This window comes from Bombina bombina, chromosome 1, assembly GCF_027579735.1.
Source record: "Bombina bombina isolate aBomBom1 chromosome 1, aBomBom1.pri, whole genome shotgun sequence".
Classification (NCBI taxonomy): domain Eukaryota; kingdom Metazoa; phylum Chordata; class Amphibia; order Anura; family Bombinatoridae; genus Bombina; species Bombina bombina.
Window position 1 is genome coordinate 239,649,172 of NC_069499.1, and position 72,089 is coordinate 239,721,260.

Consider the following 72,089-nt stretch of genomic DNA (forward strand, 5'->3'; position numbering starts at 1 on the left):
AGAAATTGGCCGGTAACTCGCAGTTAAGTCAGGGGATTTATTCGGTTTCAGTAAAGTGGTAATGTGGGCTTCTAGTGCTGAGTCCGGGAAGGGGTGAGCAAGATCTATCGAATTAAAATAATGCAAGAGGTGTAATGCTAGCTGTTCTGCGAATACAGAGTAGTATTTGTATGTGAAGCCGTCTGGGCCTGGCGATTTGTTGTTAGGGAGATTTTTAATCACAAATTTTCTTTTAGTGAAAAGGGTTGATCTAATGCTTCTTTTTGTACTTGGGTCAGTTTGGGAAGACTCAAATTGGCAAGATATTCCGTTATCATTGTATGGCGGGAGGTGACGTCTGAAGTCGGACTGGGGAGTAGTTTAGGTAAGTTATACAATTTTTGATAATAGTTCCTAAATGACTCCTCTATGGCCTGTGTTGATCTATGAGACTTATCTTTGTCGTCTTTTATGTGGAGTATGTAATTGGAGGTGGATTTTTTCTTTTTTATATATCTAGCCATAGAGCTTCCTGGTTTGTTTTGGTCCATGTAGGAGTGCTGTCTAGACAGGAAGGCGTATCTAGTCTGTTCTTTATTAAGGATAGAGGCTAGATTAAAACGCTTAGCTTGAAGAATTTGTAGTGTGGTGTCATCTTTAGTGTTTTTTTTATGGATTTCTTCAAGTTGTGTTATTTCTTTAATGAGGGTGGTAATTGCTTCCCTTTTTTGCTTATTAAGATGGGCTTTATGAGCTATGAGCTCTCCTCTTATAGTGCATTTATGTGCTTCCCAGTTGTTCTGTGGGGAGGTGTCTGTATGTTTGTTATGAAGGAAGAATTCATCTATACGAGTTTGAAGTTTTGTGGTAATGGAAGGGTCAGATAACAGGCTATCGTCTAATTTCCAAATATATTGTTTCAGGGGTTTGGAAGGCCAGTTGAAAGCACATTGTACTCCCGCATGATCTGACCACGTTATTGGGGAGATCTGTGCTGATCTGGCCAAGCTCATACTGGTGATGTCAGTGAATATATAATCAATTCTCTTATATGTCTTGTGAGGGAAGGAATAGAACGTGTAGTCTACAGAATCTGGGTGTAGGGTTCTCCACACGTCTACACAGCAAAGTTGTTTTAAAATATTATTGGACTTCTTTATGCTTGATTTAGCGTTAGAGGAGGTATGTGAGGAGCTATCTAAGAGTGGGTTGAGGGTCAGGTTGAAGTCTCCTCCTATCAACAGCATGCCTTTTTGATGTTCTGTTATGATGTTTGATACTTTTTTGAGGAATGAATGCTGCTTTGTGTGCGGAGCGTATAGTGAGACTATTGTAATGGGAAGGCCGTAAAGCAGTCCAGTGACTAGGATATATCTTCCCTCCCTGTCCCTATGTACTGATATCTCTTGGAATGGTATCCCTGCTTTTATTAGGATCCCCACTCCTTGGATTTTTTTCTGGGGGTGAGAGGCGAAGTAGCTTTTACCAAATTTAAAATGAAATGTTTTGGGTTCTTTCCCCTTTAAAAAATGGGTCTCTTGGAGCAGTATGATGTCTCCCTTCTTGTGTTTAAAATCTGTGAGTGCTGTTGTCCTTTTTCTGGGGGAGTTAAGTCCCTTTGAGTTGATAGAGATAAAGTTTATAGATCTAGTGTCAATTACTTTACGTGTCTGTAGAGCCATGAGAGAAGTGGGTTAGTGGAATAGGAAGTAATCTGAGAGACGTAGTGAGAAGTGGTTGTGGGAAAAGGTCTTGATAAATGTGGTGTGTGGGTGCCCAGTCCAGAACAATCTTAGAACATAACAACTTAAACCAAAACATTAAATAGCATGTGAAGTTATAACACATTACTAAGTAGAATAACAATAACACTTGAAAGTGAACAGAAGAACTGAACAATAAAAACAATAAAAACAATAATAACAGCATCTTCCCTTTAAGAAAGATGAGAAGAGGAATGGCCACTCCTCCTCATCAGCCAGGTCTCAGAAAAGACCTTGGGCCATGGTCGCTTATATATGTTACCCTGAGGGGTTGTTTAGTTTTTAGGGTGGTAAATGTCCTACTTGAAATAAGGAAAAGGAGGTTGGATAAAACTAGTAGGACATGTTTCATTTCACCTATCAAGTAATGTTACCACCTATTTGTGAGGTCTCGCCTGGATAGGGGCATTGAAAGCTTTGCATTAACATTTTCTGATTAATGGGAGAAGATTATACCCTCCTCAACAAAACAATGTATACTATTATAATATAATTATCCATATAATAACAAAGTAAACAATGAACATTTACAATCTAATCACAAGTTAGTAGTCTTCTTTTCTGAGAGGGAAGTCAGTACATTTCACAGCATAACAGTATATACTATATATAACTATCGGTAGCAAAACAAAATAAACAGGGAACATTTATAGTCTATTCACATGTTAATAGACTTCTCTCTGAGAGGGAGATTAACTCGAAGGAGCAGATAAGTATCACTATTCAGGCATTTTGTAGAGATGAGGAAAATAAAACCATAGTATAAGACAGTACTTATCTGAAGAAGAGCTGATGATGCATATGGAATATATGTAGAGTCTCAAGAAGGGATGTTCTGATGATTAGGAGAAGGCCTGTTTTTGGCTTTTTTAGACACAGTGGACCAGTTAGAAGGCATTCCTATGGATTTTTTACCCTTGAAACGATCCGGAGGGGGGTCCTCTGTGTCTGAGTGTGAGGATGGGTCGACAAGTTTAATGCCTAAAGCTTGTGAGAGAGTGTCCAAGTCCGAAGACTCTCTGTACACTAACATTTTGCAAGCGTGTGGAATCAGAAGGCGAAAAGGGAATCCCCATCGATATTTGATATGGTGTTCTTGGAGGGTTGTGGTTAGGAATTTCAAGGCTTTTCACTTTTCAATGGTTGTAGGACATAAATCTTGGTATATTTGAATTTCTTTGTCTTGAAACGTTATGGGATGGGTGTTTCTGGCCGCAGCCCAAATAGTTTCTTTGTCCTTGAAATGGAGTAGTCTGATGACAACATCTCTCGGTGGGGCAGAGGGATTAGGGCAAGGTCTTAGTGCCCTATGGGCTCTTTCAATAGCTGTGTCAGTGAAGGAGGTAGATTTTGTGAGATGATTGAAAAACCTTGTTAAATAGGAGTGGAGGTCTTCGGTAGGTATGTCTTCATGGATTCCACGAATCCTTAGGTTGTTCCTCCTACTCCTATTCTCCAGGTCCTCCACTTTCTCTTGTAGTGTATGGATCATGGAGGCCTGCTGCGACAGGCCAGTTTCTGTTGTGCCCAGCATGGTATTGATAACTTCTTGGGTCCCCTCTAGGTCGTCTAATCTTGCGCCCAGAGTACCAATTTCTCTTTTAACAGTGGATATTTCTGATTGTATGAAGGATTTGAGGTCCGCTATATCGGACTTGGAGGGTAGTTTATCAATAGTAGCTTGTAATATTGTGAGTTGTTGTTGTGTAACAGAGAGACCTGCTATTTGATCCGGTGGAGGGGGAGAAGCAGGCTGTGAAATGTCTTTTAATAATGAGGATGCATCTGTTTTAGATTGGTCTGATGGAGAAAAATAAGCAGACATAGATGTAGCCTGGGCTGAAGTTTTCCCAATCTTGTCAGGCTTTGCTGGCCTTCTAGACGCCATGATGTTATATAGATGAGCAGTGTTAAAGCTGGGTTGAAATAAGCAGTATGATTGAGAGTCTCAGTCTGTGTTAGTATATATCTTAACTGACTCCAGGTTTATATCACCCCTGCTGCAGGGATTACTCGGTCTGGTAATACTATGGTTGCTCTGATATTTCTTGCAGGCCGTAATATATATCTATATGTCAGTGTATTCCCTCTATGAGATATTATGGGGTATAAGATTGAAGGTTCACATTCATTTTAGTAGGCTGGTCGTATAAGCTGCGAATGATTCACATACCCCTTTCTTTCTTTTTGTCCCTCTCTGAGAAACACGTTATTATCTGTCTATATGACACATCTCGCCGCTCATCTCTTTGTTAAGTAGACACAAGTAGGGCGTTTCATGTTGTGGTTGTGCGTACCGCTCCAGCTTACAGCCTTTACAGGATGAGTTAGTGTCTCGTGTCTTAGGCCGCAGACAGGTTATAGGCGGGTCAAAATGGCGACCGGGACTTCACCGCATGGGGAATCCTCCTTCCTGCACACTACCACTCGGTGTTGCCGTGATGGCGAGTATAGCTACCCGCTGATAGAGCTCAATATATAAGCGGCTGATTCTGCATGCTGCAAGTGGGTTGATTTGTGCCGCGTTGCGGGATCTTATGGCTCCGCGATCCGGATCGCGGTCTCAGAATCAGCTAAAATGCACGCAAATTTGGAAACTTCTTAGTGAGTTAGGGCTTCTAAGGCATAGTATCGCCACTTTTTAACTCAGGTAGGGCTTCTTATACCGGCCGATGAGGAAGAGTAGCTCCGGAGCTCACACGCTATGCGGCCATGTTCCTGCACGGCCAGGCTCCGCCCACAATTCCCACTTTTCTTTTCTCTCTTCTATACCTTAAACAAGCAATAGTTAATATCCAACGGAGGCTCGTGATGGCTGAGCTCTAATCACTATTCTTAACATAGGAAATTACTGATTGGTGAACTACCTTGATTGACAGCTAGACCGTCCAATTAAAATTGGAGTCTACATTGGGACCGGGTCCTCAACCCGTTTATATCTTGAAACTTCCAGCGGCTCGCCACCTTTGAAAAAGCCCTATACGGGCGAAACCGGTCAGGGGGTTATAGAGCGTATGGGAGCTCTATTAATTTTTTTAACCCCTTAACGACCGAGGACGTGCAGGGTACGTCCTCAAAAAAAAGGCAGTTAACGCCTGAGGACGTACCCTGCACGTCCTCGGGGTGGAAAGCAGCTGGAAGCGATCCTGCTCGCTTCCAGCTGCTTTCCGGTTATTGCAGTGATGCCTCGATATCGAGGCATCCTGCAATAACCATTTGTAGCCATCCAGTGCAGAGAGAGCCACTCTGTGGCCCTCTTTGCACCGGACATTAACGGCTACGTTCGTTGGTGGGTGGGAGCCGGTGTGGGAGGCGGGTGGCGGCCATCGATGGCCTTTGTGATGCGGAGGGGGGCGGGATCGGGGGCGGGGACGACCGGGGGCAGGCACGGACGCGCGCACGTGCACGGGGAGGCCGGGCGGGCGCATGCACGGGGAGGGAGCGGGTGGGAACCACTACGCTACAGAAAATTTTTAGTTAGAAGTGGGGATCAAAGGGGTAGTTATATTTATTTAGTGATCGGTTTGGCTGGTGGGATATTGGACTGTGGGGGGGGAAGCTACACTACAGAAACAAATAACAAATAATAAAAAAAAACATTTTTATTTGCAAACTGGGTACTGGCAGACAGCTGCCAGTACCCAAGATGGCCCCAATAAGGCAGAGGGGGAGGGTTAGGGAGCTATTTTGGGGGGATCAGGGAGGTTGGGGGCTAAGGGGGGACCCTACATAGCAGCATATGTAAATATGCTTTTAAAAAAAAATGTATATATTTTTTTTAATACCTTTTATTTTAGTACTGGCAGACTTTCTGCCAGTACTTAAGATGGCGGGGACAATTGTGGGGTGGGGGAGGGAAGAGAGCTGTTTGGGAGGGATCAGGGGGTGGCATGTGTCAGGTGGGAGTCTGATCTCTACACTAAAGCTAAAATTAACCCTGCAAGCTCCCTACAAACTACCTAATTAACCCCTTCACTGCTGGCCATAATACACATGTGATGCGCAGCAGCATTTAGCGGCCTTCTAATTACCAAAAAGCAACGCCAAAGCCATATATGTCTGCTATTTCTGAACAAAGGGGATCCCAGAGAAGCATTTACAACCATTTGTGCCATAATTGCACAAGCTGTTTGTAAATAATTTTAGTGAGAAACCTAAAGTTTGAAAAAGTGAACAATTTTTTTTTTATTTGATTGCTTTTGGCGGTGAAATGGTGGCATGAAATATACCAAAATGGGCCTAGATCAATACTTGGGGTTGTCTACTACACTACACTAGAGCTAAAATTAACCCTAGAAGCTCCCTACATGCTCCCTAATTAACCCATTCACTGCTGGGCATAATACACGTGTGGTGCGCAGTTGCATTTAGCAGCCTTCTAATAACCAAAAAGCAAAGCCAAATATGTCTGCTATTTATGAACAAAGGGGATCCCAGAGAAGCATTTACAACCATTTATGCCATAATTTCATGAGTTGTTTGTAAATAATTTCAGTGAAAAACCTAAAGTTTGTGAAAAAATTTGTGAAAAAGTGAAAAAAATTTTTTATTTGATCGCATTCGGCGGTGAAATGGTGGCATGAAATATACCAAAATGGGCCTAGATCAATACTTTGGGATGTCTTCTAAAAAAAATATATACATGTCAATGGATATTTAGAGATTCCTGAAAGATATTAGTGTTCTAATGTAACTAGCGCTAATTTTGAAAAAAAGTGGTTTGGAAATGGCACAGTGCTACTTGTATTTATTGCCCTATAACTTGCAAAAAAAGCAAAGAAAATGTAAACATTGGGTATTTCTAAACTCAGGACAAAATTTAGAAACTATTTAGCATGGGTGTTTTTTGGTGGTTGTAGATGTGTAACAGATTTTGGGGGTCAAAGTTAGAAAAAACAGAATTTATGCTTACCTGATAAATTACTTTCTCCAACGGTGTGTCCGGTCCACGGTGTCATCCATTACTTGTGGGATATTCTCCTTCCCCACAGGGAAAGGCAAGGAGAGCACACAGCAAGAGCTGTCCATATAGTCCCTCCCAGGCTCCGCCCCCCCAGTCATTCGACCGACGGTTAGGAGAAAAAAAGGAGAAACTATAGTGTGCCGTGGTGACTGTAGTGTATAGAGAAAGAAATTCTTCAAACCTGATTAAAAAACCAGGGCGGGCCGTGGACCGGACACACCGTTGGAGAAAGTAATTTATCAGGTAAGCATAAATTCTGTTTTCTCCAACATTGGTGTGTCCGGTCCACGGTGTCATCCATTACTTGTGGGAACCAATACCAAAGCTTTAGGACACGGATGAAGGGAGGGAGCAAATCAGGTTACCTAAACAGAAGGCACCACGGCTTGCAAAACCTCTCCCCCAAAAATAGCCTCCGAAGAAGCAAAAGTATCAAATTTTTAGAATTTGGACAGTGTGCAGAGAAGACCAGGTCGCTGCCTTACATATCTGATAAACAGAAGCCTCGTTCTTGAAGGCCCATGTGGAAGCCACAGCCCTAGTAGAGTGAGCTGTGATTCGTTCAGGAGGCTGCCGTCCGGCAGTCTCGTAAGCCAATCGTATGATGCTTTTCAGCCAAAAGGAAAGAGAGGTAGCAGTAGCTTTTTTGACCTCTCCTCTTGCCAGAATAAACGACGAACAGAGAAGACGTTTGTCTGAATTCCTTTGTTGCTTCTAAATAGAACTTTAAAGCACAAACTACATCTAAATTGTGTAACAAGCGTTCCTTCTTTGAAACTGGATTCGGACACAAAGAAGGCACAACTATTTCCTGGTTAATATTCTTGTTGGAAACAACCTTTGGAAGGAAACCAGGTTTAGTATGCAAAACAACCTTATCTGAATGGAACACCAGATAGGGCGGATTACACTGCAGAGCAGATAATTCAGAAACTCTTCTAGCAGAAGAAATAGCAACCAAAAACAGAACTTTCCAAGATAACAACTTGATATCTATGGAATGTAAGGGTTCTAACGGAACCCCTTGAAGAACTGAAAGAACCAAATTTAGACTCCAGGAAGGAGTCAAGGGTCTGTAAACAGGCTTGATCCTGACCAAAGCCTGAACAAAAGCTTGAACATCTGGCACAGCTGCCAGTCGTTTGTGTAACAAGACAGATAAAGCAGAAATCTGTCCTTTTAGAGAACTCGCTGATAATCCCTTATCCAAACCTTCTTGGAGAAAGGAAAGGATCCTAGGAATTTTAATCTTACTTCATGGGAATCCCTTGGATTCACACCAACAGATATATCTTTTCCATATTTTATGGTAATCTTTCTAGTCACAGGTTTTCTGGCTTGTACCAGAGTATCTATCACAGAATCCGAAAACCCACGCTTAGACAAAATCAAGCGTTCAATTTCCAAGCAGTCAGCTGGAGAGAAACTAGATTTGGATGTTCGAATGGACCTTGTACTAGAAGATCCTGTCTCAAAGGTAGCTTCCATGGTGGAGCCAATGACATATTCACCAGGTCTGCATACCAAGTCCTGCGTGGCCACGCAGGAGCTATCAAAATCAACGAGGCCTTCTCCTGTTTGATCCTGGCTACCAGCCTGGGAATGAGAGGGAACGGTGGAAACGCATAAGCTAGGTTGAAAGTCCAAGGCGCCACTAATGCATCCACTAGAGTCGCCTTGGGATCCCTGGATCTGGACCCGTAGCAAGGAACCTTGAAGTTCTGATGAGACGCCATCAGATCCATGTCTGCAATGCCCCATAATTGGGTCAACTGGGCAAACACCTCCGGGTGGAGTTCCCACTCCCCCGGATGAAAGGGCTGACGACTCAGATAATCCGCCTCCCAGTTTTCCACTCCTGGGATGTGGATCGCAGACAGGTGGCAGGAGTGATCCTCCGCCCATTTGATGATCTTGGTCACCTCTCTCATCGCCAGGGAACTCCTTGTTCCCCCCTGATGGTTGAAGTAAGCAACAGTCGTCATGTTGTCTGATTGGAATCTTATGAATCTGGCCTTTGCTAGTTGAGGCCAAGCCCGGAGAGCATTGAATATCGCTCTCAGTTGCAGAATGTTTAAACACCACAAACTCCTCACCATCCCCGAGGAGATGCTACTTGTTCAGAGCGGCAAGGAGAATGACTGGGGGGGCGGAGCCTGGGAAGGACTATATGGACAGCTCTTGCTGTGTGCTCTCCTTGCCTTTCCCTGTGGGGGAGGAGAATATCCCACAAGTAATGGATGACACCGTGGACCGGACACACCAATGTTGGAGAAAGTGTGTTTTTTTTTCCATTTTTTCCTCATATTTTATAAAAAAATTTATAGTAAATTATAAGATATGATGAAAATAATGGTATTTTTTGAAAGTTCATTTAATGGCGAGAAAAACAGTATATAATATGTGTGGGTACAGTAAATGAGTAAGAGGAAAATTTCAGCTAAACACAAACACTGCAAAAGTGTAAAAATAGCCTTGGTCCCAAACGGACAGAAAATGGAAAAGTGCTGTGGTCATTAAAGGGTTAAAATTTACCAAGAGTTGTTGGCCTGTTTAGGAGGGTTTGACTTTATACATTTAGCTCAAATGAATGACTAATAGTCACATTTAGCCTTCTTATTTAGTTATAACTTTGACCACAATAGAAAATGATTTAGCAAAGGGTTACTTGCAATAGGCTACCCACAAGGAGGTAACTTTAGGATACCGTACTGGGGGGAATTCTCTATGCTTTGTTGTACTCACAATCAGAGAAACCATTTTAACGGTTAACTCTCTAGCGTTTGTTGCTACATTAGATAATTCAACCTCTCTGACTATCATTACAATAGTGTATCAACTAAAACCAAACAACTATAGTTAATGGTGCATGTATGCCAAAACTAAACCTATGTAACTAACTATAGCGAATCTATTTGTTTGCTTTTGACAAATTAACTCTAGAAAATAAGTATCCTGTACAAGAGTATTTCACAAAGATCACGATGTAGTAATTTTAGTGTGACACTGAATCACATGAGATACCAAACCACTATAAGAGTGAACAAGTATATGCATAGAATTGCAGTAAGAGGGGTAAGAAGATTGTAATACCGCTACAGCTGTATAATAGAGCGGATACATACTGATGAGGAAAGTTACTTATTTGTGTAATCCAAAAACACAATTATTACTGTCACCTCTATATGAAGAAATAATATGACATTAATACATATGTAACATTTGTGAAGATTTTATTATCTTAATAGCTATAAATACATAGCACATTTATACTGGCTGAGTCATTAAGCGCAAGAAATATATTACACCTAGCTACTTATAAGTGCACACTAATATCGCAAGTATTGGATTTAATAGAAGGAGTACATATATCCCTTATTTTAAATAACCTCATCCAACAGGTATTTCCCATGTGAGTGTGGTGCTTAGATAATATGGTAACAACCTTACTGCTACATTTATGACATCAAACAATAATGCTACTATATTCAGTCTAGGTACAGGATCTATGGTATCCTAGACGCAAAAAAGCTATCAAATAGAAATAAGTTACCATCATATTACTTTGTTAACATTTATATGCCAATAAATCACCTGGACTACATAGAGGTTTAAAAAATATTCTGATGATAAATAAATGTATAGTGGAAACTACTTGTCTTAAGCAGATTTATATAATTCATCTGAATTTCAATGATACAACCAGCATAAACAGATTCACAAACTGTTACGTGTAATCTGAATATTCTGAAAATCTCATCATCCTATACCCAAGTATAACACAAAGTGAAGTTGCATATATTAATAAAGTGAAGTATTCAAACAATTTCTATTTTTATTTCTGAGTTCACTGAGTGCCACCAGCATTGAATCCAACTCCAATATCCAAGGACAGGGCATTAGCCTACTAAGATACCTATATATATATGTGTATCTGATATAAGAATATTAACCCTTTATCACCTTGAAATTTACTGAACAAGTGGTCTCACATATAACTTCCCGCCTACACAATTTCCTTCTAAGCACTTAAGATATATCAAAGGCTTACTGAGGATTAAGGAATAGGCCCACTACTCTTAGGTTGTTTTTAATTGAGTGTTCAATTTTAATGTACAAAATAAAGTTTATATTTTAACATTCCCAATTTCTCCACTATGAGTCCAGGCTCAGAGTGCTATATGTGCAGTCTTTAGTGAGGCCTCTCCCTCTCTATTTGGTTCAGTATAGGTACAATAGTTATTACATGCGGCTAGATTACAAGTTTTGTCGGTAAAGCCGTGCGTTGCTAACGCTCCTTTTTTTTCCAGCGCTCACTTTAAACAACGCTGGTAATACAAGTTTTCTGAATGGCTGCGTTAGCCTCAGAAAAGTGAGCGTTGAGCAAATTTATCAGGACTTCTCCCTGTAATACCAGCGTTGTTTAAGTCAGCAGTAAGCTGGCAAAAAATGCTTTTGCACGATTTCCCCATAGTAAACAATGGGGCTGAGACGGCTGGAAAAAAACCTAACACCTGCAAAAAAGCAGCGTTCAGCTCTTAACGCAGACCCATTGTTTCCTATGGGAAAATACTTTTAATGTCTACACCTAACACCCTAGCATGAACCCCGAGTCTAAACACCCTTAATCTTACACTTATTAACCTCTAATCTTCCGCCCTCAACATCGTCGCCACCTGCATTATACTATTAACCCCTAATCTGCCGCTCCGGACACCGTCGCCACCTACATTATCCCTATGAACCCCTAATCTGCTGCCCCTAACATCGCCGACACCTATATTATATTTATTAACCCCTAATCTGCCACCCCCAACGTCGCTGCAACCTACCTACATTTAGTAACCCTAATCTGCCGACCAGACATTGCCGCCACTATAATAAATGTATTGACCCCTAAACCGCCGCACTCCCGACTCACAAACACTATAATAAATTTTATTAACCCCTAATCTTCCGTCCCTAACATCGCCGCCACCTACCTACAATTATTAACCCCTAATCTGCCACCCTCAACATTGCCGCTACTTTAATAAAGTTATTAACCCCTAAACCTAAGTCTAACCCTAACACCCTCCTAAGTTAAATATAATTTAAATAAATCTAAGTAAAATTACTATAGTTAAATAAATTAATCCTATTTAAAACTAAATACTTACCTATAAAATAAACCCTAAGATAGCTACAATATAACTAATAGTTACATTGTAGCTATTTTAGGACTTATTTTTATTTTACAGGCAACTTTGTATTTATTTTAACTAGGTACAATAGTTATTTAGTAGTTATTAACTATTTAATAACTACCTAGCTAAAATAAATACAAATATACCTGTAAAATAAACCCTAACCGAAGTTACAATTACACCTAACACTACTCTGTAAATAAATTTATTACCTAAATTAAATTAAACTAATTACAATTAAATTAAATAAACCAAATTACGGAACCCCCCCCCCACTATATTACAGAAAATAAAAAAGAAATTACAATTTATTTAAACTAATTACACCTAACCTAATCCCCCTAATAAAATAAAAATATGCCCCCCAAAATAATAAAATTCCCTACCCTATACTAAATTACAAATAGCCCTTAAAAGGGCATTTTGTGGGGCATTGCCCCAAAGTAATCAGCTCTTTTACCAGCCCTTAAAAGGGCTTTTTGCGGGGAATTGCCCCAAAGTAATCAGCTCTTTTACCTGTAAAAAAAGAAATACAATACCCCCCCCAACATTACAACCCACCACCCACATACCCCTACTCTAAAACCCACCCAATCCCCCCTTAAAAATCCTAACACTAACCCCCTGAAGATCACCCTACCTTGAGCCGTCTTCACCCAGCCGGGCCGAAGTCTTCATCCAATCCGGCAAGAAGAGGTCCTCCAGAGGGTCCGAAGTCTTCATCCTATCCGGGCAGAAGAGGACATCCAGACCGGAAGAAGTCTTCATCCAAGCGGCATCTTCTTTCTTCATCCTCGCGGAGCTGCATCATTTTGAAGAACTCCGATGCGGAACATCCTCCTCGAGCGACGACTAGACAAAGATGACGTCCCTCGAATTCCGATTGGCTGAAAGGATTCTATCAGTCAATCAGAATTAAGGTAGGAAAAATCCGATTGGCTGATTGAATCAGCCAATCGGATTTTTCCTACCTTAATTCCGATTGGGTGATAGAATCCTATCAGCCAATTGGAATTCGAGGGACGCCATTGTAAGGATTATGTGAATATGCTTAATATAAAATGTAAACATGCAGCCTATATGCGTCCCACTCAGTCTCACACCAAACCTGTGACTCTAAATGAAGTCAGAGTCAAGTTTTTGCTCATTGAACTGAGGGAACTTTAGACAGTCAAGAGAGTGAAAGGGAGGATATAATGAGCATAGGTTTTAAGTTCTATGAGAGAAATCTATATGGAGATATTAGAGTGTGTGCTAGATTACTCAATATTTATGGTTTGCAGGCTTATGCACAACAGTGGATGAAATATCTCATTTGCAAGGACAGAAAGTCAGGGGTTAACTCAAGAAATGTGAAACTTATTCAATCTTCAACTGTATAGTAAAACATAGGCAGTTCATGAAATGAGGAACCTGCTATCCATTGAAACAATGTTCCGGTACCTACTAATTTTAGAGCTCAGAGGAGCGTGGTTCAGCAAACAGTTCCGAGTTGCTGTGGGCAGTGTGAGCGATTGATCCGGTGGGTGTGGTGCTCAGCGTGGAAGCGAGCAAGCAGAGCTGTGGCTGGTTACGCTGGGAGACTGAGTGAGTTGGGTAATCAAACTGCTGATAGAAAATGTGCCATCTTTGAGAAATGATCGATTATGACCAGTATAGTGTTGTGATTACCAGATGGGGGTAGATCCACAATAAAGTCCATGGCAATTGATCTCCATGGTCTCACCGGAATGGGCAAGGAGAGGAGACAGCCATATGGATGACGTTTAAGAGGTTTATTCTGACAACAGATCTTGCAAGTTTTGATGTACTGAATAATACTTTCATGCATCTTTGGCCACCAATATTCTCTGCGGAGGAGGTTTTGCATCTTATTTATTTTGCGATGACCGGCAAGTAGAGAGTCATGTGCTGACTTTAGAATCTCTTGCCTGAGTGACGCCTTGATGGCGAGAAGCTCTTTTTCTCCGACTGCATAATTCATTGTGGCGCTGTTCATTAGTCTGGAGTAATAGGATATCGGATGTAACGGTTCCTTAGGAGATCTTCTCTGTGACAATACAGCACCGATTGCATGATCTGATGCGTCAACTTCAAGCACATAAGGGAGTGTTGGGGGGGTATTGTATTTTCTTTTACATGTAAAAGAGCTGATTACTTTGCGGCAATGCTCCGCAAAAAGCCCTTTTAAGGGCTGGTAAAAGAGCTGATTACTTTGGGGCAATGCCCCGCAAAAAGCCCTTTTAAGGGCTGGTAAAAGAGCTGATTACTTTGGGGCAATGCCCCGCAAAAGGCCCTTTTAAGGGCTATTTGTAATTTAGTATAGAGGTAGGGAATTTTATTATTTTGGGGGGCTTTTTTATTTTATTAGGTAGATTAGATTAGGTGTAATTAGTTTAACCCCTTAATGACCACAATGTACCCTGTATGTCACTGGTCGTTAAGAAGGGTTTTTTCAGGACATAATAGCACAAGTCTAGCAAGAATACGCTATCAATGCCCTCCCTCCAGCAGGCTTTGTGGAATAGAGCAGTCTCAACGCTGGTGACAAGACCGCTCTATAAAACAATCAAGTCCCAAAAAAAGGCTAGTGACATACAGGGTACGTCGCTGGTCCTTAAGGGGTTAAATAAATTGTAATTTCTTTTTTATTTTCTGTAATTTAGTGTTTGTTTTATCTCGTATTTTAGTTTAATTAATTTAATTGTAATTAGTTTAATTTAATTTAGGTAATTAATTTATTTATAGAGTAGTGTTAGGTGTAATTGTAACTTAGGTTAGGGTTTATTTTACAGGTATATTTGTATTTATTTTAGCTAGGTAGTTATTAAATAGTTAATAACTATTTAATAACTATTGTACCTAGTTAAAATAAATACAAAGTTGCCTGTAAAATAAAAATAAATCCTAAAATAGCTACAATGTAACTATTAGTTATATTATAGCTATAATAGGGTTTATTTTATTTGTAAGCATTTAGTTTTAAATAGGATTAATTTATTTAATTATAGTAATTTTATTTAGATTTATTTAAATTATATTTAACTTAGGGGGGTGTTAGGGTAATACTTAGGTTTAGGGGTTAATAACTTTATTATAGTAGCGGCGATGTTGGGGGCAGCAGATTAGGGGTAATTGTAGGTAGGTGGCGGCAATGTAAGGGACGGCAGATTAGGGGTTAATAAAATTTATTATAGTGTTTGCGAGTCTGGAGTGCGGCGGTTTAGGGGTTAATACGTTTATTATAGTGGCGGCGATGTCCAGTCGGCAGATTAGGGGTTAATAAATGTAGGTAGGTGATGGCGACATGGGGGGCAGATTAGGGGTTAATAAATATAATGTAGGTGTTGGCGATGTTAGGGGCAGCAGATTAGGGGTTCATAGGTATAATGTAGGTGGCGGTGATGTCCAGTTGGAAGATTAGGGGTTAAATAATTTTATTATAGTGTTTGCGATGTGGGGGGCCTCGGTTTAGAGGTTAATAGGTAGTTTATGGGTGTTAGTGTACTTTTTAGCACTTTAGTTAAGAGCTTTATGTTCTGGCGTTAGCCCATACAACTCTTAACTACTGACTTTTATATGCGATAGGAGTCTTGGAGGTAGAGACTGTACCGCTTACTTTCTCCAAGACTTGTAATACCAGCGTTAGGCAAATCCCATTAAAAAGATAGGATACGCAATTGACGTAAGGGGATTTGCGGTATGGAAAAGTCGAGGAAAAAAAGTGAGCGGTACACTTGTACCTGCCTGACTCGTAATACCAGCGGCCGTTATAAAGCACCGTTAGGACCCCTTTACGCTGCTTTTTAAAGCTAACGCCAAACTCGTAATCTAGCCGATAGTTATTAACTATTTAATAACTACCTACCTAAAATAAATAAAAATTTACCGGTAAAATAAAACCTAACCTAAGTTACAATTACACCTAACACTACACTATAATTAAATTAATTACCTAAATGAAATACAATTAATTGCAATTAAATAAAATTATCTAAAGTAAATACAATTATTAGGGGGCTTAGATTAGGTGTAATTAGTTTAAATAAATTGTAATTTCTTTTTTATTTTCTGTAATTTAGTGTGTTTTTTTTTTGTAATTTAGTTTATTTAATTAAATTGTAATTAGTTTAATTTAATTTAGGTAATTCATTTATTTATAGAGTAGTGTTAGGTGTAATTGTAACTTAGGTTAGGGTTTATTTTACAGGTATATTTGTATTTATTTTAGCTAGGTAGTTATTAAATAGTTAATAACTTTTTAATAACTATTGTACCTAGTTAAAATAAATACAAAGTTGCCTGTAAAATAAAAATAAATCCTAAAATAGCTACAATGTAACTATTAGTTATATTATAGCTATAATAGGGTTTATTTTATATGTAAGTATTTAGTTTTAAATAGGATTAATTTATTTAATTATAGTAATTTTATTTAGATTTATTTAAATTATATTTAACTTAGGGGGGTGTTAGGGTAAGACTTAGGTTTAGGGGTTAATAACTTTATTATAGTAGCAGCGATGTTGGGGGCGGCAGATTAGGGGTTGATAATTGTAGGTGGTTGGTGGCGATGTTAGCAACGGCAGATTAGGGGTTAATAAAATTTATTATAGTGTTTGCGAGTCTGGAGTGCGGCGGTTTAGGGGTTAATACGTTTATTATAGTGGCGGCGATGTCCAGTCGGCAGATTAGGGGTTAATAAATGTAGGTAGGTGATGGCGACATGGGGGGCAGATTAGGGGTTAATAAATATAATGTAGGTGTTGGCGATGTTAGGGGCAGCAGATTAGGGGTTCATAGGTATAATGTAGGTGGCGGTGATGTCCAGTTGGAAGATTAGGGGTTAAATAATTTTATTATAGTGTTTGCGATGTGGGGGGCCTCGGTTTAGAGGTTAATAGGTAGTTTATGGGTGTTAGTGTACTTTTTAGCACTTTAGTTAAGAGCTTTATGTTCTGGCGTTAGCCCATACAACTCTTAACTACTGACTTTTATATGCGATAGGAGTCTTGGAGGTAGAGACTGTACCGCTTACTTTCTCCAAGACTTGTAATACCAGCGTTAGGCAAATCCCATTAAAAAGATAGGATACGCAATTGACGTAAGGGGATTTGCGGTATGGAAAAGTCGAGGAAAAAAAGTGAGCGGTACACTTGTACCTGCCTGACTCGTAATACCAGCGGCCGTTATAAAGCACCGTTAGGACCCCTTTACGCTGCTTTTTAAAGCTAACGCCAAACTCGTAATCTAGCCGATAGTTATTAACTATTTAATAACTACCTACCTAAAATAAATAAAAATTTACCGGTAAAATAAAACCTAACCTAAGTTACAATTACACCTAACACTACACTATAATTAAATTAATTACCTAAATGAAATACAATTAATTGCAATTAAATAAAATTATCTAAAGTAAATACAATTATTAGGGGGCTTAGATTAGGTGTAATTAGTTTAAATAAATTGTAATTTCTTTTTTATTTTCTGTAATTTAGTGTGTTTTTTTTTTCGTAATTTAGTTTATTTAATTAAATTGTAATTAGTTTAATTTAATTTAGGTAATTCATTTATTTATAGAGTAGTGTTAGGTGTAATTGTAACTTAGGTTAGGGTTTATTTTACAGGTATATTTGTATTTATTTTAGCTAGGTAGTTATTAAATAGTTAATAACTTTTTAATAACTATTGTACCTAGTTAAAATAAATACAAAGTTGCCTGTAAAATAAAAATAAATCCTAAAATAGCTACAATGTAACTATTAGTTATATTATAGCTATAATAGGGTTTATTTTATATGTAAGTATTTAGTTTTAAATAGGATTAATTTATTTAATTATAGTAATTTTATTTAGATTTATTTAAATTATATTTAACTTAGGGGGGTGTTAGGGTAAGACTTAGGTTTAGGGGTTAATAACTTTATTATAGTAGCAGCGATGTTGGGGGCGGCAGATTAGGGGTTGATAATTGTAGGTGGTTGGTGGCGATGTTAGCAACGGCAGATTAGGGGTTAATAAAATTTATTATAGTGTTTGCGAGTCTGGAGTGCGGCGGTTTAGGGGTTAATACATTTATTATAGTGGCGGCGATGTCCGGTCGGCAGATTAGGGGTTAATAAGTTTAGGTAGGTCATGGCAACATTGGGGGGGCAGATTAGGGGTTAATAAATATAATGTAGGTGTTGGCGATGTTAGGGGCAGCAGATTAGGGGTTCATAGGTATAATGTAGGTGTCAGCGATGTCCGGTTGGCAGATTAGGGGTTAAATCATTTTATTATAGTGTTTGCAATGTGGGGGGCCTCGGTTTAGGGGTTAATAGGTAGTTTATCGGTGTTAGTGTACTTTAGAGCACTTTAGTTAAGAGCTTTATGTTCTGGCGTTAGCCCATACAACTCTTAACTACTGACTTTTATATGCGATAGGAGTCTTGGAGGTAGAGGCTGTACCGCTTACTTTCTCCAAGACTTGTAATACCAGCGTTAGGCAAATACCATTAAAAAGATAGGATACGCAAATGACGTAAGGGGATTTGCGGTATGGAAAAGTCGAGGAAAAAAAGTGAGCGGTACACTTGTACCTGCCTGACTCGTAATACCAGCGGGCGTTATAAAGCACTGTTAGGACCCCTTTACGCTGCTTTTTAAAGCTAACGCCAAACTCGTAATCTAGCCGATAGTTATTAACTATTTAATAACTTCCTACCTAAAATAAATACAAATTTACCGGTAAAATAAAACCTAACCTAAGTTACAATTACACCTAACACTACACTATAATTAAATTAATTACCTAAATTAAATACAATTAATTACAATTAAATAAAATTATCTAAAGTAAATAAAATTATTAGGGGGCTTAGATTAGGTGTAATTAGTTTAAATAAATTGTAATTTCTTTTTTATTTTCTGTAATTTAGTGAGTTTTTTTCGTAATTTAGTTTATTTAATTTAATTGTAATTAGTTTAATTTAGGTAATTCATTTATTTATAGAGTAGTGTTAGGTGTAATTGTAACTTAGGTTAGGGTTTATTTTACAGGTATATTTGTATTTATTTTAGCTAGGTAGTTATTAAATAGTTAATAACTATTTAATAACTATTGTACCTAGTTAAAATAAATATAAAGTTGCCTGTAAAATAAAAATAAATCCTGAAATAGCCACAATGTAACTATTAATTATATTGTAGCTATATTAGGGTTTATTTTATAGGTAAATATTTAGTTTTAAATAGGATTAATTTATTTAATTATAGTAATTTTATTTAGATTTATTTAAATTATATTTAACTTAGGGGGGTGTTAGGGTTAGGGTTAGACTTAGGTTTAGGGGTTAATAACTTTATTATAGTAGCGGCACAATTGGGGGTGGCAGATTAGGGGTTAATCATTGTAGGTGGGTGGCGGCGATGTTAGGGATGGCAGATTAGGTAGATTTGGGGGACCACTTCTGCCTGTCTGGAGGACCACTTCTGCTGGCTTCGTTGAGGACATCTTGCCGCTTGGATGAAGACTTTTCACGGTAATTGGATATTCTGGGATTTTTTAAGGGTGTATTGGGTGGTTTTTATTTTTAGGTTAGGGCTTTGGGCAGCAATATAGCTAAAAGCCCTTTTAAGGGCAATGCCCATCCAAATGCCCTTTTCAGGGCAATGGGGAGCTTAGGTTTTTTTTTAGTTAGGGTTTTATTTGGGGGTTGGTTGTGTGGGTGGTGGGTTTTACTGTTGGGGGTTGTTTGTATTTCTTTTTTCAAGTAAAAGAGCTGATTTCATTGGGGCAATGCCCCGCAAAAGGCCCTTTTAAGGGCTATTGATAGTTTAGTTTTGGCTAGGGTTTTTTGTTTTATTTTGGGGGGGCTTTTTTATTTTGATAGGGCTATTAGATTAGGTGTAATTAGTTTAAATATCTTGTCATTTATTTTTTATTTTCTGTAATTTGGTTGTTGTTTTTTTGGTAATTTAGCTAATTTTATTTAATTTATTTAATTGTATTTCATTTAGGTAATTTATTTAATTGTAGGGTTAGGTTAGGTGTTAGTGTAACTTAGGTTAGGTTTTATTTTACAGGTAAATTTGTATTTATTTTAGCTAGTTAGTTATTAAATAGTTAATAACTATTTAGTAACTATTCTACCTAGTTAAAATAAATACAAACTTGCCTGTAAAATAAAAATAAACCCTAAGCTAGCTACAATGTAACTATTAGTTATATTGTAGCTAGCTTAGGGTTTATTTTATAGGTAAGTATTTAGTTTTAAATAGGAATAATTTAGGTAATGATAGGAATTTTATTTAGATTTATTTAAATTATCTTTAAGTTAGAGGGTGTTAGGGTTAGGGTTAGACTTAGGTTTAAAGGGTTAATAAATTTAGAATAGTTGCGGCGACGTTGGGGACAGCAGATTAGGGGTTAATAAATGTAGGTAGGTGGCAGCGATGTTGTGGGCAGCAGATTAGGGGTTAATAGGTATAATGTAGGTGGCGGAGATGTCCGGAGTGGCAGATTAGGGGTTAATAAGTATAATGTAGGTGGCGGCGATGTTAGGGGCGGCAGATTATGGGTTAATAATATTTAACTAGTGTTTGCGAGGGGGGAGTGCATCGATTCAGGGGTTAATATGTTTATTCTAGTGGCGGCGATGTCCGGAGCGGCAGATTAGGGGTTAATCATTTTATTTTAGTGTTTGCGATGCAGGAGGGCCTCAGTTTAGGGGTTAGTAGGTAGTTTATGGGTGTTTAGTATACTTTTTAGTATACTTTTTAGCACTTTAGTTATGTGTTTTATGCTACAGCTTTGTAGCGTAAAACCCATAACTACTGACTTTAAAATGCATTAGGAATCTTGGCGGTAGAGGATGTACCGCTCATTTTTTGGCATCGCCGGACAAACTCATAATACCGGCGCTATGCAAGTCCCATTTAAAAAAGACTTTACGAAATTTACATAAGTTGATTTGCGTTAAGGCCCAAAAAGTGTGCGGTGCCCCTAAACCTGCAAGACTCTTAATACCAGCGGGCGTAAAAAAACCTGTTTGTTAACGCTGCTTTTTCATCTTACCGCAAAACTCGTAATCTAGCCGATTGTTACTAATAATTAAATCTGGCTGTCAATCCCGTAGTAAATATTTAAGAGACATTGTTGCAAATATTTACTTAAAGTGAAAGTAAATCCTAGCGTTTTTCAAACGCTAGGATTTACTATTGAAACAAATAAAGGGCACTTTCATTCATGAAGTATAAGGTACTTCATGTAGAAAGCTCCTTTATTTAATTCAATCCATCGCCGCTCTTAGCTCCTACAGCAGAGCACGGCTAAAAAATATTTTGGCTAAGAGGTGTTTTTTTCTCCTTTGGGCACCAAGCTGGAATTACCACACGGCTATTGGCTAAGAGGTGAAAACGTCACCTCTTAGCCAAAAATTTTTTTAGCCGTGGGCTGCTGTAGCAGCTAAAAACGGCAATCGATTGAATCAAATAAAGGAGCTTTCTACATGAAGTATCTTATACTTCATGAATGAAAGTGCCCTTTATTTGTTTCAATAGTAAATTCTAGGATTTCCTTTCACTTTAAGTTACCTTGTCGTGGAATTCAATTTTATCCGTCTATATAGAGCTCTATGTTATTATTCATTTAGATAGAGTGAATCATGTATGATATGTGTTTATTCAGTAATTTGTAAGGATCCTTTTTAAACAGATACCGGAATCTACTATTTTTAGTATATTTTATATTGTTCGTTTTTAAATATCCTGTAATAAATTAATACATTTTCTATTTGTCAACATATAATCTATTTGATATCATTTTCCAAACCTGCATTTTTTGTGCTTATGCATTAATTGCGCTACCTCCTATTGCTATATAAATACTGTTGTTTATATTACAAATACTTTTTTGGGAAATTTGTAATTTAGAAGTTAGCTGAGTTTCATTTAATTTTTCAGGGAACACCAATATCATCATTTACTGAACTGCATATTCACTGTCTACACATACTAAAGTGAATTAAAAGCTGTGACCTGCATGCAACTGCAAGCTCTATACTTGTATGTGCACAAACAAGCCCCCATATAAAAGCCACAAGAGAAAAAAATGAAGGCTATTGGGCATATTTATCAAGCACCACTGCTCCATAACCTGTCCGCCTGCTCTGAGGCCGTGGACAGAAATCGAATATGATCGAGTTGATTGACACCCCCTGCTAATCTGCAGGGGGCGGCATTGCACCAGCAATTCACAAGAACTGCTGGTGCAATGATAAATGCCAAGAGCGTATGCTGTCGGCATGTATCGATGTGCAGCGGACATGATCCACTATATCGGACAATCATAAATATGCCCCTAAGCATACATTCTGAAAGCCCTTATTAACCCTTCAGCATCCAAGTCACCAATGCCTGCACCCTGCCAAGAAAAATCCTAACTAAAGGATATAAAATGTCCCAAAAAGAAATTTCAGCTAAATTTTCTTGAAGTGCAAGTCTCCAATACCTAGAAGACAAAAGCACTTACCTGCAATCCAACTGTCAGGCAGGATGACAGCTCACAAGGTGTGAAAGGACACATACTCCTTACAGAGACCTGTAGAAAAAAAGAAAGAACAGAGTAGACAACTCTGGCTTTCTATAACAAGGGCAGCAATATGCAAGTAAACAAAGTAAGGACCACCTCACAACTTCCTAACTGCTTAAAAGCCACCACTACTGAAGAGATTGATGCGGTCTCAGCTAAACCCAAATCCTTGCTTGGAGGGAAAAGTACCCAAAAAAGGAATTAATTTCTTCAGACACCAAAACTTCCCCTCCTCCATTGAGAGAAGCAAAGAGAATGACTGGGGATTGTGGTTGTGGGTAGGGGAGTGATACTTAACAGCATTGCTGTGGTGCTCTTTGCTTCCTCTTGCTGGCCAGGAGAGATATTCCCACTAGTAAATGAATGAAGTTGTGGACTCTCCATACCTTAGGAAAGATATATATATATATATATATATATATATATATATATATATATATATGTTTATATACATATATTTATGTTAATACACATAGTAACTGTGGCTGCACCTCACTGACGAGGCCCATAGGAGGCCGAAACGATCGTCTGGGGTTGTCATGTTCCTTGTTCAGAGGAGAATTGCCTGGTATTTCGGGGCTGGACTGACCTTACTTGGCAGGATCAGACTGATATACTTCAGGAAAGTTTTCTTCTGTGAAAAGCACACTGGTCTAAAAGAGGCTGCTTCCGGGTGGTAAATCGCCATAGAACAAGCCACTGAGCTGTTGTTCGTTCCTGGTAGAGCGCTTCTCTCTTCATATGCAAATTATTATGACCCTGGGGAAGTCTCCCTATGGGTGATGGGGAAACCAGACGTGGACTCCTTGCCCAGTGTGCTTAGAGGAATGTGGCTGCACCTCACTGATGAGGCCCATAGGAGGCCGAAACGATCGTCTGGGGTTGTCATGTTCCTTGTTCAGAGGAGAATTGCCTGGTATTTCGGGACTGGACTGACCTTACTTGGCAGGATCAGACTGATATACTTCTGAAAGTTTTCTTCTGTGAAAAGCACACTGGTCTAAAAGAAGCTGCTTCCGGGTGGTAAATCGCCATAGAACAAGCCACTGAGCTGTTGTTCGTTCCTGGTAGAGCGCTTCTCTCTTCGTATGCAAATTATACACATAGTAACACATTAATATATATGTATATAAGCATATACATAAATATTTACATTTGCTGCCGATCGATGCGCAAATTACCCCCTTTGCTGTGCTTAGGTTCTGTGCCGTGTATGACATCATCAGAACGAGGCACCCATTGGACCATATGGAAGCACGCTCTTGTGAAAAAACTAAACCTATGTAAGCTCATATGCTAATTTCTAAGCCCTTGAAGGCAGCCTCTTATAATGAATTTTGACAGTTTTAACAGTTAGACAGTGTTATTTCACATGTGCCATATAGATAACACTGTGCTCACTCCTGTGTAGTTATTTATCAGTCAGCACTGATTGGCTAAAATGCAAGTCTGTCAAAGGAACTGAGATAAGGGAGCAGTCTGCAGAGGCTCAGATACAAGGTAATCACAGAGGTAAAAGGTATAAGTATAGACTGTCCCTTTAAGTGGGTTGGTGTCATGATCAGAAACGATTTGAACTTGCTTATTGTAAAAAACTCTTAGTTAAATGGACAATCATTTTTTTTATTTGTCTGCACTATCCATTCAAAGTATAGGGAGAACTAAAAAAATGTCAGCCCCATTAAGATTCACTGGTAAACTTTTTTTTACCATTAACTTGTAATACTAGATTAGAGCGGGGTCACAATAAGCATAACGCACCTTGTGCTATTGGTTGCACTCCACTTGTAATCCAGCCCAAAATAGTTATACTATGGAGTTAAAAAATATGCAGCATATCTGTTACCTCAGATCTCAGTGTAGAATGCAAACTTAAAAGGTCCACGTTGTGTCTGTTGGTGCAGAGGTGGTTTCACAACATTATATTTCTATAAAAAAACAGAAATTCAAAGTCAGGTTGTCCCATTTGTTTGTCTTCTCTCTGCTGATTGAACCCACTAACCTGACCTAACCCATACTATGAATATTTACAACCCAGACTATCAATGGAGTGAGGAGTAAATATGTTATATTTATAGCCATGAAGCATAATAAAGAATCAGTGAATAAATCAGTTGAGTGAGTAGGGATAGAATAGGGTAAGATAGTAGTGTGTGTGTGGGGGGTCCTAAATCTACCCCATACTGAGCGGATTCCAGCTCATCTTCCTTTTGCATTTCTGTTCCTAGTGTTCACTTTGTTATGTATACCCCTTTTTTATTATTCCCTTTTCCCTCTCCAGTTATGATCAACTTCAAAACACATGGAGGCTGCAGATCAATATTATAGAAGTGTTAAGAGCACATATAAATTTACGGCTATTAAAGAAACATAAAACTCAAAAAAATTATTTCATGACTCAGATAAAGCACATCATTTTAAACAACTTTCCAATGTATTTCTATTATCTAATTTGCTTCTTTCTCTTAGTATCATTTGTTGAAAAGAATATGTAGGTAGACTGGGAGCTGGCTGCTTATTGGTGGCTACACACACCTCTTAGAGCTTGATTTATCAATCATTTGGGGAATTCTCCTTTCTGTTCTCCTATCAGTTCTCCGCAGCTTTCCCTAGGAGAGGCACACCTGTGCGCCCGTATTTATCATTAAAAAAATTGTGTTTTTTCTCCATAGGAGAGCTGAGGAGAACTAATGATAAATTTCTATAGTCGGATTAGTATCTTCTCCTTATTTATCACTGAAAATAAGTAACTATTCTCCATGTAAGCCATATATAAGCCAATAGAGAGATTTATACACCCTTCCTAGTAACTTTGTTAACGCCCCTCTTCAACAAACTGTCATGTAAGAAAATAGATCTATATATTCATTGTTTTTGTGCTTCAATTTTAGCGCTTCTTTTATATCTTATTTTTATGCCCTAACATATATCATTTTTATCACACCAATATAAATTATTATTGCACACCAATAACCATTATTATTGCGCTTTGTTATAGATCATTTTTGCACCTTGTAGAGCCCTTTTTTTTTTTAACTGCTTCTACAACTGGTAGAGAATAGATTTCTAATGCTGTTCTCCGCAGTAGTTATGGAGAACTTTAATGCAGGAACTTGCATGGGAACTTTCAGTCCTCCACAGGAGGACATAAATGATAAATTTTTAACTAGGAGAATTAATGAGGAGAACTATATGAAATACGACTAAGGGCTCTATTTATCATTATTTTCGGAAATACGACTTTCAATTCTCCTATCAGTTCTCCGCAGCTCACCCTTGGGGAGGCGCACAGGTGCGCCAATATTTATCATTAAACCGGTAGTATTTTAACGGCGATTTCCATTGGCGAGATGCGGCGGATTAATGATAAATCTCGCCATCATTTTTTACAATGCCCCTTATTTATCAATAAAACAGCTTTAAATTTTGACTATTTCAATTCAATGTAATGTTTATTACATTTAAATCTTATTGTTTCTTTTAACCTTTTCCCTGTTAAATCCTGAGTTTTAATATTCAAATGTATTTAAATATAAATATTGAAAAACAAGACTTTGATAATGATTAATTAATATTTTTAAATATTGTTAAATACCACTTTTTGCATTGCTAATAATGCTTCTGAATTAATGTATTTTTTTTATTTAAAACATAATACCTTTGACTCTTAACACACCCCCTGAAGACTTATTTAATAGATAATCAAATCTCAGCCCAAATTCAAAGGTTAGCATCACACAGCCTGTATAATTAGTGAATGTAAGCTTTTCCTGTTCCTATATTGCTCCTCCCTTAAAGGGACAGTATACACTCATTTTCATATAACTGCATGTAATAGACACTACTATAAAGAATAAGATGCACAGATACTGATATAAAAATCCATGATAAAATGGTTTATAAACGTACTTAGAAGCTTTCAGTTTAGCTCTGTTGAAAAGGTAGTTGGAAAGCCCACTGCAAGTGGGAAATAAGACACTCCCCCCTCCCCCTTCTTTTGCATATGAAAAGACCCTTTACACAAACAGGAGCAAACTGAAGAAGGTAGCTGACGGTATTCAAATAAAACTTTTGGGCTTGGTTAGAAGTCTGAAAATCAGAGCAATGTTCTTTAAAAATAAGCAAAATTATACATTTAAAAAAAACAAAAACTTTATGGACTTTATAAATAGATCATCTACAAAACATTTATGCAAAGAAAAAATGAGTGTATAATGGCCCTTTAAGGATGGTGGTCTAAGAGCAATATGGGTGCAATCTATAGCACCTAGAACATTGGGCATACCAGCTACTTGGTAAAATGATGACTTTACTGTATGCCATTCATGCACATTTCTGGGAACATAAATAAACTTTAATATAGATGCTTGAGAATAGATTTCAAAACAATCCTTAAATGGCGGAAAAATGAAGGCTGACTCATGCCCACATCACTAGATACAGCCTGAAAAGAGCCGGTTGCCAAAAAATGCAAAACTGCCAGTAATTTTAAAAGTCCTGGTATTGCCCTTGTTCTTCTAGTTCTGGGATCAATGTCATTTTTAATCAAAGAATAAAGATTGAGTATGCTATCACGATTAATCCAAAATTTGCGCTTAATCTCTTTATCAGATAATGGTTCCCAAGTGACAGACAGCACACACCTGATGCTCGTGGTAGAGGGCCACTGCAAACACCTCTCAGCAATATATAGTCAAATGATTTCCACAGCACCAAAAAAGATAGGAGAATAGTTGAACAAACTTAGATTTTATTGATCCATTTCAGCTTATACAAAGCACTTGGCACACAGCAGCAAAAAGCGACGTTTCGGGCTGTTAACCCTTACTCATGCTTATTCAGAACACATGTTAGCTGCTCCTTAAATACCATATGACATTAACCCTTAACACACCAAATAACATTGTGATATCTAAACAACTACAAAATATCGCCACCTAGTGGTCAAGACTTATTATTCCTAAAAAAATTAGTTAAATACATAGTTAAAAACAATCTGCTGTTAGTAGTTATTATCTTCAAATATATATACCTTACAAATTCATCATATGATAATATTATTATCTATGCTACAGTTTACTTATTCACAGAAAATACAATGCTGTTTATATTACAAACTATTTTAAATTTTACTTTTTGAATTTTACTCACAAGAATACTGTCATATCTATTTCCCTGTTGATCCCTTTGGGAACTAAAGATAATGCCTCAAGTCCACAACGGGCAAAAACAATCTTGGAACTCTTTGGTGTCTCCGTAAAGTCATATTTCCATCATTCTCAGGATTTTCAGGGGACTGTGCAATGGAAATAGCAGCCAAAATAAAAAAGAACTCCATCTTCTCTGAAGAAAATAACGGAGTAAATTCAATGTTCTCCACAATGGTTATGGAGTACTTTCACAGTCGGATTTATAGGAGAATTTTAGGTTCTTCTTTGGTGCAAAATAATTATAAATGAGTATATCTCTAAATACGACCGAAATACATAATTGTTACGCTGTATTTGAAGCACCTTGGCGAGATAGAATAGAGTGGGTGAATTTTGCGGTCGTATTTAATCATTTTTGGTCATAAATTGAGTTGATAAATCGGAGAATAAATCCGACAGCGTAATTATAGGTGCAAAAGTAGGAGAATTATGATGATAAATAGAGCCCTAAAAGGATCTAATTTAACCCTTTTTTGGAGAACATGTTGGAGAGTGCGAACAGACTAGGAGAATTTTACAGTGAATGATAAATAGGGGCATTATTTCATTTAGGAGAAAATATAGGAGGATTGGAATGATAAATCAAGCCCTTATTGGGCTCCATTTATCAGTCATTTGGGTAATTCTCCTATCTGTTCTCCACAGCTCTCCTTAGGAGAGGCGCACATGTGCGCCCATATTTATCATAAAAAAGTTGTTTTTTCTCCATTGGAGAGTTGAGGAGAACTGGGGAGAACTAATAATAATTTCTCCAGTCGGATTAGTATCTGCTCCTTATTTATCACTAAAAATAAGCAACTATTCTCCATGTCAATCATATATAAACCAATAGAAATCTTTATACAGCCTTCCTAGTAGCTTTGTTAACGCCCCTCTTCAGCAAACTTTCATATATGAAAATAGATCTACATTTTCATTGTTTTTGTGCTTCAATTTTAGCGCTTTTTTATATCTTATTTCTATGCCCCAATACATTTTTGTGCTCTGTTATATATTATTTTGGTGCTCCATTATATATATTTTTTTTACTCCATCATAAATTATTATTGCACTCCAATAACCATTATTATTGTGCTATGTTATAGATAATAGTTGCACCTTGCAGAGCCCTTTTTTGTGTAACTGCTTCTACAACTGGTAGAGAATAGATTTCTAATGCTGTTCTCCACTTTAGCTATGGAGTAAGAACTTGCAGGAGAACTTTCAGTCCTCCACAGGAGAATATCAATGATAAATTTATAACTAGGAGAATTATTAGGAGAACTATATGAAATACAACTAAAAAGATCTAATTTAACCCTTTTTTTGGAGAACATGTTCTCCAAGGAGAGTTAGAACAGAGTAGAATTTTACAGTCGAACTTGCCCAATTTTAGGAGTATTTTTGAATGATAAATAGGAGAATTATTTCTCATGAGAACTTTTAGGAGAAAATATAGGAGAATTCGAATGATAAATAGAGCCCATTATTGGCTTACTGATGTGTTCAGCTAGCTCCCAGTACTGCTTTGCTGCTCCAATAAAAGATACCAAGAGAATGAAAAACATTCAGACAGATTACGAGTTTTGCGGTAAGAGGGGTGCGTTGCTAACTTGCACGTTATTGTCACTGCTCACTTACCTACAGCGCTGGTATTACAGGTTTTTATAAACCCGGCATTAAAAGACAAGAAGTGAGTGTAGAGCAAAACTTTGCTCCATACCGCACTCCAATACCAATCAACGGTGAGCTGGTTGTACATGCTCGTGCACAATTTCCCCATAGACATCAATGGGGAGAGCCGACTGAGAAAAAGTCTAACACCTGCAATAAAGCAGCGTAATGCTCCGTAACGCAGCCCCATTTATTCCTATGTGGAAATACATTTTATGTTTACACCTAACACCCTAACATAAACCCTGAGTCTAAGTATTATTATTAACCCCTAATCTGCCGCCCCTAACATCGCCGCCACCTACCTACAATTATTAACCCCTAATCTGCCGCCCCCAACGTCCCCATCACTATACTATATTTATTAACCCCTAAACCTAAGTCTAACCCTAACCCTAACACCCCCTAACTTAAATATAATTAAAATAAATCTAAATAAAACCTACTATTAATAACTAAATAATTCCTATTTAAAACTAAATACTTACCTGTAAAATAAACCCTAAACTAGCTACAATATAACTAATAGTTACATTGTATCTAGCTTAGGTTTTATTTTTTATTTTACAGCTAAGTTAGTATTTATTTTAACTAGGTAGAATAGTTACTAAATAGCTATTAACTATTTAATAACTACCTAGCTAAAATAAATCAAAATTTACCTGTAAAATAAAATCTAACCTAAGTTACACTAACACCTAACACTTCACTACAATTAAATAAATTAGCTAAATTAAATACAATCAACTAAATTTAGTACAAATACCTAAATTACAAAAACAAACACTAAATTACACAAAATAAAAAACAAATTACAAGATATTTAAACTAATTACACCTAATCTAATAGACCTATCAAAATAAAAAAGCCCCCCCAAAATAACCCCCCCCTAGCCTAAACTAAACTACCAATAGCCCTTAAAAGGGCCTTTTGCGGGGCATTGCCCAAAAGAAATCAGCTCTTTTACCTGTAAAAAAAAAAAAAAACAACCCCCCAACAGTAAAACCCACCATCCACACAACCAACCCCCCAAATAAAACTCTAACTAAAAAACCTAAGCTCACAATTGCCCTGAAAAGGGCATTTGGATGGGCATTGCCCTTAAAAGGGCATTTAGCTCTATTGCAGCCCAAAGCCCTAACCTAAAAATAAAACCCACCCAATACACCCTTAAAAAAACCTAACACTAACCCCCTTGAAGATCCACTTACAGTTTTGAAGAGCCGACATCCATCCTCAACGAAGCCAGGAGAAGTCCTCAGCGAAGCGGCAAGAAGTCATCAACGAAGCCGGGAGAAGTCTTCATCCAAGCCAGGAGAAGTGGTCCTCCAGATGGGCAGAAGTCTTCATCCAGACGGCATCTTCTATCTCTATCCTCTTCTGCCGACGACTACCCGACGAATGAAGGTTCTTTAAAGTGACGTCATCCAAGATGGAGTCCCTTAGATTCCGATTGGCTGATAGAATTCTAACATATAATCTGAATTAAGGTTGAAAAAATCCTATTGGCTGATGCAATCAGCCAATAGGATTGAGCTTCAGTCCTATTGGATGATCCAAACAGCCAATAGAATGCGAGCTCAATCCTATTGGTTGATTGGATCAGCCAATAGGATTGAAGTTCAATCCTATTGACTGATTGCATCAGCCAATAGGATTTTTTCAACCTTAATTCCAATTGGCTGATAGAATTCTATCAGCCAATCGGAATCTAAAGGGCGCCATCTTGGATGATGTCACTTAAAGGAACCTTCATTTATTGGGTAGTCGTTGGCAGAAGAGGATGCTCCGTGTCAGATGTCTTGAAGATGGACCCGCTACGCGCCGGATGGATGAAGATAGAAGATGCAGTCTGGATGAAGACTTCTGCCCGTCTGGAGGACAACTTCTTCCGGCTTGGATGAAGACTTCTCCCGGCTTCGTTGAGGACTTCTTGCCGCTTCACTGAGGACTTCTCCCGTCTTCGTAGATAATGGATGTCGGCTCTTCAAAACTGTAAGTGGATCTTCAGGGGTTAGTGTTAGGTTTTTTTAAGGGTTAATTGGGTGGGTTTTATTTTTAGTTTAGGGCTTTGGGCTGCAATAGAGCTAAATTCCCTTTTAAGGGCAATGCCCATATAAATGCCCTTTTCAGGGCAATGGGGAGCTTAGGTTTTTTTAGTTAGGGTTTTATTTGGTGGGTTGGTTGTGTGGGTAGTGGGTTGTTTGTATTTTTTTTTTACAGGTAAAAGAAATGATCTCTTTGGGGCAATGCCCCGCAAAAGGCCCTTTTAAGGGCTATTGGTAGTTTAGTTTAGGCTAGGGTTTTTTTTTATTTTGGGGGGGGCTTTTTTTATTTTGATAGGGCAATTAGATTAGGTGTAATTAGTTTAAATATCTTGTAATTAGTTTTTTATGTTGTGTAATTTAGTGTTTGTTTTTTTTGTAATTTAAGTATTTCTGTTTAATTTAGTTATTTGTATTTAATTTAGGTAATTTATTTAATTGTAGTGTAGTGTTAGGTGTTAGTGTAACTTAGGTTAGGTTTTATTTTACAGGTAAATTTGTATTTATTTTAACTAGGTAGTTATTAAATAGTTAATAACTAGTAACTATTCTACTTAGTTAAAATAAATACAAACTTGCCTGTAAAATAAAAATAAAACCTAAGCTAGATACAATGAGGCCTAATTATAAACGTGTCAACTTACCTGCCTTCGCCGGCCCAATACGCCCGCCTAAGCTTGCCTACCATCACCTCCGCGGACCTGCAAAATTTCGCCTGTTATCAATAAATCTGTCAAAAAGCCGCGCACCAAGTACGGGGTGATGAGCAGTGGACTGTGAGAGTTATCACTCATCCGATCTCGCTGCTCTTTGGCTTTTTGACAGCTTTATTGCTAGCCTGTCACTAAGCACCCACACTAAACTACACTGTTCTACCCCCTATACCGGCGCCCCCCGGAGCCCCACGCAACTCAATAAAGTTATTAACCACTAAACTGCCGCTCCTAGACCCCGCCGCAACTCTTATAAATGTATTAACCCCTAAACCGCCGCTCCCGTACACCGCCGCCACCTACATTATACCTAGTAACCCCTATCCTGCCCCCCCTATACCGCCACCCTCTATAATAAAGTTATTAACCCCTATCCTGCCGATCCCGGACCTCGCCGCAACTAAATAAATAGTTTAACCCCTAAACCGCCGCTCCCGGACCCCGCCGCAACCTATATTAAACTTATTAACGCCTAATCTGCTGCCCCCTACAGCTATAATACATTTATTAACCCCTATCCTGCCCCCCTACACTGTCGTCACCAATAATAAATGTATTATCCCCTATCCTGCCCCCCCTACACTGCCGCCACTGTAATAAAATTATTAACCCCTAAACCTAAGTCTAACCCTAACCCTAACACCCCCCAACTTAAATATTAATTAAATAAATCTAAATAATATTTCTATTATTAACTAAATTAATCCTATTTAAAACTAAATACTTACCTTTAAAATAAACCCTAATATAGCTACAATATAAATAATAATTATATTGTAGCTATCTTAGGATTTATATTTATTTTACAGGCAAATTTTAATTTATTTTAACTAGGTACAATAGCTATTAAATAGTTATTAACTATTTAATAGCATACCTAGCTAAAATAAAGAGAAAATTACCTGTAAAATAAAAACTAACCTAAGTTACAATTACACCTAACACTACACTATCATTAAATAAATTATTCCTATTTAAAACTAAATACTTACCTATAAAATAAACCCTAAGATAGCTACAATGTAATTAATAATTACATTGTAGCTATTTTAGGATTTATATTTATTTTACAGGTAGCTTTGTATTTATTTTAGCTAGTTAGAATAGTTATTAAATAGTTATTAACTATTTAATAACTACCTAGCTAAAAGAAATACAAAATTACCTGTAAAATAAATCCTAACCTAAATTACAATTAAACCTAACACTACACTATCATTACATTAATTAAATTAATTAACTACAAATAACTACAATTAAATACAATTACATAAACTAACTAAAGTACAAAAAATAAAAAAAGCTGTTACAAAAAATAAAAAAAATAAGTTACAAACATTTAAAAAATACTACAACAATTTTAAGCTAATTACACCTAATCTAAGCCCCCTAATAAAATAACAAATCCCCCAAAATAAAAAATTTCCCTACCCTATTATAAATTAAAAAAGTTCAAAGCTCTTTTACCTTACCAGCCCTTGTATTTAATTGTAGTTATTGGTAGTTAATTTATTTAATTAATGTAATGATAGTGTAGTGTTAGGTTTAATTGTAACTTAGGTTAGGATTTATTTTACAGGTAATTTTGTATTTCTTTTAGCTAGGTAGTTATTAAATAGTTAATAACTATTTAATAACTATTCTAACTAGCTAAAATAAATACAAAGTTACCTGTAAAATAAATATAAATCCTAAAATAGCTACAATGTAATTATTAATTACATTGTAGCTATCTTAGGGTTTATTTTACAGGTAAGTACTTAGTTTTAAATAGAAATAATTTATTAAAGTATAGTGTAGTGTTAGGTGTAATTGTAACTTAGGTTAGGATTTATTTTACAGGTAAATTTCTGTTTATTTTAGCTAGGTAAGCTATTAAATATACAATATATAATAAAGATAGAAAAAATACCAGGGTATATAAGATTACCCTAGAACAGCAAGGGATAAATAAACGGCACACATAAGAGACTTTCAAAAATTTATTAATAATAAGTTCCCAAAATACACTTCAGTATATAGCAATATCTTATCTGTCAATTTCAGTCACCACTAAAGACAGCAAAATCTAAAACATTTAAAGTGCACTGAGACCTAATTCTTTCCCTATACTATAAATCTCAGAAAAAACATCATAAACAATCAGGGGTTAACCAGAAAACTTATGTTTATAACGAATTGTACATAGAATCTAATGTATATAGGACATATATAGTAGGTAGGCAAAATACATGTTATATATATGGCTGCAGTCCAAACAGGGGTGAACTATATTGTATATAGAAAAGCGCTTTTTTCCTTTTTGGTATGTACCAGGGAATCTCCTCTTAAGGCAAATGGATATGCCGCAGTTAGTGCTGCTGTATAGGGAGTCTCTAGCAAGTATAGTAATTCAGTTGGAAAACACAGCATATACTTAGCTTAAGTCCTCCGGTTTTTGTTGCTTCCACTTTTCTTCTGCTTGCAAGCACCTGTGATGATTGCTTGGCGTGTGACGTCAACAGACAGTGGGAGTGGTGTAGCATCACCAGGGACTGTGAGTGGCTGTAAACGGAAGGATCCAGTTGAATCAATCTTTACGTTGTCAGTTTTGCCAAGAGCTTTGACAAAAGGCTGTATCACAATGTTATATGTATGTTCACCTATCGTATAGGCACATCTTAAATTGCACTCCAATAGCACACTCCTCAAACCACTTACTCCACTGTCGGAGTCACACCAGGAAAATTCGTAGCTCACTTGAAATGTACAGCTGCATGTATAGAGCCAAAATGTCTCTGAAGAAACATGAGATTCAGGGAATAGGTCTAGTCAGGTGCACTAGAAATTCTGGTCCACGGTACATTCGACAGGTACCTGGGTTCTCATAAACACATAGTGCCAACGCACGTTTCTCCCCCACCTCCAGTATGTGTTACAGGGGATCATCAGGGCATATAGAGTCCTCAATGGACTTCCTCTTTTATGCAGATATCTAATTGCTTACAGGTGTTTTTTCCCAAGTATCCTTGCAACACCTTAAAGCTGTATCACTTTTAACCCTGTATCAAAAAGCCTCTCAAAACTCAAAATTGTGTTAGAAAGTAATAGCTACATATATGTTGGTTCAACCTAATTCCTGGTTACCCCCAATACTTTCAATTACACAACAGAAGAGAGATAGAAATTACTCTCTATCCTGGCGCACACTTCAAACAGATGTTTATTATATTTAAAACTAATGAAAATTTATAAAAAGTGGACAAATTCAAGCTTATCATTTAAACCTTTTGGGAACCTAGTTCCCAGTCTGTAGATCCATTTTGCCTCTTTTTGCAGGAGGACCCTATCATTAATGCCACCACGTCCATTTGTGATGCCTTTATCTATTATGATAAATTTCAATGAATCTACATTTTTATTATGTACATTACAAAAATGCCTAGCAACGTTAGTTTCTCTGGAGTGGAGAATATCGTCTCTGTGCTCCTGTACTCGGTCCTTCACCAATCTTTTCGTTTTTCCAACATAGAAGACCGGACAGGAGCACCGCAGAAGATATATCACCCCTTCCGATTTGCAGTTGAAAAAGAATCTTATGTCAAAGATCTTTCCATCCTGGACAGAGAATTGTTTAGTGCTATCCATGTGGGCACAGTATACACAGTGCCCACATGGAAAGCTACCCTTAATACCTCTGTCCTTTCTCAGCCAGTCAGAGGCCGAGAAGCCCCTTGAAAATTGGCTCCTCACCAATTTGTCCTTTAAGCTCTGTGCTTTTCTAGCCGTCAACAATGGGGTATCCCCCATCACACTGTTCACTTTTTCATCAAGGGATAGGATGTGCCAATTTTTCTTAAAAGCTGACCTTAAACTCTCCCATTGATTATTGAAATTAGAGATAAATCTAATCTTGCTATTTTCATTTTTAGAGTTGTTACTATATAGTAAATCATCCCTGGACATATTTCTGGCTTTCCAGAGAGATTTCTTAAGGCACTTATTGGAATAGCCTCTTTTTAGGAATCTCTCTTTCATTAGGACTGCATGAGTGTCAAACTTGGAAAGAGAGGAGCAGTTTCTCCTCAGACGGAGGAATTGGCCATACGGGATCCCTTTTTTAAGGTGGTTCGGATGGCTGCTATCTGCATGTAAGATATTATTAGTTGCGTTCTTTTTCCTGTAGTTTTCCGTCACTATTCTTACTCCCTCTTTTTTCAAAGTCACATCTAGAAAATTTAGTTCCACTTTATTGGTTTCTGACGTCAGGATGATGTTCTTGTCGTTGTGGTTAAGGGCAGCAACGAATTCATTGAATTCTTCTGCCATCCCATCCCACAAGACAAGAACATCATCCACATATCTAATCCATAGTAGCACTTTGTCCTCAAAGATCCTTGAATAGTACTCAAAAATCTCTGATTCCCAAAGGCCCAGATGTAGACATGCATATGTGGGGGCACAAACTGCCCCCATCGCTGTCCCACATAGTTGGCAAAAGATCTGTCCGTCAAATGAAAAAATATTATTTTTCAAAACAAACTCTAACAGAGAATAAACAAATTCGGTGTGTTCAGCATATGTTGGTCCTCTAGTTTCTAAGAATCTCCTTATTGCTGCTAAGCCTATTTTATGTGGTATGGAGGAGTAAAGGCCCTCTACATCAAGAGATGCCAGAATGGTGTTTTCATTCACTTCTACTCCATCCAACTTTCTCAACAGGTCAGCTGTGTCTTTAACATATGATGTTAAGGTTAGCAAAAGGGTCGTAAGTATTTATCAACATACTCCCCAATTTTGTTCCGTGGCACTCCCTATTCCCGAGACTATAGGCCTTCCCGGGGGGCACTGCATATTTTTGTGTAGCTTTGGCAATACATAAAAAACAGGCATAACTGGGTGCTCAGGATATAGGAATTTAAACTCATTTTGGGTAATTACCCCTTTGCTTCTTGCATCGTTCAATAGTTTAAAAAGGGAATTTTGGATATGGACCAAAGGGTTGCCACCAATTTTTTCATATTGCTTTTTGTTATTTAGCTGCCGTTTAACTTCATTCACATATAGATGCTCATCAAGTAAAACCAAATTGCCGCCCTTATCGGCAGGCTTCATCACCAAACCTTTGGCCATACTTAATTCTTTTAGTGCTATTCTTTCCCTTGGTTTTAGGTTGTCAAAAGTTTGTTGGCTCGATATATCTTCTATATCTCTCTCCATTTGTTTTACAAATAGATTAACCGCTGGAACTAGGGAAAGTGAGGGCATGTATGTTGATTTTGGTTTAAAGGCATACTTTCTATCCACCAAAGATTCTCTCTGTGTGTCATCATCAAAAACAGCTTGGTTTTCAGCAAGAAGTAACTCTAAATCATTAAGGGCCACTTGATCAGTTGCATCTAACATATAGTTATTATCTGATTTAGATTTCATGATGACAGACAGGACAATCTTTCTTGCAAAAAGATGTAGGTCTTTTATGACCTCAAACTTGTCAATTGGTGTATTGGGGCAAAAGGACATACCTTTTTTAAGGAGTTCGATATGAGCTAGGTTTAGAGGAAAAGAGGAAAGGTTTACTATCTGTAATTCCTCATCCATTGGGGTTTTTAAAAGCCCCTGCGTAATCCCCTCCCTCTGTACCTCCCCCTGCTCTGTGGAACCTGGTCCCCTCTCCCTCTCTTCTCTCTGGTAAGATATCTCTTTTCCTTCCCTTGCCCCCCATAAGGGTCTCTTCCTTTTTCCCCTTCTGTTTTTCCTCCTCCTTCTGTTTGTGTATTTACTAGGGAGTTTTTTGAGGGTCCTGATTCTGAGTCTGACATATCAGTCCCGGAGTCATAAGTCCCTTTCTGAGATTTATTTGTGTAAACCCTACCATTTTTATAATCATCCTGATCTCTCCTTAATTTCCTACATTTTCTTGATTTAATGTCAGTTTTCAACTTAGAGATATTTGAGCTTGTTTCTCCATTCAATTTCTCAAATTTAGGGTCACATTCGAAAGAGTTAACCTTGATCATTGCTGTTTCTGCTTCCCCCTTTACTTTCTCTAGCCTTTTATTATTTCTTTTGATCATCATTTCCATTAGATCAAGGGAAGTTGAGGAGAGTTTCTCATTCCATTCTTCTATGAAAGAGTCTCCCTCCTCATCCTCCCTTGTATTGGCACCTGGATCAAGTGACAATCTTAATCCCCTAGGGATTATTTTCTTTTCAATATAATTTGCCAGACTAGCATTTTCTGCCTTAATTTTCAATTGTCTACTCAAAAGGTATCTATATTTTCTGAAAGCACTGAAAATAGTTACCACTTCTTCATCATTCTCATCATTCCCCCCACTAATATCATTAGCTAGAGAGTCTTTGAGTTCTGCCTCCCATAAATCATCTGATAGAGTGTACGCCATGATAGTGGCAGCTGAACAAAGACAGACAGAATTATGGGAAAATGTAGGAGTTTTAAAAACTAAGAACTCCTTAAGCAATCTACTCCAATCTCACCATGAAAGGACAGTTGAATCCTCAAACTTAAAAGAATTAAGTATGGCCAAAGGTTTGGTGATGAAGCCTGCCGATAAGGGCGGCAATTTGGTTTTACTTGATGAGCATCTATATGTGAATGAAGTTAAACGGCAGCTAAATAACAAAAAGCAATATGAAAAAATTGGTGGCAACCCTTTGGTCCATATCCAAAATTCCCTTTTTAAACTATTGAACGATGCAAGAAGCAAAGGGGTAATTACCCAAAATGAGTTTAAATTCCTATATCCTGAGCACCCAGTTATGCCTGTTTTTTATGTATTGCCAAAGCTACACAAAAATATGCAGTGCCCCCCGGGAAGGCCTATAGTCTCGGGAATAGGGAGTGCCACGGAAAAAATTGGGGAGTATGTTGATAAATACCTACGACCCTTTTTGCTAACCTTAACATCATATGTTAAAGACACAGCTGATCTGTTGAGAAAGTTGGATGGAGTAGAAGTGAATGAAAAGACCATTCTGGCATCTCTTGATGTAGAGGGCCTTTACTCCTCCATACCACATAAAATAGGCTTAGCAGCAATAAGGAGATTCTTAGAAACTAGAGGACCAACATATGCTGAACACACCGAATTTGTTTATTCTCTGTTAGAGTTTGTTTTGAAAAATAATATTTTTTCATTTGACGGACAGATCTTTCGCCAACTATGTGGGACAGCGATGGGGGCAGTTTGTGCCCCCACATATGCATGTCTACATCTGGGCCTTTGGGAATCAGAGATTTTTGAGTACTATTCAAGGATCTTTGAGGACAAAGTGCTACTATGGATTAGATATGTGGATGATGTTCTTGTCTTGTGGGATGGGACGGCAGAAGAATTCAATGAATTCGTTGCTGCCCTTAACCACAACGACAAGAACATCATCCTGACGTCAGAAACCAATAAAGTGGAACTAAATTTTCTAGATGTGACTTTGAAAAAAGAGGGAGTAAGAATAGTGACGGAAAACTACAGGAAAAAGAACGCAACTAATAATATCTTACATGCAGATAGCAGCCATCCGAACCACCTTAAAAAAGGGATCCCGTATGGCCAATTCCTCCGTCTGAGGAGAAACTGCTCCTCTCTTTCCAAGTTTGACACTCATGCAGTCCTAATGAAAGAGAGATTCCTAAAAAGAGGCTATTCCAATAAGTGCCTTAAGAAATCTCTCTGGAAAGCCAGAAATATGTCCAGGGATGATTTACTATATAGTAACAACTCTAAAAATGAAAATAGCAAGATTAGATTTATCTCTAATTTCAATAATCAATGGGAGAGTTTAAGGTCAGCTTTTAAGAAAAATTGGCACATCCTATCCCTTGATGAAAAAGTGAACAGTGTGATGGGGGATACCCCATTGTTGACGGCTAGAAAAGCACAGAGCTTAAAGGACAAATTGGTGAGGAGCCAATTTTCAAGGGGCCCCTCGGCCTCTGACTGGCTGAGAAAGGACAGAGGTATTAAGGGTAGCTTTCCATGTGGGCACTGTGTATACTGTGCCCACATGGATAGCACTAAACAATTCTCTGTCCAGGATGGAAAGATCTTTGACATAAGATTCTTTTTCAACTGCAAATCGGAAGGGGTGATATATCTTCTGCGGTGCTCCTGTCCGGTCTTCTATGTTGGAAAAACGAAAAGATTGGTGAAGGACCGAGTACAGGAGCACAGAGACGATATTCTCCACTCCAGAGAAACTAACGTTGCTAGGCATTTTTGTAATGTACATAATAAAAATGTAGATTCATTGAAATGTATCATAATAGATAAAGGCATCACAAATGGACGTGGTGGCATTAATGATAGGGTCCTCCTGCAAAAAGAGGCGAAATGGATCTACAGACTGGGAACTAGGTTCCCAAAAGGTTTAAATGATAAGCTTGAATTTGTCCACTTTTTATAAATATTCATTAGTTTTAAATATAATAAACATCTGTTTGAAGTGTGCGCCAGGATAGAGAGTAATTTCTATCTCTCTTCTGTTGTGTAATTGAAAGTATTGGGGGTAACCAGGAATTAGGTTGAACCAACATATATGTAGCTATTACTTTCTAACACAATTTTGAGTTTTGAGAGGCTTTTTGATACAGGGTTAAAAGTGATACAGCTTTAAGGTGTTGCAAGGATACTTGGGAAAAAACACCTGTAAGCAATTAGATATCTGCATAAAAGAGGAAGTCCATTGAGGACTCTATATGCCCTGATGATCCCCTGTAACACATACTGGAGGTGGGGGAGAAACGTGCGTTGGCACTATGTGGTTATGAGAACCCAGGTACCTGTCGAATGTACCGTGGGCCAGAATTTCTAGTGCACCTGACTAGACCTATTCCCTGAATCTCATGTTTCTTCAGAGACATTTTGGCTCTATACATGCAGCTGTACATTTCAAGTGAGCTACGAATTTTCCTGGTGTGACTCCGACAGTGGAGTAAGTGGTTTGAGGAGTGTGCTATTGGAGTGCAATGGAAGATGTGCCTATACGATAGGTGAACATACATATAACATTGTGATACAGCCTTTTGTCAAAGCTCTTGGCAAAACTGACAACGTAAAGATTGATTCAACTGGATCCTTCCGTTTACAGCCACTCACAGCCCCTGGTGACGCTACACCACTCCCACTGTCTGTTGACGTCACACGCCAAGCAATCATCACAGGTGCTTGCTAGCAGAAGAAAAGTGGAAGCAACAAAAACCGGAGGACTTAAGCTAAGTATATGCTGTGTTTTCCAACTGAATTACTATACTTGCTAGAGACTCCCTATACAGCAGCACTAACTGCGGCATATCCATTTGCCTTAAGAGGAGATTCCCTGGTACATACCAAAAAGGAAAAAAGCGCTTTTCTATATACAATATAGTTCACCCCTGTTTGGACTGCAGCCATATATATAACATGTATTTTGCCTACCTACTATATATGTCCTATATACATTAGATTCTATGTACAATTCGTTATAAACATAAGTTTTCTGGCTAACCCCTGATTGTTTATGATGTTTTTTCTGAGATTTATAGTATAGGGAAAGAATTAGGTCTCAGTGCACTTTAAATGTTTTAGATTTTGCTGTCTTTAGTGGTGACTGAAATTGACAGATAAGATATTGCTATATACTGAAGTGTATTTTGGGAACTTATTATTAATAAATTTTTGAAAGTCTCTTATGTGTGCCGTTTATTTATCCCTTGCTGTTCTAGGGTAATCTTATATACCCTGGTATTTTTTCTATCTTTATTATATATTGTATATTTACTATAAGGGTGGCACCATTTAGAGCAAATTAGCAATATTACCTACTCTCTCACACCCCCTACATTTTTTTTTTTAAGCTATTAAATAGTTAATAACTATTTAATAGCTATTGTACCTAGTTAAAATAAATTGAAATTTGCCTGTAAAATAAATATAAATCCTAAGATAGCTACAATATAATTATTATTTATATTGTAGCTATATTAGGGTTTATTTTAAAAGTAAGTATTTAGTTTTAAATAGGATTAATTTAGTTAATAATAGAAATATTATTTAGATTTATTTAATTAATATTTAAGTTGGGGGATGTTAGGGTTAGTTTTAGACTTAGGTTTAGGGGTTAATAATTTTATTACAGTGGTGGCGGTGTAGGGGGGCAGGATAGTGGTTAATAAGTTTAATATAGGTAGCGGCGGTTTAGGGGTTAAAATATTTATTTAGTTGCGGCGAGGTCCGGGATCTGCAGGATAGGGGTTAATAGGTATCATGTAGGTGGCGGCGGGGTCTGGGAGCGGCGGTTTAGGGGTTAATACATTTATAAGAGTTGCGGCGGGGTCTAGGAGCGGCAGTTTAGGGGTTAATAACTTTATTGAGTTGCGTGGGGCTCCGGGGGGCGCCGGTATAGGGGGTAGAACAGTGTAGTTTAGTGTGGGTGCTTAGTGACAGGCTAGCAATAAAGCTGTCAAAAAGCCAAAGAGCAGCGAGATCGGATGAGTGATAACTCTCACAGTCCACTGCTCATCGCCCCGTACTTGGTGCATGGCTTTTTGACAGATTTATTGATAACAGGCGAAATTTTTCAGGTCCACGGAGGTGATGGTAGGCAAGCTTAGGCGGGCGTATTGGGCCGGCGAAGGCAGGTAAGTTGACACGTTTATAACTAGGCCTCATTGTATCTAGCTTAGGTTTTATTTTTATTTTACAGGCAAGTTTGTATTTATTTTAACTAAGTAGAATAGTTACTAAATAGTTATTAACTATTTAATAACTACCTAGTTAAAATAAATACAAATTATATTATAGTTGCAGCGGGGTCAGGGAGCGGCAGTTTAGGGGTTAACATGTTTATTATAGTGGCGGTGGGCTCCGGGAGAGGCGGTTTAGGGGTTAATAACTTTATTTAGTTGCGGCCGTATAGGGGGGCAGATTAGGGGTGTTTAGACTCGGGGTACATGTTAGTGTGTTAGGTGCAGACATCTTCCATAGGAATCAATGGGATATCTGGCAGCAGCGAACCTGAACTTTCGCTATGGTTAGACTCCCATTGATTCCTATGGGATCTGCCACCTCCAGGGCGGCGGATTGAAAACCAGGTACTCTGGGCCGGAAAAGTGCCGAGCGTACCTGCTAGTTTTTTGATAACTAGCAAAAGTAGTCAGATTGTGCTGCACTTGTGTGCGGAACATCTGGAGTGACGTAAGAATCGATCTGTGTCGGACTGAGTCCGGCGGATCGAAGCTTACGTAACAAAATTCTACTTTTGCCGGTCTCTATCCTTTGATAACTAAGGCGAATCAGCCTCGCCACAAATACGCTGCTGAATTCCAGCGTATTTGAGGTTGACAGCTTGGTAACTACCCCCCAATGTAACTATTAGTTATATTGTAGCTAGCTTAGGTTTTTTTTACAGGTAAGTATTTAGTTTAAAATAGAAATTATTTAATAGTAGATTTTATTTAGATTTATTTTAATTATATTTAAGTTAGGGGGTGTTAGGGTTAGTATAGTGGCGGCGGTGTTAGTATAGTAGAGGCGACGTTGGGGGCGGAAGATTAGGGGTTAATAAATGTAGGTAGGTGGCGGATATATCAGGGATGGTAGATTAGGGGTTAATAATATTTAACTAGTGTTTACAATGCGGGAGTGCGGCGGTTTAGGGGTTAATATGTTTATTCTAGTGGCGGCGATGTCGGGAGCGGCAGATTAGGGGTTAATAATTTTATTTTAGTGTTTGCGATGCGGGAGGGCCTCGGTTTAGGGGTTAATAAATCGTTTATGGTTGTTAGTATACTTTTTAGCACTTTAGTTATGAGTTTTATGTTACAGCTCTGTAGTATAAAACTCATAACTACTGACTTGCAGTACGAATTTTGCGGGATAGGGTCTACCGCTCACTTTTTGGCCTAAAAAAAAAGTTTGTAATATCGGCGCTATGGAAGTTCCATTGAAAAAAACACTTTACAGAACTTGCTTAAGTTAATTTGCGGTACGGCCAAAAATGTGTGCGGGACAGCTGTACCTACAAGACTAGCAGCGGTAGTAAAAAAGCAGCATTATGAGCCTTAACGCTGCTTTTTTACTCATAAAGCAAAACTCGTAATCTAGCCGATTGATAATAGAAGTAAATGGGAAAGTTGTTTAAATTGTATGTTCTATATTAATCAAGAAATTAACATTTTGGGTACCATTTCCCTTCCTAAAAATGTTCAGTGGCACAGGGTCAGGTTAAGGTTTTGTTGCAGGGTGCTCTTTGTAGGCTTGCACACATTGTTAGTTCTACTTTTTCCCAGGGGCAAAAAAAAAATAACAGTGCATAGGGCTGCATGTTACCCTCAGGCCATCAGTTAGCCCAGTGGCATCACTAGGGGGGTGCGGGGGGTGCGGGCCGCACCAGGGTGACACCCTCCAGGGGGTGACACCACCAAAAAAAAAAAAATTTTTTTTTTTTTTTTTTTTTAAATTTTATTGAAATTCAAAGAAATACAATGTAGAGATGCATAGATATTTTTATTAGAGGGGCCAGCATTTGTGAACATTAGTGGGACTGGGGAAGTTGTAGACACTTCATTTTTTTTTTCCCCTTGAGCCAGCGCTGCAATTTCCACAAATAGTTTTCCCGGCTGCTTTTGCTTGTTTGTACTTTGCTCCTCCTCTGCCCAATTTCTCTTTGAATGTTGTGGGTGTGCCGTGGGGCTTGCAAAGTTGCGCTGCTAGCCTAAACCTGCCTGCCTATCTGTGCTCACTGCTCAGTGACATGTGGAGCAGTGGAGTCACTCACTACTGTGCTGTCTCTCTAAACGGGAACTGGGAAATCATGAGGGGGATGCTTGGCACCTGACCGACTGTTTTTGTGTGTGTGTGTGTGTGTGTGTGTCTGAGTGTTTCTGTGTGTGTGCCTGAGTGTTTTTTGTGTGTGTGTGTGTGTGTGTGTGTGTCTAAGTGTTTGTGTGTGTGCCTGAGTGTTTTTGTGTGTGTGTGTCTAAGTGTTTGTGTGTGTGCCTGAGTGTTTTGTGTGTGTGTGTGTGTGTGTGTGTGTAAGTGTTTGTGTGTGTGCCTGAGTGTTTTTGTGTGTGTGTGTGTCAGAGTGTTTTTGTGTGTGTCTGAGTATGTTTCAAAGTGTGTCTGAGTGTATCAGAGTGTTTGTATGTGTGTGTGCCTGTGTTTTTGTGTTTGTGTGTGTCTGCTTTCTGGGGGGGGGGTGACACCATAAGTTACCGCACCGGGTGACACCAACCCTAGTGATGCCACTGAGTTAGCCTTCTCATATGATATAGATGTCAGGTGCTAGCGTAGCTATTTAACTTTTTAAATATGTGTGAAAATACTATAAAGAAATAGACAAATTATTTTGTCACCAATATAAATAAAAGCTCATTTTTATAGATAAATGAGCATTCCATCTGTATGTCATAGCAAATTAGCAGTGCAATGGTAATTAGCAGACATTTGCTTAATAATTAATTTAATGTGCAAAGGCTGTTTTTATATTATCATATGTTTAAATGTGTTTAGAGTTCAACACCTTTAGAAGTAAAACAATTTCTTTCCGGATATGGTGAGTCCACGTTGTCCTCAATTACTGTTGGGAATATCACTCCTGGCCAGCAGGAGGAGGCAAACAGCACCACAGCAAAGCTGTTAAGTAGCACACCCCTCCCCACAATCCCCAGTTATTTGTCTTAGAAACAGGGCGGGGCCATGGATTAACCATATCCGGAAAGAAAAAATGTTTTCAGGTAAGCATAAATTTTATTTTCTTTCCTAAGATATGGTGAGTCCACGGCGTCCTCAATTACTGTTGGGAACCAATACCCAAGCTAAAGAACACAGAGGACTAGGGAGGGACAAGACAGGTAGACCTAAACAGAAGGCACCACTGCTTGAAGAACCTTTCTCCCAAAAGAAGCCTCAGCCGAGGCACAAGTATCAAATTTATAAAATTTTGAAAAAGTATGCAAAGAGGACCAAGTTGCAGCCTTGCAAATCTGTTCCCAGAAGCCTCATTTTTAAAAAGCCCAAGAAGAAGAAACAGCCCTAGTGGAATGAGCTATGGTTCTATCAGGAGGCTGCTGTCCAGCAGTCTCATATGCCAGACGAATAATACTTCTCAACCATAGAGAATAGAAGTAACAGTAGCTTTCTGATCTTTACTTTTCCCAGAAAAACAAACAAACAATGCAGAAGACTGGCAAAAGTCCTTTGTCACCTGCAAATAGAATTTAAGAGCACGCGCAACATCCAGGTTGTGTAACAAACGTTCCTTATGAGAAGAAGGATTAGGACAGAGAGAAGGATCAACAAGCTCCTGATTAATATTTCTATCTGAAAGAACCTTAGGAAGAAAACCAAACTTGGTACGAAAACCTGCCTTATGCACTTGAAAGATAAGGTAAGGCGAATCACACTGCAAAGCCGAGAGTTCCAAAACTCTCAGAGCAGAAGAGATAGCCATATGAAACAAAATCTTCCAAGATAATAACTTAATATCTATGGAATGCATTGGCTCAAACGGAGCCTTTTGCAAAACTTTAAGAACAAGGTTAAGGCTCCAAGGTGGAGCAAGATATTTAATTAAACACAGGCCTGATGCTGACCAAGACCTGACAAAAGGATTGCACATCTGGCACGTCCGCCAGACGCTTGTGCAGCAAAATAGATAGAGCAGAAATCTATCCCTTCAGAGTACTGACAGACAAACCTTTCTCCAGACCTTCCTGGAGAAAAGATAAAATTCTTGGAATCCTGACCCTACTCAAAGAGTAGCCCTTGGATTCACACCAAAAAAGATATTTACACCATACCTTATTGTAATTCTTTCTAGTAACAGGCTTACAAGCCTGAATTATGGTCTCAATGACCGACTCAGAAAATCCACGCTTAAATAAAATTAAGCATTCAATCTCCAAGCAGTCAGCTTCAGAGAAATGAGATTTGCATGAAGAAAAGGACCCTGAATCACAAGGTCCTTCCTCAGAGGAAGTCTCCTCGTGGCAGAGACAACATTTCCACTAGGTCTGCATACCAAATCCTGCGAGGCCACGCAAGAACCATTAGAATCACTGATGCTCTCTCCTGCTTGATCCGAGCAATGAGGATCCCTTGACCTTGAAACATATTTTGGAAGCTTGGCGTTCTGCCGAGACGCCATCAGATACAATTCCGGTACCCCCCAATTTGATGGTTAACTCGGAGAACACCTCCAGATGGAGTTCCCACTCCCTGGGATGAAAGTCTGTCTGTTTAGGAAATCCACTTCCCAGTTATCCACTTCTGGAATGTGGATGGCAGATAGACAGCAATTGTGAGCTTTCGCCCACTGAATGATTTGAGCCATCTCCTTCATGGCCAAGGAACTCTGAGTTCCTTCCTTGTGGTTGATGTAAGCCACTGAGGCTATGTTGTCTGACTGGAACCTGATAAACCAGGCAAAAGCAAGCTAAAGCTAAGCCATCAAGGCATTGAAGATCGCTCTCAACTAAAATATGCTTATGTGGAGAGCAGATTCCTCCTGAGACCAAAGTCTCTGCACCTTCAATGAGTCCCAGACTGCTCCCAAGCCCATCAAACTGGCGTCCATGGTCACAATTACCCATGAGGGTCTTCAAAAGCATGTCCCCTGAGACAGCCACCACGGAAGAGAATCTCTCATCGACTGATCTAGAACTATCTTCTGAGACAGATCTGCATAATCTCTGTTCCTTTGACTGAGTATGCATGACTGTAGAGCTTTCAAATGGAAATGAGCAAAGGTACTTATGTCCATGGAAGTCACCATCAGACAAATTACCTCCATACATTGAGCCACTGATGACCGTACAGCAGACTGTAGAGATAGACAAGAGGAAAGAATCTTGGCTCTTCTGACTTCCATCAGAAATATTTTCATTGATAGGGAATCTATAATGGTTCCAAAGAAGACCACCCTTGTAGCCTGAACAAGGGAACTCTTTCCCAAATTCCCCTTCCGTTGGTGGGAAGACAACAAGATCTCTGTGTGAGATTTTGCTAGTTGAAAAGATGGTGCCTGAACCAGAATGTTGTCCAGATAAGGCGCCACTGCAATTCCCTGAGACTGAATCACTTCCAAAAGATCCCCAGAACGTTTGTGAAAATTCTGGGAGCTGTGGCAAGGCCAAATGGAAGAGCCACAAACTGAAAGTAAGTGTTTGACTAGAAAGGCAAATCTCAGAAATTTGTGATGATCTCTGTGAATGGGAACATGAAGGTATGCATCCTTCAGGTCTATGGTCGTCATTAACTGACCCTCTTGCACTAAAGGAAGAATGGAACGGATAGTCTCTATCTCGAAAGACAGCACTCTGAGAAACTTGTTGAGACACTTTAGATCTAGAATAGGTCTGAAAGTTCCTTCTTTTTGGGGAACTAAAAACAGATTGGAATAGAACCCTAGACCCGGTTCCCGTACTGGGACTGGAACTGTCACTCCCAGGAGGGAAAGATCCTGAACACATTTCAAGAAGGCCTCTCTTTTTATCTGGAACCTGCCCCTTGGAGGAAAGGTCTTGAATTCTAATTTGCAGCCCTGAGATACTATGTCCACGGCCCACGGATCCCAGATATCTCATATCCATGCTTGAGAAAAGTGAGAGAGTCTGCCAACCACTTGATCCAATGCCTAATCGGGGGCAAACCCTTCATGCTGACTTGGTCTGCGGGCTTCTTATATTGCTTCCCCTTGTTCCAAGACTGACTTGGTTTCTGTTATGTTAGGTGCAAGTATTTGATATCCTTAACTGCAGGACCACTCAGTCTCACACCAAACCTTTAGGTTCATTAGATGTAATCAAGAACCTAGTTTTTGCTCATAGATCTGAGGGTCACTGCTGCATGGATGCAGAGTGAAAGAAATGAGATTTAAAGGTATATTATCCCGATTGCAATATGCAGATAATTATACAGAGAGGAGGAAATGAGATTTAAAGGTATATTATCCCGATTGCAATAGCAGTTTGCAATATGCAGATAATTATAGAGATAGTAGATAAAAGAAAGATAAATATAGATTAGTGTTAGTAGGTGAATGTCAGCCTCAAATAACACAGGTTGCAACCAGGAGGTGTTTCTATATAAATTAAGCAGGAGAGCTCTATAACAGGTTATATTGTTTTTAGTTAACAGGCAGTCCTTAGTTAGTCTATAACGTTGTTAGTATTCATGTAAACAGCAGGCAGTCCTTCACAATCAACAGTATGATATTTGATAAGGCACATAGAATATTAAAGCACAGTTCGTCAAGCTGAATCGATAGATATTACAAGCAATCAGATTGTTAAAGGTAGCTCTATTTGCATAAGCGTCACACTGTATAACATGCAGGAAAGTCCTTTAAAGTAGTAAGTGAATTAAGGTATAATACGTTACCACCTTCAGAGAGTAAGAAATAGTAACGGTTACCGCAGCTTCAAGGTGAGTTGCTATTAAGCACAGGAGTTGGTTGTTTGCAGCCAGAGTGAGAGAGAGCTCCTGAGACTTACGGTGACGTCAGACGCCGATACACGGCTTCAATGTATAAGCCGGGAGAAACAGATTTAACAAGTGTAAGATACTTTGAGGATTCCGGTCAAAATAAGGAAACCTGAAATATGACGATCCAAAGTTGAAAAGCACACAGCAATTGTAGTTACTAATAGTAAATTCCTTGGTTAGGAATATCAGCAAGGTGTCTTCGTTGTTGCTCAGCTTATAGCTAAGTGAATACAAATTACCAAGCATAGGTAGACTGGAGGAGGGGCCTTATATAGGAATGTGAATACCTGAACATCCTGATTTAAAGGGACAGGAACATAACAGGACGCCCCCCTAAAAAGAGCCGCTCCGCGGATCAAGGCTTGGGTCGGTCGGGATGTCTTCGATGGAAAATTGAAAGAAGACGGGGTGCCGACAAATTAGAGTATGGTTCCCAGGAGTCCTCATCAGCCCCAAAACCTTTCCATCGTACCAGGTACTGGAGTTGATTGCGGTATAAACGAGAGTCCAAAATAGAATCCACTTCATACTCAACATCATCCACAACTGGAGGGTTAGTCAATGACGGATGAGGGGGATCCCTTGTCGGAGAGAAAGGTTTCAGGAGGGACACATGGAATGTAGGATGTATCCTGAGAGAGGGAGGTAGCTGAAGAGTCACAGCATTTGGATTAACAACCTTAACTATGTCATAGGGACCTATGAAGAGACTTCCAAGCTTTTTACTTGGAATACAGAGTTTCAGGTGTTTGGTACTTAGCCAAACCTTATCCCCAGGTTTATAAGGAGGGGGTTTTGAGCGTCTCAAATCATAATGATGTTTCTGTGAAGCTTGAGCTTCTTGTAAGGTTGTTTTGAGAACAAAAAAACCCTCAGCAATAGTATTAACTGTCTGATCAACCGTAGGTAGCAAGGAATCGGTTCTGTGGAAAAGATGATATGAAGGGTGAAAACCATAATTAATATAGAATGGCGAAGTTTTTGTGGATGCGTTGGTCATGTTATTATGTGCAAATTCTGCAGTAGGCAGCAGAGCGAACCAGTTATCCTGTTGGTTGGTACAATAGCATCTCAGATACTGTTCAAGAGACTGGTTAGTCCTTTCGCACTGACCATTAGTCTGGGGATGATAAGCAGTACTTAATCTCCTAGTAATCTTGAGTATAGAACATAACTGAGTCCAGAACTTAGAGGTGAATTGAGATCCTCTATCAGACGTGATGGAGTCAGGTAGTCCATGTAACTTTACAACATGATTCAAGAACAGTATGGCTGTTTCGGATGCGGTTGGTAAACCCATATGTGGGATAAAGTGTGCCATTTTAGAAAACAGATCAACAATGACTAGAATTGTGTTATGGTTAGAGGATGGTTTGTTATATTGTCAGAATAGATTAAAATGTCATCTAAATAAATGACCATACAGACATCAAGTAAGTCATGAAATACGTCATTTATAAAACACTGGAACGTTGCAGGAGCGTTGCACAGCCCAAAAGGCATTACTGTATATTCATACAGTCCATAACGTGTGCGGAAAGCTGTTAGCCACTCATCGCCTTTCCTCATTCTTATCAAGTTATAAGCTCCTCTAAGATCTAATTTTGTGTAAATTTTAGCTCCTTGCAACCGTTCTATAAGTTCAGGGATAAGTGGGAGTGGGTACCTGTTTTTCTTGGTACATTTATTAAGTTGTCTGTAGTCGATAATAGGACGAAGTGATCCGTCCTTATTTTTAACAAAAAACATTGCAGCACCCGCTGGAGAGGTGGAAGGTCTTATAAAACCTTTCTTAAGGTTATCCTCTAAGTACTGTTTCAAATGAACCAATTCAGGTTCTGACATAGGGTATATATGACCAAAGGGAATGGAACTGCCCGGTAGTAAGTCTATAGGACAGTCATATGACCTGTGGGGGGGTAAGTTCTGAGCTTCTACTTTGTCAAACACATCAGAATATTCTTTATAACATTCAGGTAAAACATGATCAGTCATACAACACACAGAAGCTTTGGGAAAACAGACTTCCTTACAGTAAGTGGAATTAAAATTCACAACACCTTGCTTCCAAGAAATATCAGGATCATGTTTTATCAACCAATTGATACCAAAAATTAACGGGTATAAACTAGAGGGCAAAATGTCAAATGTACATGTCTCAGTATGGCCCTTCTGTGTGATAACTTGTAAGGGTGTAGTATGATGGGTGATAGGCCCCGTATTCATAAGAAAACCATCAACCAATCTTATGGCTTGTGCACTATCTTTTTTTATTGTGGGTATTTTATGTTTTGTTACAAATGCTTGGTCAATGAAATTCCCAGATGCACCAGAGTCAATAACGGCCTGGGTTTTTGTCTTCTGTAGACGCCACTGCAAAAGAACAGAAATTGGTAAATGAGTGGTAAGCGCAGACAATTTATTAAGGCAATTTTGGTGTTGAAGATTCTTACCCCTCTTCTGTCTGATAAGCACAGAACAGTCTCTAACAGCATGGTCCTTTGCTGCGCAATATAAACACAAGTTATGTAGCTTCCTTCTGGCTTTTTCCTCTGGTTTTAGAGGACCCCTCATGACAGCAACTTCCATAGGTTCATCATTTGATTTAGATGGTGCAGTGACCACAGGATGGTATGCTGGGATTTTCTTGACAACAGGATCAGATAGTGCCCTTTCAGATCTACGTTCTCTTATCTTCTATCAACAGTGATACATAAGGTCATAAGATTCTCTAAATCCACAGGAACTGCACCACGGGCTAATTCATCTTTTAATGTTTCAGAAAGACCTGTTCTGAACTGATTTCTCAGAGCAGGTTCATTCCATTGGGTGTCTGGTGCCCATCTTTTAAAGTCCGTGATATATTCTTCTACTGCTCTTTTACCTTGTCGTAGGTTCCTAAGAGCAGTCTCAGCAGTATTCTGCTTATGATGGTCTTCATATAATAGGGACATGGCAGAGAAAAAGGCATCTAAGGAGTCCAATATGGGGTCATTGTTCTCATAGAAGGCGTTAGCCCATGATTTAGCCTCTCCTCTGAGATATGAGATGACCGTTAGAACTTTGACTCGATCAGATGCATAGGTTCGGGGTTTTAAAGAAAAATACAAAGTACAGGAGTTTTTAAATTCTCTAAACTGAGTCCTGTCACCAAAGAATTTTTCAGGTGGAGATACAATTGGTTCAGGTGTTAAATCAATAGGAGCAGGTTTATCAGATAAATGCACATTAATAAACTTCCTAATGTGATCATTTTCAATTTTAATTTCTCTGAGGCCTTGTAGCATATGGTCCATGCTTTGTGCAAGGGAACCAACACGGTTTGTAAGTTCACTGATATCCATGCTGTAGGATATATGTTAGGCTTGGTAATATGTTATGTTAGGTGCAAGTATTTGATATCCTTAACTGCAGGACCACTCAGTCTCACACCAAACCTTTAGGTTCATTAGATGTAATCAAGAACCTAGTTTTTGCTCATAGATCTGAGGGTCACTGCTGCATGGATGCAGAGTGAAAGAAATGAGATTTAAAGGTATATTATCCCGATTGCAATAGCAGTTTGCAATATGCAGATAATTATACAGAGAGGAGGAAATGAGATTTAAAGGTATATTATCCCGATTGCAATAGCAGTTTGCAATATGCAGATAATTATAGAGATAGTAGATAAAAGAAAGATAAATATAGATTAGTGTTAGTAGGTGAATGTCAGCCTCAAATAACACAGGTTGCAACCAGGAGGTGTTTCTATATAAATTAAGCAGGAGAGCTCTATAACAGGTTATATTGTTTTTAGTTAACAGGCAGTCCTTAGTTAGTCTATAACGTTGTTAGTATTCATGTAAACAGCAGGCAGTCCTTCACAATCAACAGTATGATATTTGATAAGGCACATAGAATATTAAAGCACAGTTCGTCAAGCTGAATCGATAGATATTACAAGCAATCAGATTGTTAAAGGTAGCTCTATTTGCATAAGCGTCACACTGTATAACATGCAGGAAAGTCCTTTAAAGTAGTAAGTGAATTAAGGTATAATACGTTACCACCTTCAGAGAGTAAGAAATAGTAACGGTTACCGCAGCTTCAAGGTGAGTTGCTATTAAGCACAGGAGTTGGTTGTTTGCAGCCAGAGTGAGAGAGAGCTCCTGAGACTTACGGTGACGTCAGACGCCGATACACGGCTTCAATGTATAAGCCGGGAGAAACAGATTTAACAAGTGTAAGATACTTTGAGGATTCCGGTCAAAATAAGGAAACCTGAAATATGACGATCCAAAGTTGAAAAGCACACAGCAATTGTAGTTACTAATAGTAAATTCCTTGGTTAGGAATATCAGCAAGGTGTCTTCGTTGTTGCTCAGCTTATAGCTAAGTGAATACAAATTACCAAGCATAGGTAGACTGGAGGAGGGGCCTTATATAGGAATGTGAATACCTGAACATCCTGATTTAAAGGGACAGGAACATAACAGTTTCCAAGAAGGCTTGGACTGTTCCATCTTGGCAGAGGAGGGGGAAGACTTACCTCTGAAGTTATGAAAGGAACGAAAATTACTCTGACGTCCTTTCGGCCTACTCTTCTTATCTTGTGACAGAAAAAATCATTTACCACCCGTGATATCTGAAATAATTTCTGCCAAACCCGGTCCAAGCAAGGTCTTACCCTTGTAAGGAATCGCCAAAAGCTTAGACTTAGAGGAAACATCTGCTGACCAAGATTTCAGCCACAACGCTCTATGCACCAATATTACAAAACCAGATATTTTGGCTCCCAACTTAATGACCTGCAATGAGGCATCAGTAATAAAGGAATTGGCTAACTTAAGGGCCCTTATCCTATCCTGTATCTCCTCTAAAGGAGTCTCTGCTTGAAGAGACTCAGACCATGGGGCATATGTATCAAGCTCTGTATGGAGCTTGATGCCCCATGTTTCTGGCGAGAAACAGCAGTTATGATGCAGTGGTCACAAAGACCGCTGCTCCATAACCTGTCCTCCTGCTCTGAGCAGGCGGACAGACATCACCGCAATACAACCCGATCGAGTACGATCGGGTTGATTGACACACCCCTGCTGGCGGCCGATTGGCCGTGAGTCTGCGGGGCGCGGCGTTGCACCAGCAGCTCTTGTGATGGGTTTTGCGTTAGAGGCTATGCCCACCCAATACACCCTTAAAAAAACTAACACTAACCCCGTGAAGATCGGCTTACCGGGAGAAGTCTTCATCCAAGCCGGGTGAAGTGGTCCTCCAGACGGGCAGAAATCTTCATCCAGACGGCATCTTCTATCTTCATCCATCCGGCGTGAAGCGGGTCCATCTTCAAGACATCCGACATGGAGCATCCTCTTCATCCGACGACTAAAGATGAATGAAGTACCTTTAAGTGATGTCATCCAAGATGGCATCCCTTAGATTCCGATTGGCTGATAGAATTCTATCAGCCAATCGGAATTAAGGTAGAAAAAATCCTATTGGCTGATGCAATCAGCCAATAAGATTGAAGTTCAGTCCTATTGACTGATCCAATCAGCCAATAGGATTGAGCTCGCATTCTATTGGCTGATTGGAACAGCCAATAGAATGTGAGCTCAATTCTATTGGCTGATTGCATCAGCAAATAGGATTTTTTCTACCTTAATTCCGATTGGCTGATAGAATTCTATCAGCCAATCGGAATCTAAGGGATGCCATCTTGGATGATGTCACTTAAAGGTACCTTCATTCATCTTTAGTCATCAGATGAAGAGGATGCTCCGCGTCGGATGTCTTGAAGATGGACCCGCTCCGCGCTGTATGGATGAAGATAGAAGATGCCGTCTGGATAAAGACTTCTGCCCGTCTGGAGGACCACTTCGCCCGGCTTGGATGAAGACTTCTCCCGGTAAGTCGATTCAGGGGTTTAGTGTTAGTTTTTTTTAAAGGGTGTATTGGGTGGGTTTTATTTTTAGGTTAGGGACTTTGGGCCTGCAAAAGAGCTAACTGCCCTTTTAAGGGCAATGCCCACCCAAATGCCCTTTTCAGGGCAATTGGGAGCTTAGGTTTTTTTAGATAGTATTTTATTTCGGGGGTTGGTTGTGTGGGTGGTGGGTTTTACTGTTGGGGGGTTTGTTTGTATTTTTTTTTTACAGGTTAAAGAGCTGATTACTTTGTGGCAATGTCCCGCAAAAGGCCCTATTAGTAGTTTAGTTTAGGCTAGTTTTTTTATTTTTATTTTGGGGGGGCTTTTTATTTTGATAGGGCTATTAGATTTGGTGTAATTAGTTTAAATATCTGTAATTTGTTTATTATTTTTTGTAATTTAGTGGGGGTTTTTTTGTACTTCAGCTAATTTAATTTAGGTAATTGTATTTAATTTAGTTTATTTAATTATAGTGTAGTGTTAGGTGTTAGTGTAACTTAGGTTAGGTTTTATTTTACAGGTACTTTTGTATTTATTTTAGCTAGGTAGTTATTAAATAAATAAATAAATAAAAATAATCCCTAAGATAGCTACAATGTAACTATTAGTTATATTGTAGCTAGCTTAGGGTTTATTTTATAGGTAAGTATTTAGTTTTAAATAGGAATAATTTAGATAATAATAGTAGGTTTTATTTAGACTTATTTAAATTATATTTAAATTAGGGGGTGTTAGGGTTAGACTTAGATTTAGGGGTTAATACATTTAGTATAGTGGCGGCGATGTTAAGGACGGCAGATTAGGGGTTAATAATATTTAACTGTTTGCGAGGCGGGAGTGCGGTGGTTTAGGGGTTAATATGTTTATTATAGTGGCGGTGACGTTGGGGGCTGCAGATTAGGGGTTAATAAGTGTAGGTAGGTTGCGGCAACATTGGGGACGGCATATTAGGGGTTAATAATTATAATGTAGGTGTCGGCGATGTTGGGGGCAGCAGATAGGGGTTCATAAATATTTTATAGGTGGCGACGGTGTCCGGAGCGGTAGATTAGGGGTTAAACAATTTATTATAGTGTTTACGATGCGGGAGGGCCTCGGTTTAGGGGCTAATAGGTAGTTTATGGGTGTTAGTGTTACTTTTTAGCACTTTAGTTATGGGTTTTATTTTACGGCGTTCTACTATAAAACTCTTAACTACTGACTTTTAAATGCGTTAGGGATCTTGACAGGGTAGGATGTACCGTTCCCTTTTTGGCCTCCTAGAACAGACTCGTAATACCAGCACTATGGAGGTCCCATAGAAAAAAGACTTTACGAAGATTGCGTAAGTCGTTTTGTGGTAAGGCCAAAGAAGTGTGTGGTACACCTAAACCTTCAAGACTCAAAAAGCAGTGTTAGGACCTCTTAACGCTGCTTTTTTACCCTAACATACAACTCATAATCTAGTTGTTAATTTTTTATTTTTTTTAAATTCTTTTTTATTGAGAGACAAGAAATAATTACAGTGTACAGTTATAAAATTAATTCCCCCCAGAAAGATATGTAATATAAGGAAGAGTTTCATAAATCACAAAGGTGAGGTCAAAAATTAGATGAGATACAGATACACACACCTTGCCCAGAATATAAAATCCATACAATATGTTCTCCATAATATCCTTCTGAAATTAAACCTGCATTCACACACATAAATGTGTCCACAGAGATAACAAGTAGTTTCCAGTTCCAGGGGGCAGAGCCAGTGTGTCTCACTTTTATAACATCAACAAACAAACAAACAAACAAACAAACAAAACAGAACAAACAGAACTACAAAAACATATTCAAAGTTTTAGTCTCACAGATGATGAGGACAGTTTTATAGAAATGGGGCTGAGTTATTCTATGTTTTAATCATAGGATACAAGTGAAGTGAAGTTGCTAGGTTTCCAATCCTCAGTTATCAGATTTTAAGACCATAAGACTAAGATGCAGCCCTTACTACATCAGATTGGCAGGTAGTTATGTAATGAGTAAAATAGCAGATTGTCATCTTATTTATGAATTATATACAAGGTAAGAAAGTGGCCCCACTAGGCATAACCAGTTTACATGTATAAAATAAGCTTGTGAAAAAAAAAGAAATATTTATTATAATCTTTTTGCGCATGAACAGACCACTGTAAATACTCCCACTGTAACATATGGAATCCCCGTAAAGGTACATTTATGGTCAGCCCAACAATTTAATTATGATTTTAAGTATAAGCCATGATCTCTGATGCTAGAGGGGAAATTAATGGACCGTTAGTACCACAAATTCAGCAGGATAACACTTATCCCCATTCCAGGACTATTGAGTTAAACATAACTTCACTAAAACTATGAGTTCTAAGAGGATATACAAAAACTTGTTGTGATGAAAAAAGAAAAAATACAACTGCAGGGGAAACTTATAGGAATATGGTTGTTCAGGGCAAAACAGAAATTCTGTTTTTAAGTAAAAAAACAAACAAAACATTCTAGTACTGGTACTGTTTATCTAAGATGTAAACGTCTTAAAAAAAAAAAAAAAAAAAAAAAAACTGAAGCATTGACTAGTCTGTCACACGGATTTGAGAATCATATAACTTGAAACAATAAAGAATAAGCATGCTTAGTGTCATAAAGAATACTAATCAGGTGTACCCACTGTATCGGCATCAAATATTAAAGTCCACAAAAGACTAAGAAAATGTCACTTGAGGCCAGAGAGAGGGTTTCAGCCTAAAGCAAGAATGAGTTAAAATTTAGCCGATACCGGTAGATAAGTGATCTTCATGTAATCGTAATGAAACAGTCTCTGCATTCCGGCTTAGTCTCCTCTCTTCAGGTAAGCTATTTGCTTGTATCACGGTTGTGCAGACAAAGCGAGGATCCTTGTACTCGATCAAGTTAACCATAAGGCTGTGTGACGGATTTGAATGCGAGAAGAGATCTGTGCTACGCACAGTGAGCATACCCAGTGCGTTCCATTTCAATAAGGACTGAGGCTTCTCAACTGCAGCGTTCAGAGTAAGCCTTTTACCTCCACCAATTCCGCAGCTGTCCACAAAGGATGCCTCCAGGGGTCCCAAAATACTCCCCTGTGCCTCCTCAAATAAAGCTTGGTCAATGAAAGCTGCATCAGCCATCCGAAGTTCCGCTATGTCAGGACCTGGGTGCAGAGTGGATCCGGAAAAGCGCATGTAGGTCAGTAAATTCTGCGTGGCTGTTTCCAAGGCATTAAATGCCAGTAAAAGGTAGGCTGCAAAAGCAGAAACAATATCTTGTGCAATCGCATCGATCTCTGAGGTGGACATGTTTGAAATATTGTAATGCTTGTATCACGTGGTAGGCCTCGTATCTTATCCAGTACCTTCCGTTATTTCTTTTAAACTGACTTCAGGGGGCCAGAAGATGAAATATCTGCTCCACAAAAGTTTCCGGGCACCTAAACTGCCAAGGAAGATTGGATGGCAAGAAGTGTAGCCACAGATATGCTGTAAAAAGCCGGGGGTTTGCTTGGAGCTCTGTCATTCAGTGGCCATCTTACAACGCCCGGAAGTCCTAGTCGTTAATTTTTTAATTTTCTTTTACCTGCAGCTGGGCAGCAGCTGAGTATAGGCAGCAGCTGATTATAACTTTTTACACAGAACTTACTCTGCTGAGCTGAGGAAGTTGCGAGGTAAAATATCTTCCTTTTTTACATAGAGATGCTCAGGTGATATTTTCCTGTCAGCTTTTTACAGTTATACTGCATCAGTTTCAAGTCATTTACCATATGAGTATTATGTCCCTTTAATGTTCTTTCAATACAAGTAGAACAAAAGGACAAAGGAGGTTCAACTTGGTTATCTAGACAAAGATTGCATTTAGCAGAAGGCACAGACTCTTGGTCCATATTGCAATTAAAATCGACAGCACAAGCAACAAACAAAAAAGAATGTTGTTTAACACTGTTCCTTTAAGAGCATTCGTTCCCAAAGTAATCACAGACCATCAGACAGGGCTTCATATAACGTCTTTCACTTTTAATTTACCAATGAAATATGTGAAATCAATTAATGCCCAAACCTCCCTCTAACCTGGAGAAATTAGACTAGCACAGGATACCTCTACACCTCAGTGATATTACTGAGGTGCCTACTGCTCCCTCTGCACTCCGGAATAACAAACCGACTTGTAAACGGAGCCTGTTGCAAACTCTAACAACTCTGTATGATTTCTACAGAGGATTGACGTGAATACCTCCTCTTCCGCTATCAGCTACGCCATTACAAAAAAAACGCACGCTTTTGGACGAATTACCGCCTCAGAGAAGGACCCGGATCTCTTCAGTATGACAGAGGCAGTCGCGGCGACCATAACATTACATTTTTATCGGAACTACGTTCCATGACATGTCTTAGGCGTTAGACCTCTCCTAAACTGAGACATGTACAGTACCCATCCGTTTCACCAACTGGATTCCCAGGGAATAAAACACCTACTGAGCCACCAGTGATTTAAACACACATAAACTCTCTAAGTCCCAGTGCCTGCTCCCTGCCATATGAGTCCTGTTAGTTAATACAGGAATCTAGTCCCAGATGAAGTGCAGCTTATTCTGCTTTAGTGCCAGTGTTCTGTTTCCCAACAAAAAAAAACAAAAATGGCACTTACCTTCACCTCTGGCTGTCCATCACCCGGTATGAGAGGAAGCCACTCCTCACAGAGACCTGTGAAAACAAGAAAGGACAGAGTAAACCTACTCTGGCTTTCTATACAAGGGCATCAATTTATTAAGAAATCACAGTAAGGCCCACCTCACAAGTTCCTAACTGCTTGAAAACTACCACAGCCCTACTGAAGAGACTAAAGTGGAGTACATCTAGACCCATCTTGACAGGAAAGATCAGAGCAAACCTACTCTGGCTTTCAAAATAATACAATCTTGATTGAAGAAAAATCTTTTACAGACACCAAACTTCACCTCCTCATTGCACTGAAGGCAAAGAGAATGACTGGGGATTGTGGGGAGGGGAGTAGAGTGATACTTAAAAGCTTTGCTGTGGTGCTCTTTTCCTCCTCCAGCTGGCCAGGAATGATATTCCCAATAGTAATTGAGGACGTTGTGAACTCACCATATCCGGAAAGAAAGAAATGTATCAGGGAAGCATACATTTTGTTATTACCTTTTTTTGTTATACTTCTAAAGGTGTTGGACTCTAAACACATTTAAACAAATGATAATATAAAAACAGCCTTTGCACATTAAATTAATTATTAAGCAAATGTCTACTAATTACCATTGCACTGCTAAATTGCTGTGATATACAGATGGAATGCTCATTTATCTATAAAAATTAGCTTTTATTTATATTGGTGACAAAATAATTTGTCTATTTCTTTAAAGTATTTTCACACATATTTATCTCACAACAGCACTATTCTTAAACACTTCTTCAAAGAGAAAAGATCATTCCACTTTATGTTACTTAGTCATTGGTTTATTTTTAACCAGCCGCTCCAGCAACATTTAATAATGATTTGACAAATTCACTTCCAGGTATAATGGTGGTGATACAGAATCAGCCTACACAATAAAATAACATATAAAAACAAAAGGTCTGGGCAAAAAGGGGTGAAGACAACCCAGACAATATTTGTTTTCTCTTATCTTACAATGTATTTTTAACCAGTATAAATACGTTTAATAAAAAGTTAAATAGCTACGCTAGCACCTGCCATGTATATCATATGAGAAGGCTGATGGCCTGAGGGTATTATGCAGCCCTATGCACTGGGTATTTTTTTGCCCCTGGGAAAAAGCAGAACTAACAATGTGTGCCAGCCTACAAAGAGCACCCTGCAACCAAACCTTAACCTGACCCTGTGCCACTGAAAATTTTTAGGAAGGGAAATGGTACCCAAAATGTTCTTTTCTTGATTCATATAGAACATACAATTTTAAGAACTTTCCCGTTTACTTCTATTATCAATGTTTTTTTCATTCTCTTGATATCTTTTATTGGAGCAGCAAAGCAGTACTGGGAGCTAACTGAACACATCAGTAAGCCAATAATAAGGGCTTGATTTATTATTCCAATTCTCCTATATGTTCTCCTAAAAGAAATAATGCCCCTATTTATCATTCAAAAATGCGCCTAAAATTGGGCAAGTTCGACTGTAAAACACCTACTGAGCCACCAGTGATTTAAACACACAAACTTTCTAAGCCCCAGTGCCTACTCCCTGCCATATGAGTCCTGTTAGTTAATACAGGAATCTAGTCCCAGATGAAGTGCAGCCAGGGGCGAAACTACAGGGGGTGCAGAGGTCGCAATTGTGACTGGGCCTCCAAGGGTGGGGGCCCAGCTTAAAAAAAAACAAACAATAAAAAACGTTGACCTGCCACTGCCTGCACTGATATCATGTAAGTGTGAGATGATGCTTCACTAGTGTCTCTGACTACAGGGGTTAGTGTTTCTGTTTTACCCACTAGTGTTTATGTGTGTGTGCGTATGTGTGTATGTATGTCTGTGACTGTGTGTGTATTTATGCATATATGTGTGTATGTTTGTGGAACCAGCAAATTACAGACCTTGTTACTACAGCTTGGGGGCGGAGGTAAACAGTGTCAGTCTATACAGTAACACTATATACAGTATGGGGGGGGGGGGCTGGACCATGTCACAGACTAATGTGGTCACTTTATAAAGTACTGGGGCGGGTAGGGTCGGCCAGCCATCTCACCGGTAGATTACAGACTGTGTCACTGACTCACTATATACAGTACTGGTGGGTTAAGCAGTGTCACTATATACAGTAAAAGGGGGTCAGACCATCTCACAGTCTGTGGGCACAGGGTAACTCCTTTTGCATAGATGTAATCTGATTCACATTTTTTTTCCTGTGTTTTAATTATATATATAAAAAAAAGATATATATCAAATTCACTTTTTTTGGGGGGGTGGCGGGTGGCCCTTCTTAGATTCTTGCACCTGGGCCTTGTGGTTTCTAGTTACGCCTCTGAGTGCAGCTTATCCTGCTTTAGTGCCAGTGTTCTGTTTCCCAACAAAAAAAACAAAAATGGCACTTAACTGCACCTCTGGCTGTCCGGCAGGAGGACAGCTCACCAAGTATGAGAGGAAGCCACTCCTCACAGAGACCTGAGAAAACAAGAAATTAATGTTGAATCAAGTCTGGCAACATCATCTGGGCACCTTGCAGTCATTGAGTCGACCATGAACATCTCTGTATACCAAAGTATTCTAGAGTCAAATGTGAGGCCATCTGTCTGACGGCTAAAGCTTGGCTGAAATTGTGTCATGCAATAGGACAATGATCCCAAGCACACCAGCAAATCTACAACATAATATCTGTAAAAGAAAAGAATCAAGGTGTTGCAATGGCCCAGTCAAAGTCCAGACCTCAACCCAATTGAAATGCTGTGGCGGGATTTTAAGAGAGCTAAGCATAAATGAACTGAAGCAACATTGTAAAGAAGAGTGGGCCAAAATTCCTCCACAACGATATGAGAGACTGATAAAGTCATACAGAAAACTATTACTTCAAGTTATCGCTGCTAATCGTGGCTCTACAAGCTATTTAATCATAAGGTGTACTTAGTTTTTTACACATTGTCTCTTCATTTTGGCTTTATTTTTTGTTAAATAAATCATGACACAGTGTAATATGGCATGTGTTGTTGTTCACATGAGGTTGTATTTACCTAATTTTAAGACCTGGTAAGGACTAGGTGATTGATTTGTATGGTTTTACATATCAGGACATAAAAACAAAGAGAGTGTACTTTTTCACATGACAAGGAACACAGCAACCCCAGACAATATTTCGGCTCTGGACTGACCGTAATAGGCGGGATCAGACTGATATACTACAGGAAAGTTCTTCTCTGTGAAAAGCATTACTGAGCTAAAAGAAACTGCACCCAGGTGGTAATATCACCATAGAACAGGCTAACAATAGTATTGAGCCAGTTGTTCGTTCCTGTGAGTGTGCTTCTCTGTGTGTATGTATATATATATATATATATATATATATATATACACAGTCATTAGTGGTACAGCACTCTCAGTAATTCAAATATCATACTTCTGCCCGGGGTGCACTTTAAAATGACTCACCGGGTCTTGAATAGTAGACAAAATCTCTTTATTTAAGGTGACGTTTCAAGGTTTCCCTCGTCCTCAGACCAACAAACTTACAAACAGTGAAACCTACCAAGCTTAAGTAAGCCCGATATCCCCACCCGCAGTGCTGCTAGCATAATACCGGAAGTCCAGGTAACCACGTGGTAACGTACCACGTCACCGGTTGCCATGACGACAGGAATGCTACTCGGCGAAACTATTGTGCAACAATATACTCAGTGATGAGTTAAAAACAAGTCATGGCTAATATAATGCGGCTTATTTACAGACTAAAAACTAGGATTGTCAGGATGTATGGAAGATGGTATTAACGGATCAGACTTCAAAGAATCTATCTACACAGATTTACTACTAAGTCTATACAGACCATTATAACCACATACTTAATACATATTGGAAAGTGGTACTTTTTAGTGTTTAAGCAGACATTTGAACAACATTATATGCAATGTATTTCTCGAACAGAAATTAAAAGATATGGAGCAAATAATATTAGCATATCAAGCTGAAACAATCTACACAGATCCACTACCTACACAGATCCACTACTAAGTCTGTATGCGCAATTCTTGCCACATACTAATTATTAATTAATGTGAAATAAAAATAAGTACTCATAGTATTATCACAGACCTATGAACTAAATTCAATACAATTGGTTACTTAGACAAAAGTGTTATTATAAAAGGATCTACAATGTTGGGAAGCGACAAATACAGTTGCCCATATTGCATCATACATTGTCCATTGTCTATGCAACATGTAGAGATAAATTCCAACTCCCAGTGTTACCTGATCCTGCATGTGATTACCTATATAGAGAAACTGGTACAGACAGAGTCCTAAGAATGCATATGGATGTAAATATATTAAACAGAGATATTTGCAAAAATTGCATACTAGGTGTATATGCCATATCCAGGTAAAACTAAATAATACACCCTGCATGTCTGTTCCAAATTCTTCCCAAAAGGGTTATCTAGATAAAGAAATTATTTTGTTAGAAACAAAACAAATCATGGACTTTCATCAAAGGGACCGTGGGCTCTCATGGCTAATCCATCCAAGGAAGATCTTCATAAGAAACAGTGCCAGTCCAGATGGACATTTAGTCCCTGTGGTGTCATGGTGCCCAGTTTATATATCCACCATGCCTCACGTTGAAGTAGCATGTTTGCACGATCACCTCCCCTAATTGGTGGTGGTATATGATTGATCTATAATTATATACTTCAATTCAGCAACCTTGTGCTTAACTTGAGTGAAATGCCTGGCCCCAGGCTGATCCGACACCCCCTTGTCCAGGGTTGTTCTAATAGCGGACCTGTGGTTGCCCATCCTGGTCCGCAGGTCGTCCACAGTTTTCCCAACATAGAACAACCCACATACACAATGTAGGAGGTATACTATATATGGGGTGGTACATGTCACTCTATACTTGATATTAAACTTCTTGTTTGAATAGGGATGTCTGAAAGTGTCTCCTGTTGTAAGGCCTCTACATGTTGTACAGCCCAAGCAGTGGTAGCATCCTGGCTTTGCCTTTAATCATGTGTCTTTGGTGTAGCATTTCCTAGGGTCTGTTTGTATCAATTGATCTCTAAGAGATCTAGCCCTACGCTACCCAATTCTTGGGGGAGATGATCCATATAGAGGGAGATCTTTATCTGTGTTTACTAGTGCCCAATTGTGTCTAATACTGTCAACAATATTATGTTTATCCACATCATATGTGGTAGTGAAGGTCAATCTGCTGTCTTGTCTTTCAATGCTGGAAGATAATAATAAGCTCTGTTGGTCAGTTTTTATTGCATCCTGTTTGATCACTTTCAAATGTTCGTGTTTGTACCCTATTAGTAGAAATTTCTGTTCCATCTCATCGATCTGTTGTCTCACCAGATCTTGATCAGAGTTGTTTCTGATAGTACGTTTGAACTGAGAGATGGGTAATGCCTTTTTTAGAGCAGGGGGGTGGCAGCTATGTGCATGAAGAAGTGTATTTTTGTCAGTTTCTTTTGTATATAGAGTGGTTTGCAGTTGTCCATTCTTTTTGAAGATTCTTAAGTCAAGGAAATCAACCGTCTCTTTGCTTGATGTCATCTTAAATTGTAATGATGGATGTGCCCTATTGAGATCTTCAAACCATTTAAATAATTCCTCTTCTGTTCCCTGCCAAAGTAGTAATAGGTCGTCTATATACCTTTTAAACAATATTATCCGTTCACCTGCAAAAAGCGGGGTACCCACCGTCTCGAATTTGGCCATGAACAGGTTGGCATAGGTGGGTGCCACATTCGAACCCATGGCCGTACCCACTATTGCAGGAAAAATTCCCTAACATCCACTGGTGTACCAATATACGGGTATCTTGCCAGTTGTCTCGTGACAGCCTCCACCCCCTCTGCATGGGGTATAACTGTATATATCTGACATAGACTTTCTAAGGTTTATATAAGAAGATAGATGCATCTTATGTCAAAATAGAAGAATAGTATTAAAATACATCTTTAGCATTATAATTGTCCCTTTCTTTATTATAAGAAAGCCCTCTCACGAATGGAAGTTCCTATTGGTCTAGATAATCAACTTGCCATATGCTGGTTCTATAAATATTAACCTAGATATATGAATAAATGTATAAATGTATATATTATGATTATGCTACTTAAACCTAACTTACTTTATCTATGTGTAAGGAATAAACTATAACATGAGCAGAGAAACTGAGTAATCAGCCCTTGCAAAGTATAACATTGATAAGAATGGTATAACCACAAGAAAACAAGAAAGAAACAAGAGACAACACCATTCCGTCCAACTTAAATAAAATAATTACTAAAAATCCTCCTTAAAAGAAATCCGGACTGGACCAATGAAAATTGAGGGGAGGGTATTTAAAGGCCTTACAGACATTTGTTCTTTATCTTGAAAAAGCCTTCTAAAAGGTGAAAAGCATTGATCTAAGGGCATTGTCTGTCCACCAGCAGGCTTAGAAAGTAAGAGCCTAAACTCTGCGCAGAGTTAAACAACCTTAGAACCCTCACGGATATATTTTCGAAAAGCTGAGTTCCAGAAGCCAAGATTGGCTGAAGTGTTGCACGTGACTAAGGCAACACACGTGACAGGAAGACTCCACAAACCAGCAACACTGTATCCCGTAATAGCAGTGGAACAACACACGGAGACAGAGGTGTGCAAAATAAGACCACCTAACAAGGCGGGTAAGAGACGGAGGTACATCTGAGGATTACAGTAAGTGTCTTAACACTACAAGACAGAGACAGTCGCATATTGGAAAGGAACTATATGACCTCTTGGTATAAAGCTCACGTTTCCCTTACACCCGCAAAGTGGGAGTTCTGACTGCCCAATATTGTCAGATCTGTCATAAGGGATTTATTAACCGCTTCTTAGTCTGATCTCTCAAGTTTCAACGCACGGATATATTGTATATTACGGACTACCATGTTACCGACTGTAACATTTGTTGCCACATGTTTAAATGATTTTCTACTTATAGCATTGATTTTCTACTTACAGCAATAGTTATTGTAATAACTTTTAGCCATATCGTAACATGAACAGTTTGTAGCTATTTTAATTCTGAATCTAGCAGTGTGTAGCATTTTTAAGATAATAATAATTTAGTATTATGTGACCGGTCACTTACATTTATTTTATACAGCAACCAGTATATGGCATTTTAATTACTAACTGAATATTTGATATTTTATTAATTAAATTATAACATATTGACTTTTATTGTGGTTGTGGTGTTCTTTAAGCTTTTTTAGTGCTGTCCATACCCTACTTTCTTTATCGTTCACAACAGTTTTTTGGGGGAACGCTGTTAACTGGTACAGCTTAGTCACCACTGGGGTTGCGCTGTGGGACTCCTGTTTACTTGTTATAACTGTATATAGGCTGGTCACATCCATGCACTGTTTCATCCCGTATTTCAGATATTTGGTTAAGAGTATTGATCAAAGATCCTGAGTCTAGCAGGAATGTATCCATGTTTTTCACCAAAGGTTGAAGTAGGTGATCCAGATACCTGGCAATGGGCTGAAAAATTGATCCAATAGCGGATATTATTGGTCTCCCGGGGGTGCTTGAAGACTCTTATGGATCTTGGGTAATCCACCGTCATGTATGATTTTATATCTTTATCCAGATACTCTATATCCTGCATATTTTGCCACATGATGTCTATTTTCTTCTTGAAAGTTGTAGTGGGAACACCTCTCAGTTTCTTATACGTGCCTTGATCATTCAACTGCCGCATCATCTCCCCCTCTCTTTTGCGCTCTCTCTCCCCCCTCTCTTTTGCGCTCTCTCTCCCCCTCTCTTTTGCACTCTCTCTCCCCCTCTCTTTTGTGCTCTCTCTCCCCCTCTCTTTTGCGCTCTCTCTCTCCCCTTTTGCTCTCTCTCTCCCCCCTCTCTCTCTCTCTCTCCCCCCTCTCTCTTTATCTCTCCTCTCTCTCTCCCCCCTCTCTCTCCCCCCTCTCTCTCCCCCCTCCCTCTCTCCTCCCTCTCTCTCTCTCCTCCCTCTCTCCCCCCTCTCTCTCGCTCTCTCTCTCCCCTTCTCTCTCTCCCCCTCTCTCCCCCGTCTCTCCCCCCTCTCTCCCCCCTCTCTCCCCCCTCTCTCCCCCCTCTCTCTTTATCTCTCCCCCCCCTCTCCCCCCCCTCTCTCCCCCCCCCTCTTGGAGCTTGACTCCATCCTCAACCCGAAAAGGCCCCACAAGCTCATCTTTGATGATACCAGCCCAAACCAGTACTCCACCTCCACCTTGCTGGCATCTGAGTCGGACTGGAGTTCTCTGCCCTTTACCAATCCAGCCACGGGCCCATCCATCTGGCCCATCAAGACTCACTCTCATTTCATCAGTCCATAAAACCTTAGAAAAATCAGTCTTGAGATATTTCTTGGCCCAGTCTTGACGTTTCCGCTTGTGTGTCTTGTTCAGTGGTGGTTGTCTTTCAGCCTTTCTTACCTTGGCCATGTCTCTGAGTATTGCACACCTTGTGCTTTTGGGCACTCCAGTGATGTTGCAGCTCTGAAATATGGCCAAACTGGTGGCAATTGGCATCTTGGCAGCTGCACGCTTGACTTTTCTCAGTTCATGGGCAGTTATTTTGTGCCTTGGTTTTTCCACACACTTCTTGCGACCCTGTTGACTATTTTGAATGAAACGCTTGATTGTTCGATAATCACGCTTCAGAAGCTTTGCAATTTTAAGAGTGCTGTATTCCTCTGCAAGATATCTCACTATTTTTTACTTTTCTGAGCCTGTCAAGTCCTTCTTTTGACCCATTTTGCCAAAGGAAAGGAAGTTGTCTAATAATTATGCACACCTGATATAGGGTGTTGATGTCCTTAGACCACACCCCTTCTCATTACAGAGATGCACATCACCTAATAAGCTTAATTGGTAGTAGGCTTTCGAGCCTATACAGCTTGGAGTAAGACAACATGCATAAAGAGGATAATGTGGTCAAAATACTCATTTGCCTAATAATTCTGCACTCCCTGTATAAGGCCATTTAGGTATTGACTTACATAAGGGTCTGTGTAAATATTTTCACATAGGTTTCACTGTTTGTTCAGAGTTTATTCCCAATAGCTGGTATGGATAGAAAGATTTATTTATTGGTATCGCATTACCTAAATGCTTGCGATGTAATTCATGCCTCGGTGAGGCTACTGCTATATATAAATAGTTTCACATCGGTTTCTCGTCAGATGCTCATAATGAGACTATTTAAATGTACTGCTCAATAACGAAGTACATTTAATGGTTGGCTGGAATTTATCCAAAATACCTTGCAGCAATTATAATTATGTATTATAAACTATTAATATAGCGGATTTTGTTCTTATAATTCAGAATGATTCATTCAATGAGGCATTACGATGATGTATACATCATTAGGATTAAAGGACTATGCATCAGTATCTTACTTGTGATAATTGCACGGTTTGTACATATTGGTAAATGAATGGAATTTTTTTTTTTTATATTTCGAAAAATTTGATAGATGCTGAAATATACTGTTGGTGCACACTGCTTGAGAATGATGGATTTTACTAATGGTTGCGTATTGCAAGTTCACAAGTATTTCAAGCGGCTGATGTAAGTATAGAATCTATACATTTTCGTCTCATTAAATAAATATTTAGAAATACATTGTCCTTTTAAACCACTTAAATATTACTTAGCTGTATCTATTAAAGTATATAGTTGAGGCTAGAATTGCTCGTCAGCTATTTATATTGTGACTGTATCTGGTATAGCTGTTACATTATAAAATGGTTTTGAAATATGTTTACCAGGATTTGACTTGCCGTTCAAATTATAATCATACAATCTGAATTAGATATATGAACTATATTGCAAGAGCTTGGCTCGAGAATACATCTATGCTGCTGCATTAATGATTTTACAGCTTGGTATACCCACTAATCTGTTATAAATATAAATGATTGTTACAGCTGGTTTAATAATTATTAATATACAAGTAATATAGATTCATTAACGTATCTAATAAAATGTATTGAATTATTAAAGAGTTCCCGCAAGTTCTGTTCGCTCTGATTTAAAGGTAAATATATCCGGTTCACAGTTTACACTGTTCACCGCTGTTTGCGTGCTGATAACTGAATCAGACTCGGCGTCTCTAACAGTTGTTGGAATTATTATTGGGTTGTGCTAGAGTAGTACTGCTATCTCACATTGGTTTAAGTTAGATACAAAATTAAAGTTTTTATGATCTAAGTTCTAATACAAATTAAAATTAAATAAGGGTTGAAAGGAGTTCAACACCCTCCCCTGACATGTTTCGCCGTCTAAGTGGCGGCTTTTTCGAAGGTCGAAATCAGCCAATAGAATTCGAGCTCAATCAATCAATTGCATCAGCCAATAGGATTTTTTCTACCTTAATTCCGATTGGCTGATAGAATTCTATCAGCCAATCGGAATTCAAGGGATGCCATCTTGGATTCTAGGGCTTAGTTATCAAGCCGTCAACCTCAAATACGCTGGAATTCCGCAGCGTATTTGTGGCGAGGCTGATTCGCCTTAGTTATCAAAGGCTTGAGACCGGCAAAAGTAGAATTTTGTGACGTAAACTTCGATCCGCCGGACTCAGTCCGACACAGATCGATTCTTACGTCACTCCAGATGTTCCGCACACAAGTGCGGCACATTCTCACTACTTTTGCTAGTTATCAAAAAACTAGCAGGTACGCTCGGCACTTTTACGGCCCAGCGTACCTGGTTTTCAAAGCGCCAGCCTGGAGGCGGCGGATTCCATAGGAATCAATGGGAGTCTGACCATAGCGAAAGTACAAGTTCGCTGCTGCCAGACATCCCATTGATTTCTATGGGAACTGTCTGCACCTAACACCCTAACATGTACCCGAGTCTAAACACCGCTAATCTGACCCCCCCCTACACCGCCGCAACTAAATAAAGTTATTACTCCCTAAACCGCCGCTCCCGGAGCCCACCGCAAGCTACTCTATACATATTAACCCCTAAACCGCCGCTCCCGGAGCCCACCGCAACTATAATAAATGTATTAACCCCTAAACCGCCGCTCCCTGAACCCGCCGCAACCTATATTAAATGTATTAACCCCTATCCTGCCCCCCCTACACCGTCGCCACCTATAATAAATTTATTAACCCCTATCCTGCCCCCCACTACGCCGCCACCACTGTAATAAAATTATTAACCCCTAAACCTAACCCTAACCCTAACCCTAACGCCCCCCTAACTTATTTTAATTAATTAAATAAATCTAAATAAATTAACTCTTATTAACTAAATGAATCCTATTTAAAACTAAATACTTACCTTTAAAATAAACCCTAATATAGCTACAATATAAATAAGAATTATATTCTAGCTATCTTAGGATTTATATTTATTTGACAGGTAACTTTCAATTTATTTTAACCATGTACAATAACTATTAAATAGTTATTAACTATTTAATAGCTTACCTAGCTAAAATAAAGAGAAATGTACCTGTGAAATAAATCCTAACCTAAGTTACAATTAAACCTAATACTACACTATCATTAAATTAACTAAATAAACTACCTACAAATAACTACAATTAAATACAATTACATAAACTAACTAAAGTACAAAAAATAAAAAAAGCTAAGTTACAAAAAATAAAAAAATAAGTTACAAACATGTTAAAAATATTACAACAATTTTAAGCTACTTACACCTAATCTAAGCCCCCTAATAAAATAACAAACCCCCCCCAAAATAAGAAAAATCCCTACCCTATTCTAAATTAAATAAATTTCAAAGCTCTTTTACCTTACCAGCCCTTAAAAGGGCCATTTGTGGGGGCATGCCCCAAAAAGTTCAGCTCTTTTGCCTGTAAAAGAAAAATACAACCCCCCCCAACATTAAAACCCACCACCCACATACCCCTAATCTAACCCAAACCCC